Source organism: Bubalus bubalis, chromosome 3 (assembly GCF_019923935.1).
Source record: "Bubalus bubalis isolate 160015118507 breed Murrah chromosome 3, NDDB_SH_1, whole genome shotgun sequence".
NCBI classification, from domain to species: Eukaryota; Metazoa; Chordata; class Mammalia; order Artiodactyla; family Bovidae; genus Bubalus; species Bubalus bubalis.
This window is the reverse complement of record NC_059159.1, coordinates 33455908-33526551: the sequence shown is the minus strand read 5'-3', so window position 1 is coordinate 33526551 and position 70644 is coordinate 33455908. Positions and strand designations below refer to the sequence as shown.

Sequence of the window (70644 nt, the reverse complement as noted above, 5' to 3'; positions counted from 1 at the left end):
CCCTGAGCTCCTTGCAGCCGCTGATCTTTTTACTTTTTCTACAGTTTTGCCTTTGATAGAATTCTATATACATAATTGGAATCACACATCGTGTAGTCTTTTTAAAGGTTTTTTTTTTTTTTTTCACATAGTCATATGCATATGTTTCCTTCATGTCTATGTGGTTTGGTAGCTCTTTTTGTTTTTATCATTCAGTATTCACTCCACACAGTTTGTTTATCCATTTACTTATTGAGAGATAATTTGACTGCTTCCAGTTTTTGACAATTTCATACAGTTGTTAATACACATTCACATGCAGGCTTTTGTGTGGAGATAATTTTTCACATCAATTAGGTAAATCAATTTCATTTTGACATGAAACTCACAGAGAAATGTGAATATTTTTAATTTAACAATGATAGGAAAGGATAAGCCACTTTCCAGTGGTTTATCACTCTCTTTCTTTCTAAGTTCTTAAAATGGCCATGTGATCAACCTTTATCCTGTTCTTCTAACCACCATCACCTTGAGTTTTAACTAAACACAGTTGTACTAAGACATTCCACAAGTGGTTAGGACTGAGTAGTTTTGATAGTATCTATTTGAGTACGAGTACCTCAATTATAATTGACATAATGATGGACAAATTTGGTTCTTTCCTAGCTACCCCACCCCCTAAGCAAAATCTGCCTGATACAAGAAGCCTCAAATCAGAAAATTCTCCAATAGAAATGCAATAACCTATTCTGGGTTCCAGTCAAAGGGGTGAGAGGGTCTGAGTTCTGCTGACATTTCAAGCTCACCTTTGTCCATGTTCCCTTTCCCTGTAGTCTTCTGGGGAGTGTTTTCATCATACTAACTCCCAGGGTTTCTCTCATAATAGGCTCCCTGTTGTGACTGGGGAGAGAGAGTTACAGTTCTTATCCCTCACTGAACTGTGATGTTTGCCTGATGCTGCATACTGGAGAGGTGAGACCTCTCCATGCTCAAAGCCAGGAGCCACGGGAAACAGGATACCGAGAGTTCAAGAAGAGAGTCATCATAAGGAAACCCAAAGATGAGTGCTTCCAAACTGGGGAGGAGGGGGCTGCATCGTTCTCTTCTGGGACTCCTGCTCACTGTTACAGCTGGTGGTCTGCTGTGGTGATGGGAGAAGCTGCTGTGGAGAGTGGCCTGTGCAGTGGTGAGCTGGGTCGCAGCCTATGTAAGCCTCCTCCTTCAGTATGCTCGAGACGTCCCTCGCCTGTTCTCAGGATAGTTGGCAGGGTCATATTGCAAGAGAAGTTTCCCAAAATTCTGGGTGTCAGACTGATCTATATACTACCCTGGGACCCTACAGAGGTGTAAGGAAAAGCTGGAGTTTCTTTCAGTTCTACTCTGAAATCTCCCATTCCATATCTCTATCAGGTTATGATTTGTATTCCACATTTATAAGCACACAGTTTGCTAAATCGCCTTCTTATTAATATATATGTTTATACTGGTGTTTCAAAGCCTCTTTAACAATTCATTTCATGTACATATTTGGCAACGTCAACATCCTTGTTCTGTAAGAAATTGTGGCTGGCCCTATCTACAGATTAAATAAGATATTATTTAAACACCTAAAAACAGAAGATCAACTTCTAACTTACCAACAGTGACACCACTGAACTCTTTAGATAACTGTTAGTAATATGAAGCATATCGTACGTATAAAGGCATGTACAAGGTATATGCAGAGTTTAAATAAAAATAAGTTTTCTTCGCTTTGAAGTTGTGGCCTTTCATGATGTAGAAAGACCCCATGCATGTCACCGTGGGGTCTGCAGAGGTTTTCTGACTTCCAGCAGCAGGATTGGAACCTGGTTCTACTCGATTCTTGATCCAGTGGGCTGCCACTGTTCAGCTATACAATGCTACTATATCTTCTTTTTCTCTTTCAGTTTTACTGAGATACAGCTGACATGCACAGCATAGTGAATTGACTTACACAGGCCATGAAATGGTTACCGCAGTAAGTTTAGTGAACATCCATCATCTCAGGTAGATACAAAAAAGAAAAGGAAAACAAACTTTTTCCTTGTGATGAGGACTCTTAGATTTACTCTCCTGACAATTTTAATATATAACACACTGCAGGGTTGATTATTTTTATCACGTGTATTACATCCCTCCTACATACCTGTTTTATAACTGCAGCTTGTATCTTTTGACCGCCTTCATCCAACTCCCTCTCCCCCTGCCTCAGTAACCACAAGACTGATCTCTTTCTCTATGGATAGTCTGTCTTAAAAAGCATATATTTGACATTAATTCTGAACAAGAACCATCTTTCAAGTCAAAGTAGGTGCCTGATGATTATTATCTACAGCCATTCTCTATTACTTTTCACTTGATATAAAAGTTCACTTATTCTGGACCCTCAGAGGAGCAAAGACCCAAAAATTTTGATCTCATTGCATAATGAAGGAAGTGAGTGGATAGAAATAGCTTCTGAATTCTAGAAATGATGACCACATGGCTTTCAGACAGTGACAGATTCTAACAAAGTGCTACTTAGATTCCTCTGTACTCTGGTGCTACTCAAAAGTGGTCCACAGACCAGTAGCATCCACATCACCTGGAAGCTTGTTGGACATGCTCTTGCCCTGCTGAATCAGCATCTGCATTTAGCAAGACCCCCAGGTGATCCTCACGTACCATAAAGCATGCTTCCTAGTCCAGTGTCCAGGATGCATAGTCAGACATTCACCTAATTCACATTTAGGGCACAGAAGATGATTCCCCAAATTCTAGAGTCTCACGAGGAAGTAAGAATGGGGTTTTTTAGAATGACTTTATCTCCTAACATGTTGTTTCTTATATACACACATTAATGTATACCTTAGAGTGAGTAGTCAGTCTCTATGTCTTTGTCACCCTTCTACTTGGCCGCCTGAAGCCGTCCTGAGATACATACCTAAGAGTGGGAGCCAGTCTTGTCTCTGCAGGGCTCAGGACTAGAGAGAGAGCCTATGAAATTGCAGCTTACATCAAATAAACTGGAGTCAGCTTCATTCAGTGTCATTGTTAAATGACAGTTTTGAGGATGTGGAGATAAAATGAGGAAATCAGTTGAGTCAGCAGGGCAAGACTCAAAAATGAAATGCTCTACAGTGTGACTGAGAGTATGCATTTCTAAAATTAATTCTCATGTCTGAATTTTTGGTTGTCAATCATACATCAAACCCCAAGCTGTAAGTCATGAGTTTCATGGGTTGTTAGCAGATTGACTTGTTTGAAGTAACGCTTGAAATACATTTCAAGCATCTTAAACTTTGATCTCCCTATTCCAGGGTTTCTCAAGCTGTGCCCTGTTGATGTGGTCATTCTTTGCTGTGGGGGCAGACCTGTCTTTGTGCATAGTATGTTTAGTAGCATCCCTGGCCTTTCCTCTATGAAACACCAATAGCACCTCCCCTCCTGAGGTGTGACACAACCAAAAATGTCCCCAAGGGGGAGCAAAATTGCCCCCAGTTGAGAACCACCACCATATGCGAAAGTGAATATTCACGAGAAAGGTAATGTCTGTTCCTTGGGAATTCTGCCTAGGTCATGACCACAGTATATACCAGTGAAGCTTCTGCCTGGTGCCTCTGTACCCATTCGAATCTGGAGATCCTGGGAGACAGCTGTAAACCAGGTAGGGCATTGTTTGGATATGCAGAACCATCAATTCTCAAGAACAGAATGGTGACTCTTTCAGAAAGAGCTTCACAGCCATGGTGACCCTTGGTCTTGTCTTCCTTGACCATAGCCCGGGACTCCCGGTGACCCTATAATTTCTTAGTCAGTTCAGGCTGCTCTAACAAAATAACAAAATTTGTCCCCAATTCTTAGATTCTACATCTAGTGCAAATATCCTCTTTGAAAAAGCTTTAGGGATGGCTGGTAATAGCAATAGCCCCTAAAATGACCTCTGAGACTTTGCCCCTCTTAAGATAGGTCAGCCTTGGTCACTGCAATTCCCATAAGTGCTGACTCAGGGGGAGTTTCTTCTCTTGTCTTCTCCCCAGCCCTGACTGTCTTCTTAGATGTTAGCTGGGTCACAAAGATCATCACTCTAGTCCTTTTGCTCCTCTTGAGACCCCTCCGGTTCTTCCACATCCACAGTTACTCGCTACTTCATTTACCTGCCTGCTGCTTTTGCTCCCTGCCTGCTATTTGCCCAAGACTCATCTCAGTTTTCATTTGTCCAACTTCTCTCCTTTGAGATCCCACTCCCACCCCTTCCCAAGATGCTTGTGTGAAAGGACACTCTGAGACCATCACTGACCTGTCCTCCCATTCTGGGGAGAGCCTTCTGTGCCCCCTCTGTGAATATTGACATCGTCGTCCTCTTCCTGGAGTTCTGTGCCTTGAAGGTGGGGACTGCTCCCGATGGCATCTCTTCAGCCTCACTGCACTTATCCATCTGACTGAACTGTGGCTTTTATCATTTGTGTGAAAATAGGGGGAAATTATATCACTGTAATGGATAGTTTGTACAATTGACTCTCATTTTTTGATGGTTCTACATTTGCTAGTTTGCCTGGTTGCTAAAATTAATTGGTACCCCACTCCCAAAATAAGTACTCAGGAACTTTTGTGGCTGGGACAGATTGGGGGCAGGAGGAGAAGGGGATGACAGAGGATGAGATGCCTGGATGGCATCACTGACTCGATGGACGTGAGTCTGAGTGAACTCCGGGAGTTGGTGATGGACAGGGAGGCCTGGCGTGCTGCGATTCATGGGGTCCCAAAGAGTCGGACACGACTGAGCGACTGATCTGAACTGAGCTGTGGATAATGCTTAGGGTGGTGAAAACTTTGAGTCACCAAACTTGGACATTCTCAGCTGAGGGAGAGCAGGGTGACACTCTGCCTTCTCACTGAAAGTATCTTCTCAGGGTCTATTTCGTGTCACCTTTTTTTGGTAACCTTTTTTTTTTTTTTTTTTGCATTTTTATGACTGTGTTGGTGATCTTGCTGTTTAAAATGGCCCTCAAGCATAATGATAGCATCCTGTTTCATGTTCCAAAGCACAAAAATGCTATGATGTGCCTTATGGAGGAAATAATGTGTTAGATAAGCTTCTTTCAGCCATCAGTGATAGTGTTATTAACTGTGGTTTCAAGGTCAATGGATCAACAACATGTATTAGACAAGTTGTCTTTAAGCAGAAACATGCAAAACATTGCTTATTGATTGATTGATGAAAATATTGTGACCAAAAGTTAGCAGGAACAGAACCTTGTATTCCCCCTAGGAGCAATCAGCCAGTATTCACTAACTTAGTGTTCACAGCAGCAGTTTCATAGCACATGACAACCATGAATAACAAGGCTCGTGTGCACATCGGTGTGTATATGTGTGTATGGGCGCTCACTCGAAGGATATGCAGACCACTACTGGCACTGATTGCTTCAGAGACGAAACCCGGCAGCTGGGGAACAGCAGGGAGGAGACTTCTTACTATAATACCTTTGTGTTTTGTGCCATATAATTAATACCCATCAACAAACTAAATTAAAACAGTTTAAAAGCAAATAATAAAATGAAGACAATACAGTTTTATCATTTTCTCTTCCATTTTAGGGAAGCAAAGCTGCTCCCACCAAAACTCCAGTCACTGAGACTCCCTCCCTGGTCTTCTAGGCCCTGCAGAAGCCGCCCCCATGCTCTGCCTCCCAGCTGTGCTTCTCACCACCCCCTTCATGAGCATCTCAGGCCATCCATCTGGTCTGCTCATTGCTCAGCACTTTGGCGACTCTGCCATCACTCACTCCATACTCGCCATCAGAAACACCTTTGTCTCCTCTCCCTAGCAACACCTTGCTTTTCCTTCAAAGTCTTTGGCAATTTTCCTGATCACCCCACCCAAGGAGGTCTTTCTCTTCCTTGTCGGAACCCCTTAGAGAAGTCCATGGCCCAGGAGTTTTCCCTAGTTTGGTGATTTTAAAGTCTGGTCCCCAGACCAGCAGCATTAGCATCACCTGGAACATCTTAGAATTGCAACTTCTAGGGCCCCTCCCCAGACTCACTGACACAGAAACTCTGGGGCAGGGCTCAGCAATCGTGTTTTAAACCCTCCAAATGATTCTGATGGATATAGCAAGGTGTGAGAACCACTGTTCTTGAAAATTCACGGGAAAGAAACACAAACAAACAAAGGAAAGTCAGTAAACAAATGAAAAAGCACTCAACCTCACAATTAGGGAAGTAGAAATGAAAACAACAAGGAGATATACTTTTTATCTTTCAGATTGGTAAAAATTTTAAAGATTGATGAAAATCTCGTGTAGCAGTAGGAGCCAGGAAACAGATACTTGCATATCCCGCTAGAAGCATAAACCAATATAACATATTTGGGAGAGGGGGGTTGGTAGTTGAACTTAAAATTTAAAAAATGCACATCTCATGACCAAGCAATTCCTCTTCTCAGCCTCTCTGCTAGAGAAACACTTGAATCAGTGCATAGATAGACACACAGACATTCATAGTGCTGCTGCTGGCGGTGGGAGGAAGCTGGAAAGCGCCCAGATGTTTCCGTAGAGAAATGCCCAAGCACCCTAGCACAGCCACTGAGAAGTACTATGCAGCAGGTGAAAAGGATGGGGTGGCTGTTGATGTACACATGTGGGACTTACCCTGAGACGTTGCAGAACGCAAAGGCAAGTTGCAGAAATATATATAAAATATGGCACCATTCAAGTTAGAAAAGACGCACCCAAATGCTCTAAATTTTCTCTGAGTGTGTAATTATGAAAGTGCATAGAAAAGTAGAAGAGTTATTACCTCTGTAGGGGGCAGAAGTAAGGAGGACAGATCTGGAACGGAATTTTAAAAAGACTTCCAATTTAGCTATAATTTTAAAATTTCTTAGAAGATTTGTGTATGCAAGTATTTCTTGACCAATAAACAATTTTCAGTAGCAAAAAAAATACCTTTGGAAATAATATACTAATTGGATGGTTCTTAATCATTTTTTGGCCATGACTTCTGAGATTTTAATGAAGACTTTCCCCCTACATTCCACAAAGTTATAGAAGTTTTAGTTTCATTTGAGGGAATTTCTAGATACTCCAAAGCCCACCCCTAGAGCTGTCAGGCTTCCTGGACCCTGGGCTGAGAGTTTCTGGCCTGCATGAGGATCCTTCTTTGCTTTTTGCTCTGGGCTCCATGACCCTCTTTGGCATCCGTGTCCCCGAGGAGTCATAATGTCTGACAGCTATGTTTATGAGTGTCAGAAACTCTTCTTCAACAGATTATATTTCCCCAGAAGGTAGATTTTCGCTGACATCTTAATACTTGGAAAGGAGCGGGAGATCCTTGAGGAGTGAGTGAATATAGCATATGGGTTGCTGAGCCACAAACAGAAGCTGATCTGTATCAAGGAAGCTTCAAGCGCCCTGCATTTGATCTTGGAATTCATCAGGTTCTTTTTTTAAGTTGTGCCGCGTCATTCTCCCATCACATGCACACGGACCCTTTTACAGTGTTTTCCTCTTGGTTGTAAAAATAGATTTTGGTTTTTGCTTTTATATTTTTAAAGAAGAAAAGGTGAAGAAAAGGGCTGACCGTTAGCCCTTTGGCTGACCACCATTTTTAGCCCTAAAATTTTAATTAATTTTCTTTCCACTGTTTCAAAATGGTTGCCGAAGGAAGGCTTTTATTTACCCCTTTTTTGTGTCATTTACCGGAGAAGGCAATGGCACCCCACTCCAGCACTCTTGCCTGGAAAATCCCATGGATGGAGGAGCCTGGAAGGCTGCAGTCCATGGGGACACTGAGGGTCGGACATGACTGAGCGACTTCACTTTCACTTTTCACTTTCACGCATTGGAGAAGGAAATGGCAACCCACTCCAGTGTTCTTGCCTGGAGAATCCCAGGGACAGAGGAGCCTGGTGGGCTGCCATCTATGGGTCCACACAAAGTGGGACACGACTGAAGCGACTTAGCAGCAGTAGCAGCAGCAGTGTCTTTTAACTTATATGCAGAGTACATCATGAGAAACGCTGGGCTGGAAGAAGCACAAGCTGGAATCAAGATTGCCGGGAGAAATATCAATAACCTCAGATATGCAGATGACACCACCCTTATGGCAGAAAGTGAAGAGGAACTAAAAGCCTCTTGATGAAAGTGAAAGAGGAGAGTGAAAAAGTTGGCTTAAATCTCAACATTCAGAAAACTAAGGTCATGGCATCTGGTCCCATCACTTCATGGGAAATAGATGGGGAATCAGTGGAAACAGTGTCAGACTTTATTTTTTGGGGCTCCAGAATCACTGCAGGTGGTGATTGCAGCCATGAAATTAAAAGACGCTTACTCCTTGGAAGGAAAGTTATGACCAACCTAGATAGCATATTCAAAAGCAGAGACATTACTTTGCCAACAAAGGTCTGTCTAGTCAAGGCTATGGTTTTTCCAGTAGTCATGTATGTATGTGAGAGTTGGATTGTGAAGAAAGCTGAGCACCGAAGAATTGATGCTTTTGAAGTGTGGTGTTGGAGAAGACTCTTGGAGATCCAACCAGTCCATTCTAAAGGAGATCAGTCCTGGGTGTTCATTGGAAGGAATGATGCTAAAGCTGAAACTCCAGTACTTTGGCCACCTCATGCAAAGAGTTGACTCATTGGAAAAGACTCTGATGCTGGAAGGGATTGGGGGCAGGAGGAAAAGGGGATGACAGAGGATGAGATGGCTGGATGGCATCACTGACTCAATGGACGTGGGTTTGAGTGAACTCTGGGAGTTGGTGATGGACAGGGAGACCTGGCGTGCTGCAATTCGTGGGGTCGCAGAGTCGGACACGACTGAGCGACTGAACTGAACTGAAACTGTTTTAAGTGATGGAGTCAGTTCTCAGAAAAATAAGCTCCCTGGTAACCTACTTCTTGTTCTGTCCAGCAGTTGCCAGTAAATTTCTGGTCTGTATGTGCTGAGCCTGAATCTAAATGTGCCATGCATACCTTTGCCATGCGTGCCTTGCACACAGGCTCTCTGGGGAAGCACTTGGAACCTTCTCTCTGTGCCCTGCCCCAGTCCCCACACCATGACAGGTTTAGGGGAGCCCTGGAGAAGCTGGCTGTGGCTGGATTTTTTCATCCTTTCCCTAGCTTCTCTTTGATTTACTTGTATCCTAAGTAGGAAATGAGAGGTCTACACACTGTATAGTATTTTCCAGGAAATGTGGATGGGCATTCCTTTAAAACAACAAGAGCAACTGTGCACTCTGTTCATTAGGAATGCAGCTGAATATCCTTGAGTGCTTTTTCCTCTTGGGGAATATTTTCTGCAGGTGGCATGGAAGCCTCTCCATAGGCTGCTCTGACCTGTCTTCTCAGGCTGACTGCTTGCTTCCATGAACTCTTGGGTCCAGCCACACTTTAAAAAACCCTTCCTGCTTCTGAGTTTCTGCTTGTGCCCTTCTGACCTTCCCTCATATGGCCTCTGAAACGGTTTTATTCATCATGACTCAGATTCCCATCTGAGTTTCTCAGAGAGAACCCAGATGAGCATCCTCATTCTCCCTTGAGTGTTTATAGAACTTCTCTCTTCCACTCACAGAGGACTTCTCTGTGGAACATTTGTTGTAGCTGCTGCTCAACAAACATGCATTGTTTGGTAAGATGCTCAGGAGGGTTTCTGTGAGGAAAGAGCATCTGAGTTGAAATCTGTGTCTTCAAAGGTACCAGCCATGCAAGAATCAGAGAAAGAGCATTAGGTCCAAGGAACAGTAGGTGCAGAGGCCTTGAGGCAGGAAGGAGCTTAGCATGTGGGTGATCAAAGGTTTCCTTTTTAAAAAGACTTTTTATACAAGGACTGTATCCCCTTACAGCCTCTAGCATGTAGTAAGGCTGCTAGACTGTCATCTCCATGAGGGTAGATTCCAACTCTGTCTCACTTTTCGTGACCAGGACAGTGATTGGTTCATACCAGACACTCAGACAGATGGAGGGATGGATGGCTGCTCATTGAGTAACCGAACAACTTCTCTCTGGCCTGATGACAGTTTTGCATCAAAGCCAGAACGGACCAAAGGACTCCTTGCCTTCCTAAATGTGGGTCCGTGCTGAGCAAGTCCCTTCAGCTCTCTGTCTAGGTGGTTCAGCTCAACATGCATTCAGTGAAATAAGAACAGGGCACTTACTTCCTTTTTGGAGGGACATTGTCCACATGAGTGAGATCTCATCTACCAAATGTTTGGAACTTTTGGAAGCTGCTCAATAAATTCAGACAATTCCTACAGCATGGCTCAGCCAGCGGGCAGCCAGAAGTCATCGTATGTGAGGTTTCACCCCAACAGCATGGGAATCCACTGTGACGGTCCCTGCACTCACCGCTGTAGGATTCCAAAGCCTCGCACCTCTGTTAAGCTTTCGGAATGCGGACAAAGCATTCCATCATGTTAGCGGGGCACTCGCTTCCATGCAGCTCGGCTTATTGTTGTGGTCATTCCAGGGCTTCTGTCTGGCCTTTGTCTTGCATTCTCTCATGGAGAAGCCTCTGCTACAATGACTCACAGTAATTCCTAGTGGAGTGGTGCTTTTAGTGAATTGAGGAGGCCGTCCATTCACAGAAGCAGCTCTGTAGTAAAGTCAGTTTTCAGGAGCATCAGGTCTAATAAAGAATTATAATCAAGAGCTTTGTTAAATAATGAGGCTCCCTACTAATACCTTCCCTCTCAAACAATGGTAACAAGCACAATAGTTAAAACTCCCGGCCTGCGTCAGCATTCGGGATAAGCATCAGGCATATAAACTACTCTAAACATCTTTGAAATGGCTAAGTGCAATTTATCCTTTCGGTGCTCTACTTTTCAGTATTGTTTCAGGGTTATAAAATAGTAGAAATAGTGCAAGTGGTGGTCACTTGTTCAGATAGGGGAGTGGGTGAAGCACTTAGATACTCTTTCTCCAGTGATACCAAGACATGCCAGTTCACCCCACCAAGGGGTCAAATGTTCTCTAAACAGCAAAAGGAAGTGCTGGTGGACTGCTAGTTTTTAGAAAGATTTCTCAGCCCATTCCTATTTGCAAAGCTGCCCTATTGCTATTGCTGCTGCGGTGGCAGTCCAGACTTGAGTGCAAGTGCAGAGACCACACAGGCACTGTCCTGTGGTTCGCGAGCCGAGCTAAACTCGTGGTTCAGCTTTGTTTTTGTGCAGCAACAAATGACCTGGGCCGTTTTTCAGCACACAGCCTAGCTGTTTTCACTATTCGACTTGAAACGTCAGGTCCAGCACTGACCTGGCGCAGTAGTCAGGGCCACACATTACATGTGTGCTGCTGGTGGTGGTTTATTCACTAAGTCATGTCCAACTCTTGCAGCCCTGTGGACTGTAGCCTGCCAGGCTCCTCTGTCCACGGGATTTCCTGTACTAATGTATAACTGGTAAGGGTGGGAAGAAGAGACAGGATGCGACGGCAGGGTCCATGCCTCCTGGCCTAGCCTGCTTTACCATCTCCCGATTACTATCTCAGAGGGCATTGCCTGAGATGCAGTTTGGGCTTAGACACGTGGTAGCACTGGATCTAATCATATGACCCTTTTTGCAAATTGAATTGGGGGTCAGTTTGGCAGCTGAATTCCCCCAGTGTTCCCTGGTGCACATGTCACAGTTCCAAAGCATTGGCCAGCCTCTAACGTTAGAGGGCCTCTACCTCCCAGGACTCACAGTCCAGATGCTGCAAGGCGAGACCACCAGTGTGCCCAGGGTAGCCATGCTCTGGGGTCTCTCTAAGTAGAGCCCAGTTTGGAAGGAACTGGAAAGACTCTCTTAGCAGCAGGAGGGCACATCATGAAAGACTATTATTTGTCCCACAGTTATAATAAAACTTGTTTCTAGCTGGTTTCTATTTATTTCCAGAAGAAGCAATTTTCCCTCTTTCTCAAGAGGTCCCAGGAAGGAATGTTTGACTCTTAATAGTCAACAGATAAGGAAAGTCTCCTTGAATCCTTCTGGATGAAAATCTTCCCATTAGACCCTTATGCGTCATCAAACAAACTCAGTTTTAAGGGCATGTTTTCCACCTGTTAGGACTAGTTTTCATAAAAATAAAATTCATGACTAGGAGACTGAGGGTTTACTCAATGGACTATTTTAGCTTTTGCCTTTAGTTCTTTTGGGATTTGCATCATGTTAATATGACTCTAAACCAAAAACTGTGAGCCTTAGAGCCTGCAACTGCAAACCAAACCCTAGGCTAACAATTCTCTCCAAAGTCCTAATTATTATTTCCAATTAAATCCACTTTATGCCTTCACTCATACAAAATACTCTGAGCGCCCAATGTAATTAGGTAGTGTAGTACTAGTATTTATTCACCATAAAGATGAGTAAGATAAAGCAAGAGAGAACAACCATCGCCTCTGCTGAGTCTGGTGGGAAAGACAGACGTGAACACAAATGATAAAGAGCAGTATGCCAGGGGCTAGATTTACGGGTCTGACACAGCATGGTAGGGAGAGGAAGAGTCATTCTTGCGGGACTAGGGGAGGTTTTGCTGAGACAAGGACAGGATTGGAATTTGTTCTTGGCCGGGGGCTTCGCTAGACAGAGACTCAAGAAAGCGCATTCCCATTGGGGAAACCATATGGGTGGGATCTGCAATGTTGGAGCTTCAGGAGAACTTGATGTGTCTGTGAGGCAGGAAGAAAACGCAGAAGTATCTGGAGACATACTAGAGACAAGGGACAAAGGGCCTTCACTTAGAACAGTTCTGGACACTGTGACACATAAGCAACTAAAGTCCAAAGGGCTCTATGTGCAGCCTTTTATTATTGTTATTTATGTAATTTTTTTTGCGCTGGGTCTTCAGTGCTTCACATGAGCACTTCTCTAGCTGCGGTAAGCGGGGGCTGCTCTCTAGTTGTGGTGCGTGGGCTTCTCATCGCAGTGACGTCTCTTGTCGCAGAGCACGGGCTGTAGAACGTGGGGCCAGTAGTTTCAGCACATGGGCTTAGTTGCCCCATAGCATGTGGAATCTTCCTGGACCAGGGACCGAACCCATGTCCTCTGCATTGGCAAGCAGATTCTCAACCTCTGGACCACTAGGGAAGTCCCTTCCACACAGTCTTACCCATAATATTATTACGTTATCTGTAAAATAGGGGTAAGAGTAGCACCTTCTTAACTGGAAACATAAGGAGCAAGTAAGAGAATATGTGATGTGGTCAATCAATGCTGACTGCTAACTATTCACAAATGTTGAATTTGCGTTAAACCAAGACTAATGCTAACATTTTGTGGGAAACCTATGATTGATGATATAGGCCAGGTCTCCTTGGTCAGGTCAGTGCAGAAGTCCGCAGTTGGGTAGATCAGTTGAGGTCAGGTAACCCCACCACTTGATTTCTGAGAACAGCCCCGATGGGATTTACAGCTTCGGCCCCATCCCTTGGCCAAGTTTGCAGTGTGGGGAGGACACTGAGCAGCTCATTCTGTCCTCAGATTTCTTTCCATGTGGGGATCAAGGAGGGGAGCCCAAGCCTTGGATCATGAAGATGTCTTTGCCTCTCCTTGTGTAAGATGATAATGTCAAGGGTGCCTGGCACCAGCAAGGGAACGTTTCCTCCCTCCAAGGCTCCTCATCCCCACATGATGACTAGGTGCCTGCTGATATTAGACCTTGCGGACTGCCTTGAAAGCCCTTGTTTCTCTCCCCCTTTTTCTTTGTTTAATAGCTGTATTGTAGAGTGGGTTGTGTTTATGCCTCCTGGCAGTGATTATTACCTTAAGCAAATTTTTAGTAGACTTTTTTTTCTTTTGATCTATCTTATGTTCACAGCAAATTGGGCAGAAAGCACAGAGAATGCCCATTCACTTCTCCCCTGAAACACACAAGAGCCCCCCCTCCCCCACTATCAACATCCCCCACTGGAAGGCACAGTTGTGACCGTCAGTGGACCAACAATGACAAGTCATTGTCATCCAGATTCCATACTTTACTTCAGTCTTCACTCTTGGTGTTATACCTTCTGTAGGAATTGCTGACTTTACACGAGAAATTGTCCCCAGGAAAGCCTGTTCAAATAATTTAGTGTGAGGCTTGTGATGGTAACTTATTTCCAAATAACCTGATTTGAAGGAAAGCATTGAAGGTGGAGTAGAAGGAGAAAAGAGAGAAAGATAGACATGATGGGAGGAAGGAAAGAAAGAAGAGCAAGGACCATTCACTCACCCAGGCGGGTCCCACCCCCAATCTCAGAAGCTCATCACCAAGAGAGGTTAATGATTACTCTTGCCTAAAGTGCCCATACTTTACTCCTGTTTCCTAAGTCTCTTTCTGCCATCTCACAGTGTCTCCGGGCCTTCCTCTTCCTGGAGGGAGAATTCTGCCTTTGAATCTTTCCTTGAAGCTTTTCACACACATCCTCCAGGCTTCTGTGATGAGGCCCCCAAAATGTGAAAGAGGAAAGTTTTATTTTGAAATAGAAGGCTCAGAAACAGATTGAGGCAGTTCTGGAGAGATTTTTTTTCAGCACCTAAGACAGCTTATTTTAATTGCTCTTGTAAAGTTCTGAGGAAAGCTAAGTCAGCCTCCTGGGCTGACAGATGAAACCTTCTGAGAAGTTGGCTGCCCCCAGAGCCCCGGGCAATGCTGAGACGTCCTTCCAAAGAGGGACCCAAACAGCTGAAGGGCTCCAGTTACCCAAGACGTGAGTGACATGGACACTTGGGCAGTTGGAGAAAAGGAAGGAGTGGGCAAGGGAGCTGGAGGAGTAAAGGTCAGAGGAGAAAGAAGGGCAGTGACAAGAGGGAGGGGGCAGTGAGGAGGAGGAAGGCAGGGCTGGCTGAGCCATGGCTGTCCCTCAGTCTGAGGAGAGCGAACTGCCCCTGGCCACACCCCTGCTGGACTTTGGGGACAGGGTGGTGCCCTGCTGTGAGCCTCAGGGTGTGATTGGCTGTTTACCAACCCCGCTCATGCCGGAAGAGGAAACCCCTCTGGCCTTCGTCATTAAAGTCCCCTCATGGCAAACAACCACTGTAAATGAAGCTGGCCGTCCTGGAGCCAGCAAGCAGAGTTTGTGCTGAACCTTTTATTCAGGATTTAAAGATGTTATTGAGTTTCTTTCGAACAGTGCATTAAAGTGCACACCCATTTAAATGTGTTTATTTTACCCCATTTCTGCTCTTTTGCACTTTCTGTATTTTTCTACAATAATTGTGGATGGCACTAACAGTGATAAAGATAAACGATTGCCATTATAAACATTGAATTGGCTTGAAAAAATTCACAAAGTAATTTGTAAAATTTTATAGAGAAATCAAAAATTTAACCTTGGTTAATGTGTGAGATGGAATTGAAACAAGGGCTGGGACTTGCCAACTTTTTAAACTGTGTCTATATTGTTTGACCTGGTAAAACCAGTGTGTATTAGTTTTATCATTTATTTTAAGGTAGACTCAAACATTTTTTTATTTTTGTCATTTGAAAAAAAAATTTGTTGAACGGTATTTTCTTGGCTCTTTAGCAAATCCTTTCTGCCAATTTTGCATGCGTTGGACCACCTGACAAAAATTGAATTTGGCATTTGTCCCCTATATGAGTCATAGAGGCCTTTCTGTCACAAGCAGATGTTCACTGTATGAATTCATATGTGTGCATTAATTCAGAGCTTCAATAACTTTATTTCAACTATGAAGTTTCAAGCTGACAGAACAGTCTGGAAAATAATTTAACAAATATTCCTGACCCACCATTTAGATTTAACAAATGTTATTTTTCCATGCTTGCTTCACATCCTTAAAAAATAATAATAAAACACTACAGTTATTTATCCTCTGCTTTCATCTCAGCAGCATCTGTCTCCCTGAAGTTAGAGTGTATCTTCCTCTCCAGTGTTTTACACTTCTATGTTATATGTGTATCCTCAAACAAAATGCACTATGATTTCATATTTTAAAAGTGAAAGTTGCTCAGTCATGTTCGACTCTTTGTGACCCCATGGACTGTAAGTGCATAGAATTCTCCAGGCCAGAATAATGGAGTGGGTAGCAGTTCCCTTCTCCAGGGGATCTTCCCAACCCAGGGATCAAACCCAGGTCTCCCATATGGCAGGCAGATTCTTTACCAGCTGAGCCACCAGGGAACCCCAAGAATACTGGAGTGGGTAACCTATCCCTTCTCCAGTGGATCTTCCCAACCCAGGAATCGAACTGGGGTCTCTTGCATTGCAGGCAGATTCTTTACCAGCTGAGCCACCAGGGAAGCCCAAGAATACTGGAGTGGGTAACCTATCCCTTCTCCAGTGGATCTTCCCAACCCAGGAATCAAACTGGGGTCTCCTGCATTGCAGGCAGATTCTTTACCAGCTGAGCTACCAGGGAAACCCTATTTTAAAACTAAACCCAAATATTTTGGTGAAAGTGAAAGTGAAGTCGCTCAGTGGTGTCTGACTCTTTGCGATCCCATGGACTGTAGCCTACCAGGCTCCTCCGTCCATGGAATTTTCCAGGCAAGAATATTGGAGTGGGCTGCTATTTCCTTCTCCAGAGGACCTTCCCAACCCAGAATTGAACCCAGGTCTCCTGCATTGCAGGCAGACGCTTTACCATCTGAGCCACCAGGGAAGCCCTAATATTTTGGTGCTGCTTACATAATTACTTTTTGCTGTTTTTCATCACCTTTTTTTTTTTTTTGAGATTTGTCCAAGTAAATATATGTAGCTCTGGTTCATTCATTTTCATTACTGAATAGCTATTCTATTGTATGACTCTATTGTAACTTATTTATCCATTCTCTTATTGATTCAAGACATTTCTGATTTTTCCCATCGTAAAAAATGCTGCATTGGACATCTTGTCTGTGTCTTCTTGTACACTTGAGTCAGAGTACATTCCTGGGTTGTCCGAGCAGTGGAACTGATGGGTCACTGAAACACCTTTCAAAATTTAGAGGAAGAGAGAAATGTGCATGGTCTTAGGTTTTCTTCTGGAAGGTTGGTTTTAATAATAATTCTGGATCATTTCATTTCATCTAAGGATAAATTCTTTACTTCCATTCTCTACTTCTTTCCCAAAGTTGAAAACTGGGAAACCTCTTAATCAAAGCCCAGATTATGAACAATCTATCAATCAGAACTCAAAGAACTAGAAATTCCCTGGTGGTCCAGTGGCTTTAGGACTCTGTGTTTCACTGCCCAGGGCCCAAATACAATCCCTGGTCAGGGAACTAAGATCCCACAAAGCCACATGGTCAAAAAAAAAAAAAAAAAAAAGAGAGAACTAACTCAGCCTGAAGCTGAAGTGAAGACTGGCCAATAAGTTACTTTTTCTTTCTTTTCTCTCCAAATATTGCACAGCAATTTGAAACATGAAACAAGATGTCAAGATCAATGAGCTTATTCAAAAAAGAAAATAGGTTTTGGTTACTAGGATGATGGATTTAGAATCTTGAATGGTTCTGAACCAGGCTGAAGGACAGCCCCGTGCTGTTCCCTGATGGGGGTCCCATAATGGCATGTTCCCCTCCTTCTAGATCAATTTCAACATGTTGGCATCAGCAGATTCTGGGTGATGGATAGGCAGCTTCATTTTAATAGCCTGTTGGTTCCAAGTGACCTATGGCCTTTCCAGGAGAGGGAAGATAAACCCTGCTGCCACTGCCCTGTTCCTGCCTCACGCCAACCCTGGGATCCATCACGCCTCAGTCTGAGTGCCCCCAAAGCTGACAGGCCTCTGACAGACCAGCGGCTGCCTGGTACCTGTGCTCACCTGAGCTTTCAGCCCCTCCCCGTGTGAGCACCTGCCCTGAAGGTGTGCAGCACCTGTTCCCAACCTTCCTGAGACTTCTCGGCGCTGCAGGCACCTCAGCCCATGCGCCCCAAAGAGTGCCGCAGGCAGCAGCTGCGACACGACGTGGCCTCTGGTGGCCTAGGGCGAAATCTGTTGCATTTTAGTAGTTACTAATTTCCAGGCGTATTTCACAAATTTTATTGCTGAGGACAAGGCTAAAAGGCTAAAATAAGCATTTAAGTTAAAAAAAAAAAAGTTTTAAAGAAAAATATTAAGTACATAAAAGTGTGTATGTCTGTGACAAATGCTTTGAAGAGCACGTGCAGGTAACTAGATTTAGGAAACATTGCCTGAGCCGAAGCAGTCTGGGGTAAGGACTCCAAGTCACTGGATTTCCATGCACATCACTCTCATGTGTGGGTTGGTTTGGGCCTGTCGCTTTTATTCTCTGTTTGCTGCTGCTGCTGCTAAGTCGCTTCAGTCATGTCCAACTCTGTGCGACCTCATAGACAGCAGCCCACCAGGCTCCTCCGTCCCTGGGATTCTCCAGGCAAGAACACTGGAGTGGGTTGCCATTGCCTTCTCCAATGCATGAAAGTGAAAAGTGAAAGTGAAGTCGCTCAGTCATGCCCAACTCTTAGCGACCCCATGGACTGCAGCCATTTTCCGGGCAAGAGTACTGGAGCGGGTTGCCATTGCCTTCTCCGGATTCTCTGTTTACCAACCTGGAAAATATGGGGGTTGGACTAATCAGTGATGCTTAGCCCCGTCTTTACCTTTGAATCTCCTGGGCAGTGTTTGAGTACTGATCCTCCCATCCTCTCCAGACCCCCTCAGTTAACATCTCTAGCTCAGTGTGGTTTAGAAGCTTCTCCAGGTAGTTACAGGCAGGCGAGACTGAGACCCACTAGCCACAGTGATGTCTGAGGTTCCTCCCTGGTCTAAGGTTAATTGATTTTCTGATCCCGCAGACAGAAAATGATGCAAAGTAAGTGCAGTGCAGTAACAACAGAGGAGGCTCATTGTCCCCTCGGGCTCAGCCCCTCAGGTGTAATCTTTAACCGCTGCCCAGGCCTGGGGCGACGCTGAAGGCAGGGACCTTTCTCTTGGTTTCACCAGTTTCTAGGACAGCAGTTGATGTGGAGTGGTTAACAGATATTGGATGAAAGAACGATAAATTGAAGTTCAGGAACCTAGGTTTATCGGGGCATCTAGGATTAATCATGTGATCAGAGGTGAGTAGACAGATATACGGGAGAGGGTTTTTTTGTACCATGATTCCAGTTTATCAGTTTTTCAAGGGATCTCTCCTGGGTCCAAGAAGTGGAGCCAGTCTTTGTCCCCGCTGGTCTCTTCCTGGTGAATGGGATCAGAAGGATACTTGGTGACCACACAGAAAAGGTGGACCTTCTGTATGTGCTATTTCTGTACAGTTCTGGTGATCCCATAACCTGGGCTCCATTTCTTTAAGGCTGTTTTTACGTAAAGGGTCAAAGATCGATCAGCCAGAATCAGAGTCCCTGTTGGACTTCCTAGTGATACGATAGATTTTCCTCCTCCAGTTTCCCTTTGTGAATATTCACACAGACCCTCACCGCGCCATTTACACTTGTTACCACAACACCGCCTCCTGAGTGTCGGGTTGTTTTGGGTTGAGTTGGGCTGCTGGCATACTTGGGACAGGCGCTTTAATCTCCGCAGTAAGTCACTCAGATCACCCTGCAAGACGGGTTACTTCTGGAAAGCATCCTGGAGACAGCTAATCCTGTCCTTCTTGCAGGCTTGACTTACGGAGATGGCATCTGCTGATCTCGCTTTCTGAGAGCAGTCTTATTTTGAGTACTGCAGTGCTTCGTCCACCTTCTACAATTACTGCAACTAAAAATACTTCAGAGGGTGAAGAGTCTTCAAGGGGACTTTGCAACCTGGCCTGTCCTCCTTGTATCTTGATGCCATATTTCAAGGCAGTATCCTTGTTGCTGTGCTAAGCTGTGTATTACCCGCTAGACCAATATTTCAGGTGATGGTTGACTGTAGGCCAGCCTTTATGCTGACCTTTCTGATCTTTTTGCCTTTTCCCTACAAACGCACCCAAGACTCATGTTGCTGTTATTCTTCTGAATGCAGTACAACCACCGTTTTGACTCAATGTGCAGAATTAGCCGCCTTCCCTGTGCCTCACGCCAAGGCTTCATTTTCTCACACAGATGTAAGCCTCCGTCCGTGGGAGTCAGCCACGATGACCCTTCAGGCCCCCGCCCTCTCCCACCACCAACAGTATAGTTTGGGAGATTCCAGAGAAACCTAAGACCAGAAGAACAGAGATGTATTTGTGTTGTACAAGTGCTATAATTTTCTGGAGAAAATTATGAAACATGCTGCTACAGGTCCAAACTGAACTCTGGGTGCTCCACATCCCTGTTTGACATTGATTCTATTACTGAATGGAACGTGAATCTGCTCTCCCGATATGTAGCAAAGCCAATCTACTGATACCAGTTTGTGCTGAAGGAAAGTACAGGGAGCCAAGCAAGGAGAATGGGCAGCTCATGCTCAAGAGATCTGAACTCCCTGATGGCTTTCAGGGAAGAGTTTTCAAAGACAGGGTTGGGAAGAGGGTCATGGGTATGTGATCAGCGTCTCCATAATTCCCTGATTGGTTGATGATGAGGTAACAGAAAGATGTTTTGGGAATCTCAGTTTTCTGGTTCCAGCTGGTCTGGGGTCTATATGCTGGTGGTCAGCATACAGCTAACTTCTACCTGGTGGGGTTTTAGTATTTGCAGAACAACTCAAGGATATGGCTCAGGGTATTATCTACAGCCCTTGAGGAGCAACGAAAGGTCCTTGGCTTTGTTTAATGACTAAACTATTATTAATTTTGTCCTGTTTGACTGTTCTCCTTTGTTTCTGCATTTTATCACTTCTCTGATTAAATTTCTTCTTTGGAACTTGGAGAAGGTCTGGGAGGCTAAAACTTTTCTATAGACAAGAGGTAGAGGACACAGGGGAGTCTCTCCTGGGGAAGGCCCTACAGGTCTTGCTTGGTTTCAATTTGATGAGCTTTGTGTCACTAAGAGCCCCTCACATGCCAGACAGTTGCCAGTCCTGGATTTCAGGCGTATATTTGTCAGACTCCACCACTTGCTGCCTCTGGTTTTCAGCATGATAAATAAAAGCAAGTGCTTCTACCATATAAAAATGGAGGAGTGACTTTGACGACTTGCTCTTGTGTTAAGGAAAATCTTTCTTAAACTTAATTTCTATGTTTCTTCCTGTACTTGTGTCTAAATGCACCATAGGGAGTGGCTGTGTCTATAGGTCCTTGCATGTGATTAAAACATTTAAAGGACATACAAAAAAGTGGAGACAGTGATTACTTTACGGAAGACTACTGATGAACTGGGTGGGGTGGGAAGAGACATTATTTTTTTACTTTGCTTTTAACTTTTGGTACTGCTTTAGACTTCTTCATTCATTAAATAAGACATTATGTCTGAGACTATATGATCTTCCGAGTCCCTTCTCTACACATGTGCTCAGTTGCGTCCAACTCTTTGCAACCCCTTAGGCCGTAGCCCACCAGGCTCCTCTGTCCATGGGATTTCCCAGGCAAGAATACTGGAGTGGGTTGCTATTTCCTACTCCAAGGAATTTTCCCAACCCAGAGATTGAACTTGTGTCTCCTACATTAGCAGGTGGATTCTTTACCACTGAGCCACCTGAGGAGCAGTCCCTTCTCTAAGAGTTTGTAATTCTCTTGCATGAGGGTGGTTTATTTTGTACTTTCTTTCTACAGTCTCTTTACTGAATTCAGTTAGGTTGGTTATATAGAAACACCTCGTTTTTCCAGCATTACCTGAGAATGAAATTTTCTACACTGTGAATTCTCCGGGTTAAGGATTCTAATTCCTTTACATTGTTGAAGTTTGGAGTAATTACTAATGGAATACTTACAAGTTGTGTTACATCCCTTCGTACCCTCTTTTTATACAGCTTTACTCAGAAACAGTTCACCTACCATAACATTAACCTGTTGAAATTTGAGTGGTATTCAGCATATTCAGAGAGATGGGCAACCATCACCTCAGTCTAATGTTAGGGCATTTCAACACCCTGCAGAGAAACTCCATATCCAGTAAGCGGTCAGTCCTGCTAATCGTAGTTCTGTCTCTATGGACTGGCCTATTCTAGACATTTTACATAAATGGAATCATATAGTATGTGCTTCTTTGTTCCTGTCCTCTTAAACAGATCAGAGTTAAGAGTGTTTTATCTTTTTCTGGTAAATCTGGCTTGCTGTTGTTGACAGTATGCTTATGACGACTTCAAGAAATACCAAGGCAGGGAGGCCGTTTGCCTTACATTCCCTGGTCCATTAAGATGTACATAACCCTCTCTCTTGCCCAAGTCATCAAATGACTTGAATGCCGTGTCCCATGACTTTTAACCCCTGTTTTAACCATTATTTCTTTTCTGGTTCCCCCAGTTTTGCAAAGTTGGACCAATAGCACCTAAATTAGATCAGACCCAAAGTCTCATGCCTTCTCTTGACCCAGGCTCATAATATAACTCAAATGTAAACCTCTTTGGTATCTCTCCTTCTCCTGGAGTGATTAAATGAGCCGACATCTTCCTCCTCTTATTGCTATCTTGAGCATCTCGTATCATCCTGCCAGCTAAATTCCACTTTAGCAATAAATCCCCCACAAGTATTTTATGATCTCTCTGGTTTAAGCGGTGTTAAACCCTTTGATTCCTTGTATCCTTCCTCTCCCCTTTCTTAAAATAGTCTGTAGCCCTATGTCGAGGACTTTCTCCACTTCCCTTTCTCTAAAATTGCCTAATTGTAAAGGAACAGTTTCTCTTAAGAACATGCATGAGCATAACATTTCTGAATGCAAGCCCCCAGGCAGGGTGGGGCAGGGCAACCCCTAAGTCAGTGTGGCACACGTCTGCCAAGGCCAAGGGCATCTGAGTGTTTACAGGGAGAGAGGATACTTGACTGTCCTGAGCAGTAGCATCTCTGTAAGTATCTTCTTTATCTTTTGGTGGGCATGGTGTGAAGAGGGCAAGTTTACTCTGGGGCACTGTTTCCAGTTTGGGTCAGACTCCTCCAGGGTTGCTGGAGGTCTGAGTCAGAATGGCAGGGAGGGGGTTGTCACCACTCTGAATTTGGTCAGAGGAGCATGAGAGGGTCGGACCAGGAGTATGTCACAGGAATTTGGGGTTTCGTGGCTTCGTACGCTCATTGTCAGGATAAGCCCAGAAGTTTGAAAGGGCACCCTTGCCGGGAGCAGTTCTAAGACATGGTGAATCTGGAGACCCAAGAAAATTGAGTCTGTGTCAGGGAAACCAAGCCTTCATTGGGCCTGATGTGGGCAGGGAAAGGATGACAAGAGAGCCTGGCATAGAGCAGACCCAGGAAGTATCTGCCCAGTGACTGAACCACAGGTGTTGAGTCCGAGCAGTTGGTGGCAACTTTCTGACATGAGATGCTGAGGAAAATTTTCAGGCTTGGCTCTGTGGGAAACGCTGTAATTTAGGACTGACCTGGGGGGGTGCAGATGAGCAAATAGAAGTCAGTGTGCGTGTGGAAGTCCTGGTGTGGGAAGTGAGAAAAGAACCTGGACTTGAAATCACTTAAGTGGCCCTGAATTGAGGGTGGGCACCAGAGAACAGTCTGGGTGCATCCAGCTCTGGACAATCTGATAGCAGGGGAGCCTGCTGACCTCAGGCCTGGGCAAGGGACACCCTGGCTCAACCTGAGATCAGCAGAACCCAGGCAGCCCCACAGCACCGTGCTTGGTGGGTTCACACTTGGTGGACCAGGAAGCCGGCCTCCATAAGTGGCCCAGCACTGCCCCCTGGTGGTACACCCTATCAAACGCACACTGACTTAAAAGGATCCCTTCAGGAGCCTCCTTTATTTACAACTTGGTGGATGCTCTCAGCATTTGAGCTTTGGGACTAATTATGCTAACCTACATGGGCCCAATCCTGCTGTGATGTGAGAATAATAATCAGGAAAAAAATGTACTTCGTGCCTCTATCTGTTTCCACCAACTGTGTAATCCAGTTAGCCCTAAGAAATTCCCACTTAGTAGACGTTTGAGCGTGCAGGCTGTCGTATCCTGCTCTTTGCGACCCCTTGGAGTAGCCCACCAGGCTCCTCTGTCCATGGGATTCTCCAGGCAAGAATACTGGAGTGGGTTGCCATCCACTTCTCCAGGGGATCTTCCCGATCCAGGGATTGAACTCGTGTCTCCTGCATCTCCTGTACTGTAGGCAATTCTTCACCGCTGAGCCACCTGGGAAGAGTAAATGTTTAGTATGTGTTCACAAGCATTGTGCTAGACCTTTTACAGGCATCAAACTAACTTGTAATTGCTAGGAGAGGTGCTCTAATTATTCACATATGACAGATGCGTGAGCTGGTACTAAAAGGGAGGTCTCACTCTTGCTGCAAAGGGTGACCTTCAGTTCTGAGTGCCACCAACCTGTTAGCAACAGAACCCCCCTGCCCCACCCTTAACAGTGGGAGTGAGAGTGGAGAATGGAATGGGTGAGGGCACTTCTGTTTTATGTTTAATTAACATATTTTTATGATGAATATGTGTTATTTTTCTATATATTTTAAAATTTGGCTAAATTCTGGGTGTCCCATGATGAAGGGATGTGGCCCGTCTAACATATCCAGATGAGGACAGCCAGGAAGGAGGGGCAGGAAAAGGAAGCACGCTCTTTCACCCTGAGAGGCAGGGATCCAGATGAGTTTGGTAGCTTAAGAGTTGGGAGGGTAGTTTATTCTGTGTGCATCTCCGGAGTGCAGACCTGGGGCTAGGGGAGCAGCGCTCTCAAGGCAGGGTTCAGCCGCATGTCCAAGCATGTTACTAGCCAGAAAGGGCTGCCACATGGTTGAAAATGGTGGCTTGTGGAGATGAGACATCTCTGGAAGACGCTGACTGGAGGCCACCGGGGAGTTTATACAGGAGACTTGTTGGTTGGGCAGGGGGAGACTCTTTAGAAGGTGGGCCCTCAGTTCCAAAGCCTCTGCTGTCTGTCCGCCCCCCGACCTGCCCTCTCCCCACTGGGCAGGAGTGTGCGTTCTCCCCTGTAGGTGGCAGCCTTGACTCAGTAGGGGCCCAGCCTGCTCCATGCAGGGGTTCTTACCTTTGGCCCTGTATCTTCCCAAGGAGAAGGGGATGCCAGAGGATGAGATGGTTGGATGGCATCACCAACTCAATGGACATGGGTTTGGGTGGACTCTGGGAGTTGGTGATGGACAGGGAGGCCTGGCGTGCTGCAGTCCATGGGGTTGCAAAGAGTCGAACATGACTGAGCGACTGAACTGAACTGAACTGAACTCACCTGAGAGTGTTTACGAACTCCTGATGCCTGGAGAGTGAGAGGTGGGAGAGGGGGAGGACTGCACCCCAGAGTGCGATGAAGTTGGTTTGGGTGTGGCCTGGGCAGTCGTAGAGCTCCCCGGTAATTCTAGAGGGAGTGACTGAGCTGTGACTCTGTCATTTCTGTGGGGTCCGTGGCCCACTTTTTTCACCTTCTATGCTCTCAGTCTTCTGCAGGGGGTGCCTGGACACACAGGAGGAAACTGGGAGCATCAGGAGAGGTGTCACAAAAAGCTGGAAAGAATACAAGCTCATTAGAAGGGAGAAAAGACTCCCCTGAAACATGGGTAGAGAGGAGACAGGAGCCCACACAGCACCCAGGAGGGAGCAGCAGGCATTGCATTCCCTCAGGAAATAAGTTCAGTCAGGCCATGCAGAGGGCAAGCAGTCCTCTAGAATCCTCCGGAGGACAGGACTGGGGAGGTTAGACTGGTCTTCTGTAGCAGGGGCTTTGGCTTCTGGCCAAGTGGTGGCATTCCTGAGATTCAGGCCTCTTTGGGGACCTGGCAGAAGTGGATCCACAGGGAGGCTGAGGGTCTCCTGAGACAGAGATTAGCCTGAGGGGAATTGGGCTCCTGCTGTGACGGTGAGCTGACCCAAGCGCCTGCCCTCAGCTCTGCTCCAGCCCAGCGCTGGTATCCACAGAGAAGGGGGCCTCCATCCATCACCGCACACACAGCTCTTTCTATAGCGCCCAGGTCACTGGGGAAAACCACGCTGCTCTGGCCAGGGTGGGACGAGGGTGAGGCAAGTCCATGTCAAACTTAAGGAGGCAACAAAAGACTCAATCATTAGTAAGACTGGTGAGATTTGACCAATATTTTCAAAATCAGAGTTGATGCAAAGGAATGCGTGATGGACAAAATATCAAGATTTTGAATTAAGATGGGATGGGATTAGTGGGTTTTCCTTTTGCCCTAAGTCCATTGTGGCGTGGCTCTGCTCTGGACTCTCCACCAAAGCGCAGGCAAAGGGCAGAGGGGTATCTTCTCCCACTTTCCACCTGCACTTTGCCTGAGTCACCCATCAGCTCTGGCACCTAGAGAACTTCAGGTCTTTGGTCCTGCTGGGAACTGCGGTGGCGGGCAGAGCAGTGGTGCCACCTAGCGGGAGACTCAGGCAGAGCACCAGAGGGCTTGTTACGCATGTGGAAGACGTGGCTTGTGGACTTGTGGCAGTGGAAGTGGGCAGCCAGGGGCTTGGGAACAGATAGACTAGGGGTGTTGAGCAGTGTTGCTGAGATGCTGTTAGTTCTTAGGGTATGCTTCCCTGGTGGCTCAGCTGGTAAAGAATCCGCCTGCAATGCGGGAGACCTGGGTTTGATCCCTGGGTTGGGAAGATCCCTGGAGAAGGGAAAGGCTACCCACTCCAGTATTCAGGCCTGGAGAATTCCAGGGACTGTATAGTCCACGGGGTCACAAAGAGTCGGACACAATTGAGCGACTTTCACTTCACTTCGCCTCTAGGGCAGTGTATTCCCATCACATAGTACCAGGAATCTAGATCATTAGAATCAACAGCGGAGCCTGAGATGTATATCCCCAAGCTCCAGCTCAGTTAGGAAGCTTGTGATTGCTTCAATGGCTCGTTTTCCAGGTAAGGACTCAAAACCTCGAGAATGAGCAGCCCATGATGGTGAAAGAAACTGGAAGCCACCATAAGACTGGAATTTGAATTTTCTTACTCCTAGTTCTCATCCAAGTTCTTCTATTGACTAAACTCTCTGTTCGAAATAAAAAGAGATTGAGGCAGGAACTGTGATTCAAAGATAAGGAAGACAGTAAGTCCCAGCTCCTGAGGAGAGTAGAAGGAATAAAAACGGGTCCCTGGAAATGTGTGGTAAGTCTTAGGTTGTGACTGCTGGTGGGTGCAGAGGACCAAGGGGGCCTGAGATATGTTTGGATTTCAACACTTGGAGGTGGCCTTGCGGGAGGTGGCCAGGCAGGAGGAGCGTGTCTGTGGGCATTTGGGGCACAGGTGAGCTGTTGTCTCAGGGGTACATGCTCAGCTGGAGGCAGAGGGGACTGTTGATGGCGTCTGAGCAGAGCGGTGACAGATCAGAGTCGTGTTTTGAATAAGATGACTTGGGAGGATGAAGCTGTCTCCGGTAATTTGCGTGGACTTGGCTGTGATTTTGGTTGCCTTGAACCTGATCCTCTTTTAGCCAGATAGCCTGAGTGGACCTCAGAGCCCACCTCCTCACATTACCAGCTTTCAGAGCCCAGGGCGGGTTTCTGTACAACCATGAAAGGCAGGAGGAAACCTGTCAAAATTGCCTCATGCTTTCACTGTGATGATTAATATTCAAACTGTCTTTTTATCTCAGGAGCCCGGGATGATTTAAAGCATGGAATTGCTATTAATATTTCCTTACAGAGATGGCTTGAGCACACAAAAAAAGCCTGTGTTCATCGTCAAGCCCATATTTCAGACAGTAAAACAAAGGCATTAGCAGACTGCTCAGGATTCAAGGCAGCACAGGTTGAGCAGGTGTGAGCCGAGTGTCAGCGCCCAGCCACGCAGGCAGGGGCGATGCTCCTGCGACCAGAGTTGGGAATTTAAATCCCTGCCTGTGGAGCTGTCTGGGGCTCCTCGTGGCCGACAGGACTGATTCTAGGTGTGGGCGCAGCCCATTGGTGCTGCCGCTCAGACCCTCCCCAGGGGGACACAGAGGAAGGGGGAGAAGTGGCGGGAGACACTATTTTAAGGCTCCCTATGATCGCATCAGGACCAGCTGACCCTCCAGGGGGCTTGGCCCCTTTCCGGCTGGGTCCCCAGGACCATGGGCTGCTCGCTCTTGGCCATGGGAGGTTGATTGTGGCCACATCACACTGACTCAATGTGTGTCTATGGGCCACTCATGACACTACACCCAGGACCTTCTGTGGTCTGGATTCACTGTGGGACTGAAGGCAAGTCACTTAAACTGAGAAAAACTCATGTCCTTTAGTGTACTTCCAAAAGGGACCACCCCATCTTTGCTGGCTCATAGGCTGGTGCAGGAATGACCTGCGAGTGCCCTTGAGAAAGAGCCTAAATGGTGTCTGGCCACCGCAGGCACGCTCCCCTCATCACCGTGTTGGGCTCCCCAGTGTGAGCAGTGGGGTGGGTGGTGGGAAGGGGCCGACTTGTCTCTGCCTCCCGGACTTTACTCGGTGGGTGTCTCAAGCAAGCCTGGGAGTGGAAGGGAGACAGAAGGAGATGTTAGGTTTCTGGCCTAGGACCCTTATACGAAAGGCTGACTCCGGTCCCTGGGCCTGAGGCCAGGAAGCCCCCAAAATAAACGCCCCTGTAAATGCCTTGCTCCCAGTCTCTGCACCTGTTGCCCAGGGGACAGAGACCCCAGGCCCAAAATAGGCACAGCTGCCACGGCTGCTAATCCTGCCCCGAGCTGAGGCTGCGCCATATTTGGGAATGTTTGTCCCTCCACCGGCTGGCCCTCCCCACTCGGCCCCGGGAGCTCAGAGCAAGGGGTCTCTCTCTACATGGTCCTGATCTGGCTTTCTTGGAGACTTCTGTCTGCCCGTTTCCTGTTCCTGGGCATGGAGTAGGCAGTGGGTGAACATAGGTGGATGAGTCAGTGTGAGACCTCAGGTCTGAGGTGGCAGCAGCGTTGGAGGCTGGGGAGGTGCCGCCTCTGCCCCGGGCGGTCTTCACACCTCGCCCCCCCCCCACACCCCCTTCCAGGGCCTCCTCGCCGATGCTTGACTCTCTGCCCAGGTTTCTGAGCCAGTGTGAACTGCAAACAGCCGTGCCCACACCCGCTGTTTTGGGAAGCCAAGAAAGTCATGTGCATGGTTAGGATTGTTGACAGATTTGTAAAGAACAGCTTCTGGGTTATTATTATGTCTTTACTAGTGATAGGAGAGGCAGAAAGTCAGAAGAACCAGTTCTCCCCAAGGGTACACTGAGTCCCCCCGTTTCCCCCTCTTACCAGGAGTTGAGTTCAGCCGCGCGTGGAGCGCCTGCTGCGTGCAGAGCACTGTGCTGACCGCTAAAGGGACTGCCTCTCTGTTGGTTTCTGACTGTGAAACATGTCACCCTGTCACCGTCCTCGGCTCCCTGCTACCTCTGTGGTTTGCTTTGTTTCCCATCGCCTTTGAGGACTCCTATTTCCTTGACTGTTCTTGAGGCTCCGACTCATTTACTCGGTATCTATGGGTCACTGGGTAACCCTCTCCTGATGACAATGGTCCATTTTCTTTACCTGAGCTGCCCCTTCTCTCTGCAGGCTGGCGTCAGGGGTCTTGATGAAGGCAGCCTGAGGGTGTCTAGCACCTGCTCCCCTGCTCCTCCTTGGGGCTCTGAGGACCACCTCTTGTTTGATAAAACATGGAGAAGGCCCCCAGATGCCCAGGCTTCTTGCTCCTCACTGCCATGGAAAGCATGACACATCTTAGCTAAAAATAATCGGTACCATCCTGGGTCCTGGCTGCTGCACTGTGGGCTTGAGGGCCTCCAGAACGTCTAGGCCTTGCTCAGGGTAACCGGACCATGGCTGGGCCCCAGCAAGCAGCCTCGGGATGGCTCAGCCTCAGCTGTTTTTAGCAGTGGGATTATTGGGAGGGGTAGAAATAGACCTCCACCTTCTGGGAGGCTTCCTCAGCCCACATTCCCAGGCACACTTTGCTTTATTAAAGCTTTCAGCTGTCGCGGGGACCAGGCGTGGAGAAAGGGTGGCGGGGGGAGGTGGCCTTCTCCAGCAGGAGGAAGAGGAGGCTGCAGAGTGCTGCCAATTGTCCCCCTTCCCCTCCCACCCCTGCCATGAGGACATGTGGCTCTTATTAGAAGCCGAGTCCCTTACACGTTGTGAGGAAGGGGGCCCCCTGACCATCATAAATCAGGATCTCCTCACTTCCAAATAAAGCAGTCTGCCATCCTAGCCCACAGTCCCTTTAGAGCTGACAGATGTATTTTTTAAATCCTGTGTTGATCATGTATTTCTTGTGTAATTAAAAAATTATAAAAGGTAATAAAAAATAGAAATCTACTGCCAAGAGATTTGGCTCAGTAAAGACTTCAGAAAGTTTTCTGGATAGTGTAAGAATTACAGGGGGAGAATTAATAAATTCTATGTTCAAGTACCAGGAAAAAAATAATAAAAGGTGAGGCTATCTATAAAAAGGAAAAGTAACTTGAAATGGCTCTTAATCTGAAGGTGGTGGGATTCCACCCAGAGAACTTAGCCTGAAGGGGGGACCCTCACCCTTTTTTGCCACTCTGTTTTGGGGCTCACATGCAAAAGGACCAGGCGATATTGCAGATGAGCTAAAGGTCACCGAGTTCCTAGTGACTTGGCCTGTCTGAGGGGAGACTCTGTTAAGACAGAGTGGGCCGGGCTGATGGGACAAGAAGGGTCAGAGTGGAGGCCTGGAGGAACTTAACAGAAATGGTAACAGTCAAAAGGAAAAAAACATGTGTGCCGTGCGTTTATCTGTCCAGCTCTAACGGACTCTCACCCCCAAGCCTGCCGCCTCGAGGTCCTTGTCACGTCTGTTTCCCAGCTGCTCAGGGAGAGGTGTTTTGTAGTGCAGGGGAGTTTGGGCACTAGGGAGAATCCCAGTTCTAGAGGCCAGTGTGACCTTGAGCTCATTACCCTGTGGTTCCGTTTCTTCCTCTGTGAAGCAGAGCCGACAGCCTCGATTTGTCCTCACTGGGTCAACCCGGGACGGAGTTCAGGGGACAGGCTCGAGTCCACCGGCCCCCTCTCTGCTCCCAGACTTGACTCCCCCTGCTCCCACTTGGGGCACGGCTGGGGCTTATTTGGAATGAGGTTCATGCTTTCCTTTCTCTCAGCAGTAATAGGGCTTATATTTTCTATAGTCATGGGCATCCTTTGCTTTGTGGAATAAATGAACACTGGCACAGTTGATCACAATATTAACAGAAAATGAATGTTACCATTTTGTTGTTGTTCGTTGCTCAGTCGTGTCCGACTCTTTGTGACCCCATGGGCTGCAGCACACCAGGCTTCCCCATCCTTCATCATCTCCCAGAGTTTGCTCAAACTCATGTCCATTGAGTCAGTGATGCCATCCAACCATTTCTTCTTCTGTCATCCCCTTCTCCTCCTGCCTTCAATCTTTACCAACATCAGGGTCTTTTCTAATGAGTTGGCTCTTTGCATCAAGTGGCCAATGTATTGGAGCTTCAGCTTCAGCATCAGTCCTTCCAATGAATATTCAAGACTGATTTCCTTTACGATTGACTGGTTGTATCTCCTTGCAGTCCAAGGGACTCTGAAGAGTCTTCTCCAACACCATGGTTAAAAAGCATCAATTCTTCGGGGCTCAGCTTTCTTTCCAATTGATTTTTAAATTTAATTTTATTTATTTTTAAAAATAAATTTATTTATTTTAATTGGAGGTTAATTACTTTACAATATTGTATTGGTTTTGTCATAGATCAACATGAATCTGCCACAGGTATACACGGGCTCAGCTTTCTTTATGGTCCAACTCTCACATCCATACATGACTACTGGAAAAACCACAGCTTTGACTATACGGGCCTTTGTTGGCAAAGTAATGTCCCTCACCAAATCAGAGCCTAACTGGAAAGTTACGGATTCCTTCCAGAACCCACCTGCTCACCTTCTTCGTGTGAAATGTTGCACTTTGTCAGTGTGTGGGCATGGCAGGTCCTACAGCCTCAGGGGTTTTCAGCTTTATGGCCCTGGTCTACATAAAATGCATCAGGTATCTCTCTCATCAATTCTTTGCTTAAAATTCTATAAAATGAGTTCACTTCAGAGGTGGTCTTGCTTGCCTGCCTGCCTCTTTTTTCTTTCTTCCTTTCTTATCTGTATTTTATTATGTATTTTTAAAAGATAAGGACTATTTTAGAAAACATTATCATAGTATCACCTTGAAAATGAACAATAATCCCATATCATCATCAAATATCTAGTCAGTATTCACATTTTACCCGATGGGATATACATGTGTATCCTAACAAGGTCAAGCCAAGCAGTTGGTGGATAGGGCTGAGTCTCTTTTAATCTAGAATTCCTCCTTCCATTTCTTTCACGGATTTTTTCCCTTGTGATTCATTTATTGAAAAAACTAGATGTTGTGTTCAGTTGCGTTCCCCGTATCCTGGAGTTTACTGGTTCTATCTTGGGTCTGTTTCTGCTTTCCTGTAAGTTGGTGGATACAATTAGGGTCTGGATCAGACCCTGGTGTGATTGCTGGCTGGGACTTTTTCCTGGGCAGTGATGTATATACTTCTTTCTGCAGGCATGCCATGTCTTGTTGTCTTATTTTTGTGATACTAGTAGCCATAATTCGTCAGGGGTTCATAATTTGTATAAAAATGGTGACGTGCCAGACCTTTCATTCCTTCTTCATCTACCAGTATGAACACCTTCTGTAACAAGCTTTGTCTGCTTTTTCCATCCCCCGCTTTCCCCGGAAGGTGGCCTATAGCCGTCGGTGTGCCGCAGAGAGGCTCTGGGCAGACGCAACCTTTGGCCCAGCCTTGGTCTCACTGCTGGGATTCCTTTCAACAACAGACCCCCCCAGGAGGACACCACGTGTTCTAGTCACAGCGTTGCCAGAAAGGAGGAAAGCACGAGAGAGAGACGTGGTCTTTGAGGTAAGGCGATCTGAAATCACTGACAGGCTCAGTGGCCCCCTTTCTGTGGATGACAAATCCCAGAAGGCGCTGAGCTCTCCTGGTGCTTTAACTCCTCCTGAGTAAGTCTGGGTCATCTAATCCCCCAGAATCAGATAAAGGAGGGCACTTGACAATATTTCTGATAATGACGAACAAATAATTCCAAGTTTGACGATTCTGTTTCTGTAGCAGGTCGCCTACTGTATTTTCTCGTAAAGACAGGCTTACCCTGGGTAGGGGTGGGATTTTCTGCTGTGCGGCTTTGAAACCATGTAGACTGAGCCAAGAACTCAGTGGTAGATGTCCCCTGAGCTCCAGGGGAACTGGCGCTATTTCACTGATTTGTGTGTTTCCAGTAGTTAGTGCAGCGCTCATGTGGAGTGCTGCCTAACAAACTTTTCCCGTACTACAGGGCAGTTCCCTGAGAGGGTGTATCGGGACTCGAGCCCCTGCCTTATAACCCAGTTCAACTTGAGACAGGGCTTTCCTGAACCAAGCCTTCGTGCTTCCCTCATGTTGTACTGGGAGATGACTCTTTGGACAAACTCCCCCTTCTCCTGCCAGAGCAGTGGTTAACCTAATCTCAAATGTAAACCAAAAGCAATCTCTCCCTGTCCTCACATACACACCCCAGAAAATATGCAGAATCGCTTTATCAAGCCATCTGCTGAGATTTCCACATTGGGCATAAATATGACCAGTGAACCATTTCCACACTGGGAAGAGAAAACAAATACAATGAAACATCCCCAAACTGAAAACAAAGTTTATTGCATGTGAAAAGCAGTCACATGGAAAGTATCAGAGTCAGGAACCATGAAAATACACATTTTGCATATTTTCTGTCCTGTTGCAGAGGAGGGGAGCTCACTCTTCACTCTCGTGGACCACCATCTGGGGAGAAAATGGGCATTTCTAGTTCTAGTTCTGTCAGCAGAGCCTCACTTCCTGCTGCTCCCCCTCCCCGCAAGCATCCAGGGTGCATGCTTGTCTGTCTCAGAAGACACGGGGTACTCCTTGGATCACAGGCAAATGGATACACGACTATCTACGTGGTGGCAGTCACCCCAGGCCTGAGAGCCTGGTCCTCCGAACAGCCCAGGGGTGGTCTTCCCTAGTGTCTCAGGTGGTAAAGAATCCACCTGCAATGCAGGAGACCTGGGTTCGATCCCTGAGTTGGGAAGAGCCCCTGGAGAAGGGAATGGCTACCCACTCCAGTATTCTTGCCTGGAGAATCCCATGGACAGAGGAACCTGGTGGGCTACAGTCCACGGGGTCACAAAGAGTCAGACAAGACTGAGCGACTTCCACTTAGGGACCTACACGCCATGAGTGCGGTGACGGAGGCCGGCGGCAGAGGGCGCCCGAGAGCTCCCTTCCCACGGAGGGACCGCTCCCTGCTCTTCAGGACAGTGTTTTACTGGGACTCACAGACCTGGGTTTAGCCGGGCTCTTCTCAGCTGTGTGGCTCTAAGCAAATCCCAGACGGACCAGTTCTAAAGTCGATGGTGCTCCAGGGTCCCGTCCATCTCAAAAATGTCTCCATCTCGGGGGGCTTCCTCCCCGGGAGCCACACCTCCCCTCCTCGCCCTCCCCACCCAGTGCCTCAGGACCACCTACCCGGCTGGAGGTGAAGTCTCGGGTCTTTGCTCGCAGCTTATTGACTTGAGATTCGGCAATATCGGCCCGTTCTTCAGCCTCCTCCAGCTCATGCTGAGCTTTTCGGAACTTGGTGAGATGAGCGTTGGCTTGTTCATCCTAAAAGAGAGGCAAGTGGATATGAGCAGTGAGCGCCTCTCTGGAGCTCCCGGGGAAGCAGGGCGGGTGTCGCCCTGGGATCTCGCTGACTTACAGCCTCCTCCGCCTGCCTCTTGTAGGACTTGACCTTCATTTGAAGTTTGTCCACCAGATCCTGTAATCTCAGCACATTCTTCCTGTCCTCTTCACTCTTCAAGAGAGAACATGGGATGGCAGGTTGCCAGGAGGGGACCGGGACGCACAGGGTCCCAGTGCCTGGGCTAAAGAGTTTCTTCCTGTTTTCTGGAGAGGACCCAGGGTGAGGTTCTGCGTTACAGAGGAAATGTCCCTGGGGTTTCCTTCCACTTGCCTGGTAAGTTAACTCCTTGACCCGCCGCTCATACTTCCTCAGGCCCTTGACAGACTCAGTGTTCTTCTTCTGCTCCCCCTCAAGCTCGGACTCCAGCTCTCGGATCTGGGGGCGCACTTGGGAAGTTAGTCGGGCTGGCGCATGACCAGGGCAGGCTGGAAAGCTCCGCTTATTATGCTGGGGTCCCTCCCCCAAGTACCCGCGTCTCCAGCTTCTGGATCTGCTTCTTCCCACCCTTCAGGGCCAGCTGCTCAGCCTCGTCCAGGCGGTGCTGCAGGTCCTTCACCGTCTGCTCCAGGTTCTTCTTCATCCGCTCCAGGTGGGCGCTGGTGTCCTGCTCCTTCTTCAGCTCCTCGGCCATCATGGCCGCCTGAAAAGCACATCATCCCACTGAGATGTTAACAAAGATCAGGTGCTTGGAACTGTCAAAATCTGGGGACCCGGAGGACTAGAGCCATGCTGCTGACAAAGGACACAGGTGACATGATGCCTGAGCCCACCACGCCACCATGGACTCTGGGAAGAGCTGCGCCAGGCATGTAAGCCAGACAGTGAGACCTCCAAGGGCTGGATGGGAAGTAGTTTCTTCCCTTTCTTAAACTGGCCCCTTTAGGACCTGCCCACCCCAAGGAAATCCCTTCTTTCATTATCAACCCGTGAGTTATAGGACTCTGAGTCTATAACCCAGCATCACGGGTGTGGGGTCGGGAGGCTAAGGGAACTGGAGGTGCGGACGGTGCAGGGCGGGGATAATCGCGGGGTAGTGCTCCCCACCAGCAGCAGGTGGCGCTGTGGGACTCGCGCGTCCAGGGACCGGCCTCTGGAGCAGCAAGGTGGGTGCTGGGGAGGGAAGCGGGCTTTCTGTGAGGTGACGTTAGGTACGGTCCAAACAATTTTGCGGGGGGTGGTGTTGTCTCGTTTTCATATTTGGAATCAGTCATACATAGAAGGGAAGAAGAGCATACCTCTCCCAGGGCACAAGACATGAACAGAATTCCGGTCTTTTTCATCCACACTCCTGTTATTTTTCATGCTCCCCCCCCCCCCCGCCATTAATGTGTGGGAGGGCACACGCTGAGTTCTGGGGGTCGGGGGAGTGCTTCTAGAGCAGAGCTCACCCCACATGTGCCCTGGGGAGGCCCCGCCCCTTCTGATGGGAACCAGCTCAGGGCTGGAGAGGGTGGGAGGGGCCTCACGTCGGTGATGGCCTTCTTCGCTTTCTCTTCAGCGTTCCTCGCATCCCGGCTGGCATCCTCAACCTCACTCTGGAGCTGCGTGAGGTCCGTCTCCAGCTTCTTCTTGGTGTGGATGAGGCTGGTGTTCTAGGGCGGGAGGAGCAGGGTTACCACGTGGCACGTCCAAGGCCAGGACCCTGCCCCGCCTCCCCTCCGCTCACCTGGGTGTGCAGGAGCTGGACGCGCTCACTGGCATCCAGGAGCTCCTGCTCTGCGATCTTCCTGCTCCTCTCCGTCTGCTCCAGGGTGGCCCGCAGCTCCTCCACCTCGGCCTGCAGCAGGTTGGCTCTGCGCTCCACGATGGCCAGCTGCTCCTTCAGGTCCTCCTGGCCCCGGAGAGCATCATCCAGGTGGAGCTGGGTATCCTGGCCAGACAGTAATGGAAGCGTCTGCTTGAAGTTGAGTCCAGAGGATGCTGAGGCCAGCCCATAGCTGTGCGTGTCTGAGGATGGAGAGGTTCCCCACCAGGGAGCCCACACACCTTCAGCTGCCCCTGGATACTCCGGAGGTGTCTGACAGTCTCCGCGGCCTGGCGGTTGGCATGGCTCAGCTGGATCTCGATTTCATTCAGGTCCCCCTCCATCTTCTTCTTGATCCTGATGGCTTCATTCCGGCTCCGCACCTCGGCGTCCAGGGCACTCTGCATCGTCTCTACTGTTCTCTGGTAGTTCCTCTTCAGCTGTTCGATCTCTTCATCTTTTTCAGCCATCTTTCTATCGATTTCTGATTTCACTTGTGTCAGTTCCAGCTGGATTCGGAGGATCTTGGCCTCTTCGTGTTCAAGGGCGGCCTTTGAAGAACAAAAACAAAACAGAAATGGTACCAGTCATGGGACAGAGTCTGCTACATTCCTCTCTGGGGTAAGAAAACTCCAATGGAATATTTGTAACTAACTCAACAATATTCAAAACTCTTTTTTAAAAAAATCCCTAACTTACCTTCAGTGCAGAAATAAAATATTTCACTGCAGTTTGTTTTTATTATACTATGAAACAATATTTCTTAGGCACTTAAGAGACTGTATAGATATTTTAAATTCATCTCAGCCTTTTGTAAAATCTCATTTTAGATCTATTTTAACATAGTGATTTTCTCCAGTAATTTCAAGATTATTCGCAGGTATTCACAGGTATTCGTCCACGTAGTTTGCTAGGAAAAGAACCAACATGAGGACTGTGACTCTGAGACCCCGAGTGGCGCCAGGCTGGAGCCCCACCGTCACAGCGTCTGCTCCCTTACTGCCTCTCTGGCATTCTGCTCACCTCTGCTTCCTCCAGAGCCAGCTGGATATCAGCCTTTTCCAGCTCAATCTGTTTCCTTGATTTCTCCAGTTCGTGGATGGTTTTACCACTTTCAGCAATTTGTTCCGTGAGATCTGCTATCTCCTCTGCAAAGAGAGAAGTTTGATTGCTCTTGAACTTCCACACAGGTTTTCACGCAGAGTAAGCACTAGCCGGATGCTCTTAACTAGTTTATCAAGCTCTAAGGAGGCTGCTTGCTGGAGATAAGATACTGGAAACAGAGAGGCTCAGACAAGCCCTCGGGTGTGGTAACAGACACGCAGATGAGGTTGGGTCCTGAAGTCACACTCTTGCAGCCTCACACTCTGGCGATAGTGTGAAGGGGGATTTTAGACAAACTGCTTACGCTCCAAATTCTTATTTTCTCGTTTCACAGTTTCAAGTTGATCTAAGGCTTCTTCGTAGGCATTTTTCAGTTTGAAGAGCTCGGTGCTCAAGGAGCGGGACTCCTTCAGAGATGCCTCCAGCTCCGCCTGGCTCTCCTCACACTTGGTTTTCCACTCGGCGAGCACCTGCAGTGCCAGGGAGAAAGGCACCTCTGTCCATGACCCCTCACCTCCAGCTTCTATCTCAGGACCCCCATGAGTGTGAACACTCTGAGAATCGGGGTCCCCTTGGCTGTGTTGCTTGTTCCTGACTGTTAACTAACCAAGATTTCATTCCATAAATCAATTCAAGATCAGTCACTGGTCAGTAACAACTGCCATCTCCAAAAAGCAAGTGGACCCTTTGGGAAGGAATTAGCTGGGCCTACTTCCCTTTTCCTACTACGAAAATGGCCCTGCACTTCTAAATATTTCATTAAAACCTCAGTTCAAATCAACCATACTTGTCATATTTGCCAGAAACCCTCCCACTAGGACCCGAATTAGATTTCCACATCAGCCACCCAGACAGACCAGCCATGTTGGGGACCAAGAATGCTTGGGGCTGGACGACACTGGATGACACTGGAGGAGGTAGCCTGTCTCCACTGAAGTGTTTGAAGGGGACCCCCACCTGCATCCCACTCCCCTTTGGTTTAGGGGGCTCGCCCCAGGTCTCACTGCTCCTGGGGCAGTCAGGACTGGGTCCCCACCTCCTGTGCCCACCCCGCACCTTGTCAAAATTCCTCTGCTTCTTGTCCAGGGCGGCAGCCAGGGAGTTGGCTCTGTCCACATCGACCATCAGGTCCTCCACCTCCGCTTGCAGCCTCTGCTTGGTCTTCTCCAGGGACGCGCACTTCGCGTTCACCGCCTCCACCTGCTCCTCGGAATCCTGGAGGCGCTGAGCCAGCTTCTTCCTTAAAACAAATGAGAAGCAGATGCTGTTTAAGCTTCAGTCCTTCTTGAACATCACTATTCATCTAACTGGAATCACTAACCTATGTGATTCAAACAGCTTTCCTTTCATAAGCCCAGGAGAACCTCCTGTCTGCTAAAAATCAGTGATTAGTAGCCTGCCTGCCTCTAACCAAGATCACAGTCATTTGTCTCAATGAAATGTGCTCACACAAGTCCTCTGCTGGCACAGAACTGCCTTAAAAGACGGTAATATTCACTCTCGAGCAGTGCTAATGTCAGTGCCCTCTGTCATTTGATCATTTAGAAGTGCTAGTTCTTCTGAAGACAGAGTTGCGTACTTGGCCTCCTCCAGTTCCTCTGTGCGCTGGATGGCGTCCGTCTCGTACTTGGTCCTCCACTGGGCCACCTCGCTGTTGGCCTTGGACAGCGCCCTCTGCAGCTCAGCCTTGGCTTCCTGCTCCTCCTCGTACTGTTCCCGCAGCAGGTCACAGTCGTGGCGGGCGGACTGCAGGGCGTGGGCCAGCGCGCTCTTGGCCTGCGGAAGTCAGGAGAGAGGAGAGGCCCAATGCATGAATGTTTCAGGCTGTGTGCATGATGCAGTCCAGATGTGTTCCCGCTGTCATCACCTATGAATAAAGTTGTCTTGTTTCTGTAGGTGGTGCGTAGAGGTTAGATCAGGGAGCATTCCCTCAGTTATGTACCTTGCTCTCTTCCTCTAACTGCCTCTTGAGCTCTTCTATTTGCTGGGTAAATGCTTGCTTGCTTCTGGAAAGCTGCGATACTGTGCTCTCCTTTTCCTCCAACTGACGACTCAGCTCACCTGTGTCCAGAAGGCAAACATTTTTATTTCATCCGTCTATTCATTCACTCACACATTCCTGCTGTGTGTAAGGCACTGTGCTGAGATCTGGGGGTGAAGGCACGTGTCCATGACAAGGAAGCTGAGTGCACACCTTGGTGAGATGTTGCTGTAAAGGGTCTCGAGGGTGCTCGGGGAGCAGGGGGTGTTCCAAGCCCCTCCTCACTCCTCTCTCCTTACTGGACTCTCAGTGCTCACCTCCTCCAGGGCACTCTGAATGGCCTTTTGTGGGTTATTCTGATTGCCTCTCCCCCAAAAATCTGCTTCCCTAGAAGTCCTCCCCAAACAAATCCTGCCTTTGGTTTTGACCTGCTGTCCGGGGTGGGTGTCCGGGAGGCGCCGCCCCTCCCGTTCCCCGGCGCTCACCAGCCTCTGTCTGCAGCCGGGACTTCTGGGTACTCAGCTCGCTAAGGCTCCTCTGAATCTCCTCGTTCTTGCCCCGGGCCTCGCTTAACTGGTCCTCCAGGGTGCGGCAGATCTTCTCCAGATTTGCCTGCAGGGTAAGGAAGGGGAGAGAGCTCAGTCAGTGCTCAGGTGTGGAGAGCCAATGGTGGGAGCCCCCCGCCTCCCACCCCCAAACCTTAGATTTGGACACGCTCTCCACGTTGCTGCCCAGGTCGTCGAGTTCCAGCTTGAACTCGCTCTTCTCCTTCTCCAGCTTCTGCTTGACCCTCTGCAGGTTGTCGATCTGCTCCCCCAGCTCGGCCACGCTATCCGCATGCTTCTTGCGAAGAGCAGCCACCATGGCCTCGTGCTGCAGGGTGGCCTCCTCCAGGTCCCGGCGCAGCTTCAGGAACTCGGCCTCCCGCTTCTTGTTCAGCTCGATCTGGGTGGACGTGACGCCCCCCGCCTCCTCCAGTCGCTCGCTCAGCTCCTCCAGCTCCCGGGCGTAGTCGCTGCGCTGCTTCTCCGTCTTGGCGCGGGTCGCCCTCTCGGCCTCGATCTCTTCTTCCAGCTCCTCGATGCGGGCCTGTGCGGGCAGGCCATCCCCGGGAGAATCCTGACTCCCAGTGTCAAGAACAGGCTAGTTTCCCCTCCCATTAGACCAACCAAGTCTTGGGCTGCTCCTGGAGCAATACCAACACTGCGAGTTTCCCCTGATATGAGCCTTTCCTGCAGTGGCTGATAATGAGTATCCTCCACTCTGACTACGGGTTGATATGAAATACTTCAATTACGTGTTTTGTTTAAATTGTGGAAAAACTGTTCATTGCTACTGTCGGCCTGGACAGACGAGGCACGGTCCTGCCCCTTGCTCTGATAATGCACAGCAGACAACGCCAGCTCACCATGTGTGACCGAGTGTGAAAGCAAAGTCCCAAGCGCCCCCTACCTGTAGCTCTTTGATTTTCTTCTGAAACTGCAGGCCCAGAGTCTGCTCATCTTCCACTTTGCTTTGCAGTTGACAGTACTCGAAATCTTTCCTGTGAAGGGAAATGCAGAACGTGTGAGGACCAGACCCCCGGGCACTGGAAACCCGAGCACAGCGGTGTCAGGGCGCACTTCTTGAGCCGCTCATCCAGCTGCTGCTTGTCGTTCTCCAGATCCAGGATGGACTCCTGTGCGAGCTTCAGGTCTCCCTCCAGCTTCCTTTTGTTCCTTTCCAGGTCTACACGGAGCTTCTTTTCTTGTTCCAGGGAGCTTTCCAGCTGCAAAAGGCACCATCTCCTTTTAAGAACAAATGCTTTGCACCATGGGTGTCCCAGGGGCTCTTCCTGCCCCAACCCAGGCCTCCCAATTGGCATCCTTCACTCACATCATCCACCTGCTGTTCCAGTTTGCTCTTGATTTTGCTCAAAGAATTGACTTTGTCCTCTTCTGCCTGCAGGTCATCCAGGGTCTGCTGGTGGGCCTCCTGGAGGGCCTTCTTTTCTCTGGTTAACTTTGCAATGGTTTCATCCAACCCGGCAAGTTCTTCAGTGAGGTTCTTAACCTAAGAAGATGCCACAAGCAATTATAAGAAAATATCAAGTTGGGTTTGTACTGAGCATAGCAGTGGAAAGACCCAGGGTGCACCTTATTCTCTGTGGCGTGTTTCTCCTTCTCAACCTTGGCCAGTGTCAGCTCAAGGTCATCTATGTCTTTCTTCAGTTCTGAACATTCATCCTCCAGTTTCCTCTTCTTGGCCGTCAGCTCAGCATTCATCTCTTCCTCATCCTCAGCTCTCTCTGTCACTTCCTTGATCTTAGCCTCCAGCTGGAACTTGGCTTTGATCAGCTGATCACATCTTTCCTCTGCATCCAACAGGTTTTCACTTTCCTTAAAAAAAAAAAAAAAAGACTCATGATTTCCTTTAATGGTTTAAAGGTAAAGTTTGTGACATTCCAGTATTTTGTTGAATGAGTGAATTTGAACAAACTCCAGCAGATAGTAAAGGACAGAGGAGCCTGGCATGTTGCAATCCATGGGGTCGCAGAGAGTCAGACACAACTCAGCAACTGAACAATAACAAAGTATTTTGTTATAAATGGAATCCTTTATGAAACATACCCAATAAAAAGCAAAAATCCCACCCAAAATCCAGTTTTCCCAGATAATCAAATCTAGGAGAAAAAGATTTAAATTCCTAGACACATACAGCTTGTACTTGCAGCTGCAGGTCATTCTTCTCTTGTACTAGAGTCACTAGTTTTTCTTCCAGTTCCTTCCTTTTTGCCTCTGACTTGGCCAGTTCATCCTTGGTTTTCTGGAACTCTTCCTTCATGGTGGCCATCTCCTTCTCCGTCTCTGCACTCTTGAGAAGGGGCTTGATTTTGAAAAAGAGTTTCATCCAGGGCCAGTGCTTGACGTTCATGAAGGCTCGGATGTTGTATTGGATGCAGAAGATGGACTCCCTGAAAACAAAACATCAGTTATTTCTAAGAGAGACTCCTCACTTCTCCCAAAGAGCTCAGATCTGAGCACACACCCCGTTCGACCTTCTCTGCACCATCTTCTGGAATTCCACACGCATGAGGAAGCCTCTGCACACGGCCTGCGTCCGGGTGATCAGCTTGGCCAGGCGGTCATCCCTCATTTCCTCCAGGGTTCCCAGCAAGCCAGCCTTGAAGAACACCTTGAGGGGAGACGGATGCCCTGGGTCAGTTTTCTGGAGGGGTCTGTCAGGGACCACAAGCCAGTGTCTGTTGGAGCTGACACACTACCTTGGTGTGTCCAAACTTGTACTGAGTGTGGTCGATGTCAATGGATGCCAGCAGCTTTTCACACGCCTTCTTACTATCGATGAACTGCCCCTCGGGGATGGCACTGGCATTAAGCACTCGGTATCTGCCGTGTGGACACAGAAACGTCGTAGGCTATTAGCAAAGACGTGAACTTTGGAAACCAGCTCAGGCCTCTCTTCTAAGAGGCAAGAAGGCCGAGGTCCTGAGAGGGAAGGAAACCCACCCTTGGTCACAGGCCAAACAGTGGCCTGCAATCTAGGCCTCCCGACTCTTCTTTGCCACATCCTTTTCTGCCATGTGGTGTATTGGAGAAGGCCCTGAGAAAGTGTGGCAGAAAGAAGCATGTGTACCTTGACCAGATGGTGGTTAAATCATTTTACATGGAGTCCACAGCTGTTCAGTGTTTTTCCCTCTCAAATTCTAGCATTGACACACCTCCTCAAGAAACAAATGGAACATTTCTATTACACATGCATGTTCAGTTGCTAAGTCATGTCCAACTTTTTGCAACACCACAGATTGCCGCCTGCCAGGCTCCTCTGTGCATGGAATTCTCCAGGCAAGAATACTGGAGTGGGTTGCCATGCCCTTCTCCAAGGGATCTTCCTGACACAGGGATCAAACCCGGGTCTCCAGCACAGGCAGGCAGGTTCTTGACCGCTGAGCCGCTGGGGAAGCCCTCTTACTACGCACCTCTGTTTGAAGTCCCCGTAGAGGATCCTGTTGGGGAAGCCCTTTCTGCAGATGCGGATGCCCTCCAGCACCCCATTACAGCGCAGCTGGTGCAGGACCAGGCTGTGCTCCATGGCGCCTGAGAAGAGAAGCAACGTCAGCTTCGCACAGACTCTCCTAAAACCCGACCTGAGCGCCGCCTCCAGACCAGCGGGCGTCTTACCTGGGGTTTTGGTCTCGTTGGGAATTATACAGCGCACAAAGTGAGGGTGTGTTGTTCTTAAATTTGACATCAACTTGTTCAGGTTTTCCTAAAAGAGAAAGATTCAATTTGACAGTGAGCAGACTGTAGGCTTTTACAAACACAGAGATACAGTGTAACAAAAAACGATATTTTACACTTCTTGTGAATTCTAATAAAGGTCTTATTTAATTCTTTTCAAAAGGTCTTTCAATAGTCCATTTGGCAAGAAGTGTAGGCAGTGATGTGACAGTCTTTTGCTTCACAGTGAGCCAGAGACTAGCCAAGTACAGGATGCCTGCTGAGTTAACTCGGGGGAGCTGTCCGGCTCCACTGGGCGCCTGAGACGCTACTGCCTGTGTCCTTCAGGCAGGTCAGAAAGTTCACGCTGAGGACTCGCCTCCCAGGCAACCCGGCCGGTTGCATGCAAGATGGGGGTTAAATTCTGGTTCTCCAATTGTTAGCACTCATCTGCATATACCACCACTCTCCTAAGTGACGGGAAGCAGATTAAGACCACATCACTATTCTTGAATAAACCAAGTTCAGCATCTCTACGTTGCTCATTTTGAGATGACTTAAGCCAATTACAAGCAAATAAACTTCTATCTTTCTTACCCTGAAAAGGGCAGAGACGGTTTGGAAGGAAGAACCCTTTTTCTTGGCAACTTTCTTCTTTCCGCTGTCAGCTGAAAGAAAAGATGGTGTGTGGTGTTAGCGGGCCTCCAGAGCTGTTTCCTTTGTGGGTTGAGTTGGGGGAGAAGAGTGGATTCGAGGCCGCCTGGGAGTCTGTTACCGTCCGCGGTGGTGAAGGTGGCATAGAGGTGTGCCAGGAGCCTGTTGGAGGACTTCTGGTACAGCCCAACCACCGTCTCGTTCAGGGGGTCCTTGTTCTTCTCCAGCCAGCCCGAGACACTGTAGTCCACGGTGCCCGCGTAGTGGATCAGGGAGAAGTGGGCCTCGGCTCTGCCCTTGACCACCTTGGGCTTCTGGAAGTTGGCAGACTTGCCCAGGTGCTGGTCATACAGCTTGTTCTTGAAGGAGGTGTCCGTGGCCTTGGGGAACATGCACTCCTCTTCCAGGATGGAGAAGATGCCCATAGGCTGGACCAAGGCAGAGTGCACATGGGGTGAGTGGGTGGAGCGGCAGTGACAAGCACTAGGCCTGTGAGGGCGGTTACCAAGCACACACGGCAGGTACCTTCTCGATGAGCTCGATGCAGGCGGCCAGGTCCATCCCGAAGTCAATGAACGTCCACTCGATGCCTTCCTTCTTGTACTCCTCCTGCTCCAGCACGAACATGTGGTGGTTGAAAAACTGTTGCAGTTTCTCGTTGGTGAAGTTGATGCATAGCTGCTCCAGGCTGTTATACTAACATTAAACACATAATGTACACATGGAAGGTTAGACTGATTTCAAAGTCAAAGACCCACCAACCTTCTTCTTTCTTCTTCTTCTTTCTCCTTGTCTCGGGCTCCCAGTAGCTCAGCTAGGCTTTCAGGTGTGGTCACATTCTTGGGCTCAGCTCACATCACGTTTTATCCAGAACTCAAGCTAGAAGATACCTCTCCGTCTCCTAAGTCCACGGCCTGGACCTCTCCTGGACCCTGACCACAGTTTGTCTTATCTATAGTTGGTCTTCTGCGTACTTACATACTTCTCGTCATCATCTACAAACTACAAGCTCATCTTTTATTCACCTGCAAGTCTTACAGCTGGTAGACATTGACAATATGCTCTAATGGGTGTACATGCTTCTACCTGACCCACTCTCCATCTAGTGCTCCTCCCAGATGTGATATGGGGTGACAAGTGGCTTCCTAGACATCTTGCCTGTGATCCTGAGAACCAGCCCCCCACACAAAGCCACCTGAATATCGGGAACACAAACCTCGAAGATCTCAAAGCCTGCAATGTCCAGGACACCAATGAAGTGCTGTCTCGGCAGCTTGGTGTCCAGCTGCTGGTTGATGCGGGTAACCATCCACAGGAACAACTTCTCGTAGACGGATTTGGAGAGGGCATTCACGGCGTGGTGCACCTGTGTCGGGGGGTCAGCACCTGTGTTGCATCTGTGGGCAGTAGCCATCGGGTGCCTGCATCCCTTCCCAGCCTCCTGGCAGTCACTTACCTGATCGACGGTCTGGCCCTTGGTAACATACTCATTCCCAACTTTCACTCTGGGGAAGCATAAAGCTTTCAGGAGGTCTGAAGAATTCAGGCCCATCAGATAGGCTGTCTTGTCAGCCACTGGCAGAAAAGAAGGCCAGTTACAAGGGAAACCCCAGATAACTGGCAAAGCCAGAGAACCCCTCTGAAAATCCTCCAGATGTTTCAAGGTTCAGCTCAGCTCGTCTCCGTGTGTTTACATTACGTGTCTCTAAACCACTCACCTGTGGGCGCTAAGTCACTCAGAGAATATAATGGGCTTTGTGAAAAGGCAGCACTGGGTTCCACAAAACCCTGGTCACTCCTCACCGTGTCTGAAGCAGGACCACTCGAGTGACTCAGCAGACAGGGCAGTAACCTGTCAGCATCTGAGCCCCGCAGAGGTTCATCTCTCCAGGGGGAGGAGGATTGATCACTTTCAAGGGAGGCCCCAGCTCTAGCGCACGCCCCAGTGGGTGATGGGGTACCTTCTGTGCCGTCCGGCTCTGCCTGCTCCTCCCGCTGCTTCTGCTTGAACTTCATGTTTCCGTAGTGCATCACAGCGCCCGTCAGCTTGTAGAGCCCAGACTTCTCCTCGGGGGTGAAGCCCAGGATGTCAATGGCGCTCTGGCGTTGCAGGAGAGCACATCAGCCGGCTGACGTCAGTGATGGAGCAGGAGCCCCCGCCACACACACATCCTTCTCCCTGATCTACTTACATCCGTGGCCAACAGCTCCTCAGCGTCGTCAATGCTGGCCACCAGGATCTCACCCTGGCTGATGAAGGGGTAGTCATAAGGGTTGGTTGTGATGAGCAGCAGCTCTGCAATGATGACCAGTTAGAGGGGGTTACATGGATGCAAAGGAAACACCCCCGCCTGGGGCTAAACAGCCTCTCATACTCACGCTGTGGCTGAATATAAAGTCCAGGGAAGACTCTGCACCCACCCAGGCCACACAGGGTACAAACCCCAGAGAGAACATTTAAACCCTTTTGCTTTGTGTGCAGACAGCACAGATTCATGTCGGTTGGGAAAGATTAATCAGGAAAACAGGCTGAGTGTGGGCCAGGACACAGAGAGCCACTGGAGGAAAGCCCAGATGGTTTGGTAGAATCGTTGTCTTTTCCAAAATCTGTTGAAAGCTGCAGCCTGTTTCCAGGATTGGGCCCAGAATGCTGAGCAGAGATAGCCAGAGAGCAGAGAAGGGCACAGAGCCCCTGTTAGGTGCCAAATGAAAAGCGGGGTGGACATCCACCAGCTGGCGGTTCCTCTGACTTGGCGCGGGCCTCACAGCGTTTGGTGGAAGATTGGTTTTGTGGCTGACCACAAGGGGGCATCAGAGGACCACTAAACGCTAAGTCGTTGAGCCAGTTTCCATGAACCAGAGCTGAAGGCAATTGTGCCTCATTCTTTTTCTGTCCATTGGATTGCATTTCTCAAATTGGCACATTACTGTCAAAACAGCCACACACTATTTCTAAAACAAATTTCCTCTGCGAGTAGGCACAGCTCTCTTCAGTCCACTCACCTAAGAGCTGACAGGCCCCAGACCAGCCCCTCTGGGGGCATCCTCACCTATGAGCTCGGGCTTCTTATTGGAAAGAATCTGGTAGAAGATGTGGTAGCTTCTCTCAGCCTTCAGCTGGAAGGTCACTCTTGACTTTTCCAGCAGATCTAGGAACACAAACACAGGAGTGTCTTCCAAACTGTTGCCCCAATGTCCCAAAACATCTGATTCTAGGACTCTACTTACATGTTTCAATATCTGCAGAGGCCAGCTTCCCCGTGGTACCAAAATGGATGCGGATGAACTTGCCCTGTCGGGGAAGGGAGACCAGGTAACCTGACTCCAGGTGTTCATACCAACCTGGGGAGTGGAACAGAGCCTTTTTCCCCAGGAACTTGCAGTTAAGTGTCCTTGTCGCCTCTCTGCCTGCTTTGCTGTGCCTTCCTCCATCCCCTTGTTCCACACTGCATCCACATGCCACCCCAGTCAGCAGAGTCATATTCTGTTCAAGATGCAAGTCAAACCATATCACTTCCCTCTAACAGGATCCTGACTTCTGGAATGAAACCAGACCCTTCTCCTGGCCTGCATGCTCCCAGGCTCCAGGTCCCTTCCCACTGCCCCTCCTCACTTCCCCACCTCATCTCGCAGAGCCTGCCTTACTCCAGCCACTCAGACCCCCTGGAGATCCCTTGACTCCACCAGTCCCCTCCCTGCCTCTGAACTGTGTCCCGCCTCACCCTGTGGATCTCGGGTTCACAGGCCAGAGCCCCCCAGGAGGGCTCCCCTGCTGGCCCTGTCTAAAGGAGACCCGGCCCCCTTTACTGCCCCATCTACTAGGGAACTGTCAGACTGTTTTGTAGACTTGTTTCCTCCTCCTTTCATTATCTACCCCCAGGACTGCAGGTTCCTGGAAGCAGGGATCGTGCCTCCTTGCTGGCCTTGGAGGACACCCCAGTTTGACCCAGCACAGACTCACAAAGCGGGACGAGTTGTCGTTCCTCACGGTCTTGGCGTTCCCGAAGGCCTCCAGCAGCGGGTTGGCGCTGATGATCTGGTCTTCCAGTGTCCCCTGGAGCAGGAAGTCAGGGCAGGAAGAGCCCCATGTGAGGGTGAGCTCCGATGCCCCTCCTCCCCAGCTGGTCCCTCCCCTGCTCCCTGCTTTCCAACCTAGGGCCCAACCACATCATCAGCACCTCACTCAGAGCCCTGTCTCCATGTCGCGTTTGGCTCTGGTTGGGTATCTTGACATAAACCTCATTTAACCCTTCAGTCCCTCCATTCTCCAGGTGGTGAGGCCACCTGTGTTCACACCATACTGCTGGGATATATTCGTTTTGAAAGGCAAGTGGATGCGACAGTTCTCCCCGGGTGGTGTGTGTGACTCTGGTGTATGTCGGATTGACTTTTCTCAGCGGAGCTTTAGAGCTTGTCTTCTTGGCAATCGCCGGATCTGGTCCTATGAGATCACCATTGCGCTGGATCGTCTAGGAGAGCCAGCTGTCCTGTGCGATTTCCAACCCTGCTAGCACTCCTTCCCTGAGGAGACGGGCACCTCCCACCCCACACATGCCCTATGCCTCCTAACTCTGAAGTTAAGACAAGGGTTGGCAGTAGAAGCAGAGCCAGCCTGCCTCCTCTCCTTACCCTCATCTTGGAGTCCTTCTTCTTGGCGAGGTCTCCAGTCGCTGCAATTGTTGCAAAGTACTGGATGACCCTTTTGGTGTTCACAGTCTTTCCTGCCCCGGATTCTCCACTAGATCGAAAGAGATAAGAGGAGAAAAAGAGTCCTGTGAGTGTAAACAGCCTCCTGAGCCACATCAGATGTGAGATTCCCAACAAAGAGGAGCCCATTCGGAGAGACAAGGGCCCTGGGAGACCGGCACCACTGAACACCCTGGACGGGGAACCCCAGCTTCCTGAGGCCTCACACACCTTCTGGCCTGTCCCCCATCCATCTTTGCATCACAGACTTTGTTCTCTGTACTTTCTCACTAACAAGAACAAAGCAAGTGGCGTCTTCCCCTTCTGCACTGGGGACAAAGAGCCACGGCTGTGAAAACGCTCTACACCTTGGATACTTACGTGATCAGAATAGACTGGTTTTCACGATCTGCCAAAGGGAAAAATAAAATAGGGTTGATGGTATTATAAAAGGAACTTTCTCAACCTAAATATCCATCTACAGAGGAGTGGATTAAGAAGATGTGGTACATACACACAATGGAATATTACTTGGCCATAAAAAGGAATGAAATAATGCCATTTGCAGCAACATGAGTGAACCTAAAAATTACCATACTAACTGAAGTAACTCAGACAGAAAGGCAAATACTGTATATCACTTACATGTGGTTATATGATATGATTGAACTTAGTTAGAAACTAGAAACAGACTCACATAGAAAACAAACCTATGGTTACTGAAGGGGAAAGGGGTGAGGGAGGAATAAACTGGGATTTGGGGATTACCAGATACAAACTACTATATATAAAATAAATAAGGTCCTACTGTACAGCACAGGGAACTGTATTCAATATCCAGTAATAAGCCATAGTGGGAAAAAATCTGAAAATATATATATATATATATATATATATCTGAATCACTCTGCTGTAAACAAGAAGTTAACACAACATTGCAAATCAATTATATTTCGATCAAAAATTTTTAATAAAAATAAAAAGAGCTTCCCAGTTCTCCATGTCTCCAGCAGTCAGAGTTCACTGCACAATGACTCTGTTTTGTCGTACATGGGAGCTCAAAGAGACTCCTCCTGGAGAATACAGATCAAAGAGGTTAAGCCCCTGCTTACAGCCAGCCACTGGCTGCCCATCATATTAGGTTGAACCATATGAAAGGATCAGTCTTTGTTTTGGGCCCACAAAAATGTCAGTTTCACATGAGGTAACCCGTGCTTGCGTTAAATCCAAGCTTCTCACCCAGGCCTGCAAGGCCCTAAAATCTCTGGCCTCTTTTTTTTTTAAGCACCTCCAGCCAGTTGTGTGGAGGCTGCACACTGGAGGGGCGGCGGATTCCAGACCTGCAGCCTCCCTGAGCCCTGCCCGCCTCTCCAGGCTTCCTCCCTGGAGACCTACCTGTGAGCATGAACTGATAGGCGTTGTCAGAGATGGAGAAGATGTGGGGCGGGGCCTCCTGGCGCTTCTTGCCCCGGTAGCCCTCCACCACCTCGGGGTTGTACACCGGCAGCCACTTGTAGGGGTTGACGGTGACACAGAAGAGGCCCGAGTAGGTCTGTGGGGGCGTAAAATATACATATTTATGTACACAAGGGTGTGTGCCTGTAAAACCCTCCCCCTTTGTTATTTCACTTTTCTTTACGAGAAACTTGTAAAGGAGGCAAGATATGATTTCTCTCTGTGGATGAGGCAGCTGAGACCTGAGGGGTGCAGTGACCATCCACAGCTGCTGAGCCGCAGCACCAGGACCCGGCCTCAGCCCCACCCCTCCTCCGGTCCCCTCCTGGCCCCACTCATCTCTCACTTTCTCATCCTCCATCACTCTCGTCCCCCTTTCTTCATTTTCCCTCTTTTGTTCAATGGCCTCAGTTCAGTTCAGTCACTCAGTTGTGTCCGACTCTTAGTGACCCCATGGACTGCAGCTCGCCAGGCCTCCCTGTCCATCACCAACTCCCAGAGTTTACTCAAACTCACATCCATTGAGTCGGTGATGCCATCCAACAGCCTCGTCAAACACTAACCCTTCTAAAGCCCATCTCCCCGTGAGCAGCTCCACCCCCCCCACCCCACCCAAGGCCCCGGGAGCCCGCAGATGTGGGCACTGACGTAGATCATCCAGGAGGTGTAGCGGTCCTTGAGGTTGTACAGCACGGCCGGCTCGTTCAGGTGCGTCAGCATGGCCATGTCCTCGATCCGGTCAAACTTGGGGGGGTTCATCGCGTACACGTCCTCTGGCTTCACCACCAGTGTCTGCAAGGGAAGGGGTAGGGTGCACACCTGGGCTTCTCTGTGCACAGGTGTGTCTCCCATGCCCAGATCAGAAGGAGGGGGTGCTGGAGGAAAGGCCCGTCTGACAGGGAGGGAGTTGGGGCTGGGGCGGCTCATGGTGGAGGAGATGGAATGGGGTTCGGTTCTGATACTCGGGCTTTTGTTTTTTCCATCTCCAGTGGTCTGAGTGAGGGAAGGATGACAGAAAGGAGAGGAGGGTCTTGGGGGCATTCGGGGAGGAGGACGCAGGCCCAGGAGCCAGCAGGAACTCCTCAGCTGGGTCATGCTGGCTGGGCCAAAACCTGGCTCCCTCGGCTCATGGGTCTTGGCTGTCTACTTAGAGGGCACGGCAGGTGGATGGTGTCCCCGAGGCAGGGAGAGAGAGGAGGAAGCCGGTGGCATGGACTTCCAGGCTGGCAGCCCGAGTCATCCTGAGCTCCCTGAAAGCAGTTCCCAGCCCCCACCCTGCATCTCGCCCATTCACCCCCACCTGTCTGAGCTGTGAAAGGGAACCCCCTACCCCACTCCCTTTCTGGGACAAGAGAACTCCAGGCTGGAAGGAACCACCATCAGAGTGGTGGTGACAGGCATCTTCATGCTCCCCTCTAGAGGAGCAGACCCCCGGCCCAGTGCCGGGGGCATTGGAGGACCTGGCATCATGGCGTGGAGCTCACCTTCCACTCTCCTACCCTCTGCTCACCCCCTTCCTGTCTGAGACCTCCATTGCAGATGATGGTTTTCCCGCCCCTGCGTCTGGGCCAAGTGGTAGGAAACCTGCCTTCTAGCCGGGGTTCACTAAAACCATCCAGGCCACAGCTCTCCAGTGAGGGGGTCTGGACCTCTTGGACTGTCCTCCACCAGGACAGTCTGTGCTCCCTGCAGCTTCGGAAGCCATTCCCCACTCCGTCATCTGAAATGTACCGAGAGCTGCCCTCGAGCTTCAGGGCTTGGAAGATGGTTTCAATGGGTGGTTTCCATGCTGTTTTCTTTCACATCCAACCCAATGATACTATTTCCTTTACTCCTCTCATTTGGATCCCCACCCCCATTTTATTTGAACCTTTCTTAGAACATTTCTGGATTCTTCTGGTCTAAATTCCAGAGAGTTGGGATGTCCAGAATTCCTCCCAGCACCCCCATGCTAGCCTGGGCAGAAAGGAATGGGCTACACTGCCCATTGCCTTCATGATATGGGGACACTGCTACTTCAGTCAAGCTTGTGGTCCACTAGGGTCCCTGACCCGCTTTCCTTACTTCCTTACATACTATATCACCAGAAGAATCAGGGGGAAACCTAGGCTCCCAAAGGACAGTGCTCTGAAGCAGGTCATCCTCTTGTTGGACTCCCAACTCCACACCCCTGGGACACACACGGCTGGTTCCCGCTGACCTAGAGTGACATGAACCTCAACAAAAGCGCTGGAACATGACTTGCTTTGGCCAGCCTCAGGCAGGCGGTTCTCCCACCGTGCAACCTGAGGCCAGTGTTCACTCTGCTTTCTCTGAGGACACCTGGGATGTATCACACGTGGAGAGGGCCAGGTGTGGGGCAGACACATAGACTGCACAGCCAGGGGGGCAGACAGAGGGCCAGTGGCTCGCAGAGGGAGTGGATGGGGCTTACCCTGTTGTCTTCGGTTTCCACTGTGACCTTCCCGTCCTGGGTGCTCTTGATTCTCCCCTTGGCATACTCTTCCTTAGAGTCAACCACGAAGCAGTAGGTTTTGGCATCAAAGGGCTGGTTCTGGGCCTCGATCCTCTCCTTTTCTGACTTCCGGAGGAAGGGAGCGGCAATGCCGAACACTTCCATTTCGGTGTCACTACTCATGGTGTTGGCTGGAGGATGAACCCACCAGGTCAGCCCCCTACCCCCGACTCCAGCCCTGCCCCCGTGGGAGCCCACCAAGGTGGGCCAGGAGCATCTGATTTTTCCCATCCATCCCCTGGGAAAAATCAAATGCACACGTATTGTGCCGACTCTGTGCAAAGGGCACAGAGTGGATGCCACCCAAGCTCCCCCATCCGGCGGGGCTCAGAGGGGTGAAGGAACCCGAAGGAGGGGGCAGCTCTTGGGACTGAGTTTCCTTTTCTGAAAAGCCCAGGTGTTGCCAAGGGGAAATTTAAAAATAAACACCATTAGAAATAAACACCATTCTTCAAAGAGAGTGTGCTAAATGGCAAATAGCTAAGGAATTTGGGGACTGTTTCAATTCAAGGTGGCCACCTCTTCACACGAGGAAACTGGCTTTTGCTTCCTTCGGTTCTGTTCTGAGAACAGAGGTGGCATCTGACTTCAGCATCTGCCGAGACCCTCTCCCCAGCCTGCCCTGTCCTGGTCTAAGGTCCTCTCCAATCCACCCTGTCCTGGTCTAAGCTCCACAGGCTCTTGCCCCCCAGGCCACTGGAAGTGGGAGGAACTGGACCCTGGAGACTTCTGAGCCAAGGAACCCAACCTGCTTCCTCACCTGAGAGTCACACCCACAGGACGGCAGCGGACAACAGCAGCCGGGGAAATCAGACCTGTGGTAAATATGCAGAAAGAAAGCTCAGGACACCTGACAGTGTAGTTCAGTTCTGAATCGGGTCTTGAATTAACCAAATAAGGGGAAAGGACTAATAACTTAAAAAGAGTCTTACCCGGGAGACAGGCTGGAAGAGCAGATGGGATGTGACCTACAAGTGATTCATAAAGGTAGTCAAAGCCCCCAGCTGCCCCCAAACCTGGCTCCCACCAGCCCACTAATGCACCCTCCTCAGTCTGCATGCAGTGCCTCTCTTTCAGAACGAGGCAGGAAGGACAGCATCTCTGTTGAAAAGGCCTGTGGTTCCAGGCTAGGATCGGGCCCCCTCTGACTTCTGTGAACAGGGAGAAGTCTCAAATTGGCAAACTGACACAAGCCATTGAGGCCTTGAGATCATGGACACCTGCTCACCAGGCACACAGCGCAGGCAGGGGAAGGTGAGGGTGGGGGCGGGGGGCAGTGACCCCACAGCCTCTGCACAGATCAGAGAGGGAACCACACTGACAGGCCGAGGTCCGTGGAGCATCCAGAGGGATCCTGCCCAAGGGACAAAGTCAAGGGGAGCTCAGGGAGGAGGAAGTGGGATGCAGGAGGTGGAGACCCGGCTCCGCCTCTAACTAACCTCACCACAGCCAGGTGTGGTCCTCCGAGCCACACACAGAAGAGAGCTGCACAGGGCGCTCAGACTCCTCCACCCACAGCAGCGCCAGGGGGCTGCCGCTGTGGCTTTTATAGCCTGTCCCCCCACCACTCATTCCTGCTCTATATTTGGAAAGGGAATGACCGATGCCATGAGCTGAGGGCCAGCTCCCTTCCTCACGTTTTTTTTGCTGTTGCCAAGGGTGAGGTATATATAGAAATGAGCAGGATCCATAACCATTCTCCAGCTGGAGAAAGCTGGAAGTTTGAGATGCCTTTCTCTGAACCTGGGGCCAGGGTGTCTTCACTCAGTGTGAGGGGTGGCCTCGCGGGGGTCCTGCCTAAACTCCATCCTGCAGGCGCCACGTGCTTGAAAATCAGGGTGCATTCTGGGGACAGAAATCTCATCCTGTGGGGAAAAGGAGTGCAACTTGAGGACAGAAAGACGAAAATCCTCTTGGCACTTTGGGCAAGACTTTTGTCACAACACAGGGTTGTGACAGAATTGTGTGATTGTAAAACTTGTGCCAGGAACGACAACAATTATAATCCTCCTCCTCCTCCTTTCACTGTGTAACTTTCTGTCTCATTAGTGTCATTGTTAATTTAATCCTTTCTTAAGCGCCAGTAGGACCAACAAGTAAATTAATGACAGGGAGCCACCCTGCCAGACAGTATCCACAGCAACAGCTGCTTGAAGACCTGTTGTTATTAAGATACATGACCAATTAGGAAAGACCAGCTGCTGGCCAGGGTGGGGGTTGGGGGTGGCATGCCTGCAGAGAAACGGGGGGATGGGAGGAGAGGGTCCAGCGAGCGTGGCTCTAAATTAGGGTTGAAGGAACAAAGCCAGGAGACCAGAGGTATGGCTGAAGCTCAGCCTGCTCCTGTCCGACTTTACGTCTGCTTCTTTTCTCCCTACCTTTCCTGACAAGCCTTTGAGGGTGGCTGGTGGGCACCCCGTGGTCATTAACTGTCACCAGTTCCCCCTTGAGAGGAAGAGCTGCCCCCTCCCAACACACAGCGCTCGCGTAAGCGGAAGAGGTGTGGGCGGGGATGGGGCAGCAGGGCTGTGGACCCCAAGACACAGGGACATACATTAATCGCCCACCGTATGCTGGCCCCAGTGCAGAGCACCTCAAGAGGGCACAAAAGGAAGGGAGACGCGGCCTTTACCCACAACGGTTCCCAGGATAATGGTGAGCCGACCGTTTTTGAGATTCAGGTGATTTTAGGTCAAAGCACACTTGGTGAACCGCCTGCTCTGTGAAGGCCGGGCAGGCACGTGGCTGAAGGGAAAAAAATACAGGAAGCCTGCACCCCTCAGCCTGCCATGGGCTCGCAGCGTGTCCACCCCCACCTCCCTGCTCCAGCTGGGCTGAGACCCCCATCCCTAGAGACCCTCCTCATCCAAGAAGACAGCCCAGTGCTCCTAAAGGGTCCGTCTGTGTCTGAAAGGGGGTGGTCTCCTTGAGGTCCCGTCCTGCCTGCCCAGTGACACATCAGAGTCCACATCTTTGTCCACTGGCTGGCCATCTCCTTGGGAGGCCTGGTCAGGACAGGTACAGGTCACCTGCGGAGCAGAGGTGTGAGCCAGCCCTGTGGGCTGAGGGACAGTGTGAGGAGCCCTGGCCACACCTCAGGCATTGGCAGAGCAGGGCGGCCTCAGGTAGGGGTGGTGCTGGTGGTCCCTCCCTGCCGCTGGAGCTGTGGTTGGGAGGGGTTCTGGGGCAGCAGAATCAGGCTCAGTTTGCTCTTTACAGCTTCTTGTCACCAGTTTACCTGTCTCTCTGTATAACCACTTCCACACCCAACTCTGGGGAAACTGCAAGGATGTTTTCCATACAGGGTTTGAGTTCCTTGTAAAACAGTCCCAGGTCACATTAATTGAACCCAACTCTAGCTCTGAGATGCTCCTGGCCTCCTCCAGGTTTTGCAGGTCACATAGCCTGTCTTCCTCTCTGATCACGCTCCTTCCTCATGCAGGCAGAGAGTGTTCAGCTCGGAGGTCTCACAGGTGGCTGGCTGGTCAAGCTGCTTTTGCTCAGGAGGAGCTGGGAGGCAGGAGGGGCGGAAGGACTGCCTGAGGGCACAGGAGGAGTCTCAGGGTCAGGCAGAGAGCCCTGCTCTTTGGAAACCCAAGGATGGAGGTGCCAACAAAACCGCGGCAGAGAGCACAGTTCTAAAACCGGGAGTCAGGGATTGAAAGGTATGGCCATTTGGGGACTTCCCTGGTGGTCCATGGGTTGGGACTCTGTGCTTTCACTGCTGAGGGTGCAGGGCAATCCCTGGTCAGGGAACTAAGATCCTGCAAGCTGCACAGTGTGGCAAAAAGAAAAAAAGCACAGCCGTTTGGAAACTTACCTGTTGGAGGAAAGAACTGCACAGATAGCAGCAGCTGCAGGCTGTGGAATTTTGGAGTCAGATGGGCCAGGGTGTGTACCCCACAGCTCCCCCTGATTCACTGTGTGATGGCGGGCATTGTACCTAACTTCTCTGAGCCTCTGTTTTCTCATCTGTGATATGCGGGTGAGGGCTTTCCGGAGGGCTCAAGGTAAAGAATCTGCCTGCTGATACAGGAGCCATTGGTTTGATCCCTAGGCTGGGAAGATCCCCTGGAGGAGGAAATGGCAACCTCTGACTCTAATATTCTTGCCTGGAAAATTCCATGGACAGAGGAGCCTGATGTCCAGGGGGTCATAAAGAGTTGGACACGACTGAGCACAAAGATGGAGACAATATAGTTGCCTTGCAGACTGGTTATATGCATCAATAGGTTAATAAAATGTCAGGCACACCTGATGCTGTGTTTAGCACATTGTAGATTTTATGTTTTCTTTTCTATCTGAAGGTTTCCACGCGTTACACACGGCACTACTGGTTATCTTGGTGTTGTTGAGTAGATTCACATTAGATATGTTTTACTGAGGTGATCAGGGAGAAGGGACATGTGTGTGTGTTTTAAAAGATTTCCATCCCAAGAGGGAGCCTCGGGATGCTGAAACAGGCTGCTTTCAGGGCTAACTGGCTCTGCGGCTGGTGTGAAACCCTTCTCTGATCAGCAGGGGACAGATGGCATAGCAGTGTATTATTAGCCAACTTTATGGGAACAGGAGGAGGCCTTGTTCCTCCTGCCATCACCCAGCAAGAACCAACCTGCACAGCCTGGACTGAGCACTGCGTCTACTCCTGGGTGCGCTGGAGGAGCGTGCTGTGTGTCTCCAGAATGCAGGCAGCTCAGGAGGCACTAACTGGAGAGCAAGCAGCTGAGTCCCCTCCTCAGATGTTGGCTTCCTTCTGAGTGGTTTTCCTCCACTCCTGTGTGATGTCTGCTTCACATGTGGACGCGGGTCTCCTTGGGGTGGCACCTGATCAGACTAGGAAGTCAGCCTCAGGAGCAGATGCCTCTGGAGTCAAGTGCCTTCTCCACATCCCGCTCGAGATGGGTCAGGTGTCACTGGAAGCAGCGAAGTCAGTTATTCTGAGCTAAGACCCTTCCCCGCCCCTGAGGTGAAGGGCAGGGGTCCTGAACTGTTGTCCAGAATCCCAGGTGGAAATTAAAGCTGAGAGAGTCCATAATACTCCTTTAATTCAATTCAGCAAACACCCACTTTCCCCACCTTTCCATTATGCACAATGTCAAACATACGGAGAAGATGAAGCACGGTGTTGAATATCCAGGGTAACAGTGCGGCTGGACTGGATACCAAAGCCGTGCTACAAACCACCTCACTAACTACATGAGAGGAGTTCGGGGGATGGGTGGTTCTAGAATTATGACATGAGCCAGAAGTTTGTGAAGTCCATCAGAGCAAACTTCTTGAAAATGTCAAACATCTATCTGTAGGTGAAAGGATGCTCACGCGTGCTCCGACTCTTTGTGACCCCGTGGACTGGAGCCTATCTGGCTCCTCTGTGCGTGGCATTCTCCAGGCAAGAACACTGGAGTGGGGTGCCACTTCCTCCTTCAGGGGGTCTTCCCGACTCAGGGGTCAAACCTGCGTCTCTTGCATTGGCAGATTCTTTACCACTTAGCCACCAACAGCTGCTGCTAAAAGGGGACCAGGTAAAGAGAGGATTCCGTACACGCTGAAAGCCAGAGGAGAAGACTAAAGATGAGAGTGAGAGAAGGTTTGAGAGACAGTCCCTGGCAAAGAAGAGATGAGCCCTGTACCCGAGGTGGGGCAGCTGCAGCCGCTGTCAAGAGTCTGCGTGTGATTCAGAAGATTGATGGGCCCTTGTGGTTGGCAGACTGGAGCAACATGATGGAAGCAGGGAAGAATGCTTTGAGAGGGACAGGAGAAGACAGGCATTCCAAGGGGAAGGAGGTTATAAAGAGAAGGCATGACCCAGGGCTTTGCCAGGGGATTTGGGGACAGAAACGAAGAGTAGCACACGTGGGCTGAACAATGCTATAGAGAAGGAGGCATGAAAACTAGTCCACCTGGTGCACAGGAGTGTGGAAGGTAAAGGTCAAAGGTCACCTGTAGGTCACCTCTGGAAGGAAATGGAGAACAAACAGCTCCATGATAATAGAGAACTTGGAAGAAAGGTGGTCAATCTGAGGAATGATAGCTGATTAATTTAAGCCATAACCCTTAAATTGAAGGATAACACTGACTTTTCATTTAAAGTTGTGTTGTGTTTTTCAAGAGAAAGGACCCAAATCAGATCAGATCAGTCGCTCAGTCATGTCTGACTCTTTGCAACCCCATGAATCGCAGCACGCCAGGCCTCCCTGTCCATCACCATCTCCCGGAGTTCACTCAGACTCAGGTCCATCGAGTCAGTGATGCCATCCAGCCATCTCATCCTCTGTAGTCCCCTTCTCCTCTTGCCCCCAATCCCTCCCAGCATCAGAGTCTTTTCCAATGAGTCAACTCTTCGCATGAGGTGGCCAAAGTACTACAGTTTCAGCTTTAGCATCATTCCTTCCAAAGAAATCCCAGGGCTGATCTCCTTCAGAATGGACTAAGAAATGAAAGGGGAGAAATAACCAATCCTGCAGAAATACAAAGATGCCATAAGAGAATAGAGTAAGTGAAGATATCCCCACAAACTTGACAACCTAGAAATGGATACAGTTCTAGAAATTTATAGCCTGCAAAGCTGAATCAATAAGAAATTGAACAGACCCATCACTGGAGGGGAAATAGGATCTGTAATTTTAAAAACTCCCTGTGAAAACAACAAAACTCACTGCAAACAAAAGTCTAGGGCTGGGCAGCTTCACTGGGGAGTTCCACCAAACATACAAAGAAGAATGTACATCCATCCTTCTCAAACTCTTCCAGAAGACTGAAGAGGAGGGAACATTCCCAAAGACATCCTATGAAGCTATTGTCTCCCTGATACAAAACCAGACAAAGACACCACCAGAAAAGAAAATTACAGGCCACTGTTTAATGAATAGAGATGGAAAAAATCCTCAACAAAATACTGACAAACCCTAATTCCACAGCACATAAGAAAAGTGATCATACACCAGGATTATCCTAGGGTCACAAGGATTCATCCTAGGGTCACAAGGATGGCTCAACATACACAAAAAAATGTGAACAAAAGAAAAGACAAAACCCACACGATCATCTCAATAGTTGCAAAAAAAGCATCTGATGAAAGTCAATGTCCATTCGTGATAAAAACCCTCACCAAAGTGGGTATAGAGGGAACATATCTCAATACAATAAAAACTTTTTATGACAAGCCCACAGTCAACATAATACTCAATGATGAAAAGCTGAAAGTGTTCCTGCTAAAATCTGAAACAGGACAAGGATTCTGACCACTTCTATTTAATATCATACTATAAGTCCTAGCTACAGCAATTAGATAGAAAATAAAATGGATCCAAGTTGGAAGAGAAGAGGTATTATATGCATATAATGCATGTCATCTGCATATAATGCAGATGACATGATAACTCTATATAGAAAACTCTGAAGATTCCATACAAAATTATTAGAACTGATAAACGAATTCAGCAAGGTAGCAAGATACAAGATTAACAGTCACAAATCTGCTGCATTTATTTATACCAGTAATGAAATGCCAGAAAGAGAAAATGAGAAGACAGTCCCTTTTAAAATCACATAAAAAGACGCCTAGGAACAAACCTGACCAAGGAGGTGAAAGACATTTACACTGAGAATAAAACACTGATAAAGGAAACGGAAGATGACTCAAAGAAATGGAAAGATATTTCATGCTCTTGGATTGGAAGAACTAATACTGTTAAAATGGCCATACTACCCAAAGCTAATCTATGGATTTAATACCATCCCTATCAAATTACCCATGACATTTTTCACAGAACTAGAACAAATAGTCCTAAAGTTTATATGGAACCACAAAAGACCCAGAATTGCCAAGGCAATCCTGAGAAAAAAAGAAGAAATCAGGAGGCGTAGCTCTCCCAGACTTCAGACGATACTTCAAAGCTACAGTAATCAACACAGCATGATACTGGCACAAAACCAGACACTTACATCAGTGGAACAGAATAGAGAGCTCAGGAGTTAAGCCACACACTTATGGTCAATCTTCAACAAAGGAGGCAAGAATACATAATGGAGAAAAGACAGTCTCTTTAGCAAGTGATGCTGGGAAAGCTGGACAGCCATATATAAATTGATGAAGGTAGAACACTCCCTCACACCATTCATAAAAACAAACTCAAAATGGCTTAAAGACTTAAATATAAGACATGACACCATAAAACTCCTGGAAGAGAACATAGGCAAAACATTCTGACATAAATTGTAGCAGTGTTTTCTTAGGTCAATTTCCCAAGGCAAAATAAATAAAAGCAAAAATAAACACATGGGACCTAATCAGATTTATAAGCTTTTGCACAGCAAAGGAAATCATAAACAAAAAGACAACCTACCAAATGAGAGAAAACACTTGCAAACAAGACAATTGACAAGAGCTTAATTTATAAAATATACAAACAGCTCATACAGCTCAATATCAAAAAGTCCCAAATTACCTAGTCAAAAAACAGGCAGAACACCTAAACAGACATTTCTCCAAAGAAGACACGCAGATGGCCAACAGGCACATAAAAAGATGTTCAACACCACTCATTACTAAAGAAATGCAAATCAGAACTCCGGTGAGGCGTCACCTCACACTGGTCAGAATGGCCATCATCAAAGCGTCTACAAATAACAAATGTTGGAGAGGGGGTGGCGAAAAGAGAACCCTACTACACTGTTAGCAGGAAAGTAAACTGGCGCAGCCAATGTGGAGAGCAATATGGAGGGCCCTCAAAAACCTGAAAACAGAGCTGCCGTATGATCCACCAATCCTGCTCCTAGACATGTACCTGGACAAAACTGGAATTCAGAAAGATATGCTCCCCAGTGTTCACAGCAGTGCTATTTACAGTAGCCAAGACATGGAAGCAACCTAAGTGTCCACTGACAGACGGATGGATAAGGAAGATGCAGTACATTATGCACAGTGGGTTAGTAGCCAAACAAAAGGACGAAACAGTGCGACTTACAGCAAAACGGATGGACCTCGAGATTAGTAAGTGAAGTAAGTTAGACAAAGACAAATATCATGTAGTATCACTTACATGTGGCATCTAAAAAATGATACCAACGAACTTATTTACAAAACAGAAAAAGACTCATATACATAGAAAACAAACCTATGGTTATCAATGGAGAGAGGTGGGAGAGGAATAACTTAGGAGTTTATGATTAATAGATACACACCACTCTAAACAAACAATAAGGACCTACTGTATAGCATGGGGAACAATATTCAGTATCTTGTACTAACCTATAATGGAAAAGAATCTGAAAAATATGTGTGTATGTGTATATATCTCTGAATCACTTTGCTGTACATCTGAAACTAACAACATTCTAAATCAGCTATACCTCAATAAATAAAAAATCGAGTTGTGCTTCTCAAATTTGGCTGTACCTTAGAATCATACAAGGAACTGTTCAAAAAAAATAAATTTTGCATAACCAACTGGAAGATATGAGCTCCTATGGAAGAAAGGTCTCCTTTAGCAGCAAATAAGATAAAATACTAAAGAACAAATTTAACAAGATACGGGCAAAACCTTAAAATAATACAAAAAGACAAATGTGTAGGTTTTCCTTGCTATTGGATAGGATGATTCAACATCATAAAGATTTCAGTTATATCCAAATTAATATATGAATTTAATGCAATCTCAATAAAAAATACCAACTTTTTTTCTGGAGCTATATAGTAATTCTAAATTTCATGCATACAAAGTAAAGAAAACGAAAACCCTGAAAACGGAAAAGTAAAAGGCAGGACATCTTATCAGATATTAAAACATACATGATAAAGTCTACATAATGCAGAAGGTTGTACTGATGCTTGAAGAGACAGACTGACCAAAGGAACGTACTAGAAAGGCCTCTTACTGAAGAGGCCTAAATACATTTGGAAATTTGATTCAGGATGAAGGGGGCATCTCAAGTCATCAGAGCAAAGATAGATTCCTTAATAAGTGGCAGAGTGACAACTGGATGGCCATTTGGAAAAAGATAAATTTGGATCCATACCTCATACCACACACATACCACATATTAAACGACGAGTGTATCACACCCAAGTGTAAAGAAATGAAACGAGTACTGAAAGAAAGCATGGGTGAATTCCTTTCCAATTTTGGGGTGGGAGAGGCCAACTCTGACTCAAAATTCAGAGCGTAAAAAAAAATAAATAAATAAAGACAATATCATAGCAAGGAACAAGAACTCCATGGCAAAAAAAGGGGAAAAAAAGTAACAAAGGACAAATTGGGAGAAAATATTTGCTATTTGCATCACAAAGAGCCAATGTCTTTAATATATAAATAATTTTTAAAAGCTAAGAAAAGGACTTTTTAAAAAACCCTCATATGGAAATAAATGGCAAGTAAACAAGTAGAAAATTCACACAAAGAGATATACAGGTGGTCTTTAAACGTGTGAAAAAATGCTCATCATTATTTCAAGAGAAAAGCATATTAAAACCACAATTTCTCACTAATTAGAATGGAATAAATCCAAATGCTGCGCAAAACATTCTGTTGGAAGGTTTGATAAAACACACACTCTCATAATTTTCTAGTGGGTGAAAAATAGCATAGCAACTGCTGTGGAGGGGAATTTATGGAGGGGGGGGACATCTAAATATGCAGTTTCCCTTTGACTTATCAAACCACTTCTAGGAATCAGCTCCTAAGATGTACGTCCACAAATACCAAAACACTGCAAGTGCTGGGCTATCTACTGTGGCACGATTATTACAGCAAAAGCTGAAAAGTAGCCCCAATATCGATCAGCAGAAAGCTTATTGAACACATTACGCTCTATCCCCATGGTAGAATATGTAGCTTTATGGAGAGGCAGCCATAAAAAAGAAGAACTTCCCTGGTGGTCCAGGGGTTAAGAATCCACCTGCCAATGCAGGGGACATGGGTTCAATGTCTGGCTTGGGAAGACTCCACATTCTGCAGAGCAACTAAGCCCGAGAGCAGAAACTTCTGAGCCCATGAGCTGCAACAAGAGAAGTCACTGGAATAAGGAGACAGTGCACTGCAGCTAGAGAAAGCCCACACACAGCAGTGAAGACCCAGTGCAGCCAAAAGTAATTTTTTGAGTTAAAAAAAATTAGAATGAACTCTATAAGCTGAGATGGAGTAATTTCTAGGATATATTGTCCGTGAAAAAAGAAAGGTCCAGAACATTGTATACAGAATTCTAACTTTCATGTAAGAAAGCAGATAGAAGAATATCTATATGTATTTGCTCAGTTTTGCAAAAAGAAACCTAATAAAGATAAACCAGAAACTAAGAAAATAGTTCCCCGCACTCCACAGACAGCAAATGGAAACCATATACTTTCTTACAATGGTTTTGACTTTTAAACCATGCCAATGACTTATTCAAAAATAACTTTTAAGAAAAAGGAAAAAGGCAATTCCTAAAATCAATTTATAAAAGCACAAATAAACCCAATGCATATCAAATTAATAACCACACTTAGAAAAGAATAATTCCTCTCAATTTTGAAAAGTACTCTGTACATTCTTCATGAGATGTATTCAAAGCATAGAGAGAAGTATAAATTGGGCACCTTTCCCAGTAGGTTAATTATTAGTTGCAATCTGGGTTAAAATTGGAAACAGCTGTATGTTTTTAGATAATGCAAATGACTAAATAAATACATTCATCTTACAAGAACCAAGATTTTCACCCTAAGAGGAAAAAAAAAAGTGAGTATAAAATACAAGAAGGTAAGAAAACTCCCATGTTAATTTGAACTGGACCTGTTCATCTGAATCATTTAGAGCATCTGAAAAAATGACCTTATTGAAATACCAACACATTGAGTAAGAAATAATCTGTGAGTCCTAAGGTGAGACAGGTTGGGCAGGGTGTGGCAGCAAGGAAGAAAAGCTCTTCCTCTTTAAAGAAGGATGCTGGTCATATATGTAGACAGAATGAGAGAAAAAGAGGGACATTATCACCTTGCCACTGCTAATAAAATAAATGATCCAGGCAAGGATCATCAGTGGTGCTAAAACCACTGGGGGAAAGAGTTTTAGGGAAGAAGACAGTCACTGCTTTCACCAGGCGAGGAAGCAGCACCAGTGATACCGGACAGTCGGCCAGCCTGCAACGAGCAGACTCAGGATGCACCACGCAGCACCCCCGGGAATGGCCCTGCCGGCTGCCTCACCTGTCTATTCAAGCCTCTGTCCACAGCTGCAGAAAGCAGAGACAGAAGCAAGGGAGTGACACCATGAAGGGGCAATCAGTCAAACCCAGGAAGTAGGATTCTGCAAGGACTGGCCTAGATAGCTCAAAGTGAATCAAAAAAATTTTTAAATGTGTTTTAGGGGAAAAGAGACAGCAGAGATGGAACCAAATGTAACACATGGGCCTTGGTTAGATCCTAGAATGGAAAAGAGAACAGAAGGGAGGGGAGGGAGAAAGAACAAACCTGAAGAGGGGACAAACAGAACATCCGAACATAAACTGGAAGCTAGATGGTACTTAAGCAATTACTGCTACTTTGCTTAGGTGTGAAAATGTGATTTTGGCTATGCAGAAAAAGTGATCTTATTTCTAGATATTTTGTGCTGAAGTATCTTAGGGAGATAGAATCTTACACAGGAACTTCAAATGGTTCAGCCAAAGGAAAAAAAAAAAAAGTATACTCACAGGTAAAGCAAATACAGCAAAGATGTAACAATACTGGTCCAGTGGTCTGATATTGGATAAGAATCCAATGGTGGTTCAGTGGGTAAGAATCTGCCTGCCAATGCAGGGGACACGAGTTCAATCCCTGGTCCAGGAAAATTCCACACGCCTCAGAGCAACTAAAGCCCATGCTTAGCCACTAAAGTCCACACGCCCTAGAACCCGTGTTCCACAACAACAGAAGCCGCCACAAGAAGCCCATGCACTGCAGTGAAGAGCAGACGCCCCCTTTGCCACAACTAGACAAAGCCTGTGCATAGCAAGAAAGATAAATGCAACCAGATAAATACACTAAATTTTAAAAGTAACAATAGGTTCGCTCTAAGGAAAGGGTAAGTCTGCATTCTGTGAGTTTGAAAATGTTCAAATAAAAAGTGAGGACAGCTGTTTCTGCCATCTTTCCATGCGGCCAGAATGGTGCGCATGAATGTCCTAGCTGATGCTCTCGAATATCAACAATGCCGAAAAGAGAGACAAACGCCAGGTCCTTTTAGGCCATGTTCCAAAGTCATCGTCAGGTTTCTAACTGTGATGATGAAGCATGGTTACATTGGCGAATTTGAAATCACTGATGATCACAGGGCTGGGAAAATTGTTGTGAACCTCACAGGCAGGCTAAATAAGCATGGAGTGATCAGCCCCAGATTTGACGTGCAACTCATAGATCTAGAAAAATGGCAGAATAACCTGCTCCCATCCCGTCAGTTTGGTTTCATTTTATTGACAACCTCAGCTGGCATCGTGGACCATGAAGAAGCAAGACAAAAATGCACAGGAGGGAAAAATCCTTGGATTCTTTTTCTAGGGATGTAAGTCAAAGTGAAGTCACTCAGTTGTGTCTGACTCTTTGCGACCCCATGGACTATAGCCTACCACGTTCTTCCGTCCATGGGATTTTGCAGGCAAGAGTACTAGAGTGGGTTGCCATTTCCTTCTCCAGAGGATCTTCCCGACCCAGGGAATGGAACTCCGGTCTCCTGCATTGTAGGGAGACGCTTTACCGTCTGAGCCACCAGGGAAGCCTAGGGATGTAATACATACAAATAAAATGCCTCAGAGGTGGAGGAAAAAAAAAAAAAAGGCAAGCGGAGAATGTAAAAGCCAGCAAGAAAAGGTCCCAGCCTTGCCCCTGCCCCAGACCAATCAAATCTCTAGGCTTGAGTACCATCTGTGAGGTTCCCCCATCTAGTGCACTCCAGATTCTAAAGGAAACCTGCATGCGTACTAACCATTCAGAGTTCCAGGGGGTAGGGGAAAGAACCTAGGGTGATAGAATTTTGAAGTGAAGAGATGGATCCGAGAGCACACAGATATTCCCTGAACAGCGACTGCAAAGAGCAAGAAGAGGATGCAGAGCCAGCAGGTGTGGGTGTGTGACAGGGGAGGAGTGGTTCTGGAGGGAATGAGGAGCCTCTCAAAAGAGCAGTGACTGAAGCTGCAGCCAGGGGCCCAGGGATGCTCAAACACTTCTCCTGAAGTAGCTGATCTAGCCGAGGTTTCTTAACCCAGACCCCATTAAGTCAGAATCTCTGGGGGCTGGACTTGGGCATGTGAGCTTCCTAAGGCTCTCCAGGTCATGCTGAGGAAGGCCCCTGGGTAGGAGCTACTATCAGACCAAGTTCTTCAGCTGCTTCCTACCCTGACGGACCTGATTCCCAAATCTGGGAGGGCTAGGCAGCCCTACCCCTAAATGACCAGCTCTTTCCTTAGGAGGTGAGACCCTTTCCCCAGGGAATCCAGAAGCCTTAGGGAAAAGCAGGGGGCAGGGTTGTCCTCCTCTGCAGGTCCCAACGTTGTGTCTGGACTCTAATACCTGCGGGGGATGGGGAGGAGAGGTGTGGGCGCAGGACAAAGAACACAAGGAATTTCCGTTAAACATTTTAGCTTCCTGGGCAGGGGGGCAGGTAAGAGGGGCGAGTCAGACAGCCTCGACCTGAGACTTTGGCTCATCCTTTCTCCTCACCGGGCGTCAGTCCCCTCATTTGAGAAACGGGTCCCTCTGATCTCCTAGGTCCCCAAGCTTCCCTCTTTTCTCTGATTTTACCATTCTCATTAAAGGGAAGCGTGAACGTGCCCTAAAAAGCTTGAGGTGGGCTCTGATGTGCCACAATATTCATTCTACCTTCATAGTAAAGCAGGCGGGAGGCATGTGGATGCCAGGCACGCCCCACTGGGTAGCCACTCCACATGGTAGCCCCTGGCCAGCCCTGTCTCCCTGTGAGACTGCCCTTGTGAAGCAGGTACAGACTTCCCAACTACAGGGGAAGGCAGAGAAGTAATTGCCACTATTTCTTCTTAACAGTTTCTGACTTCGTTTACAAATGTCCACTTCCACCAGAGGAGAAAACTAAATTCTGTCACTTCACAGTAACTGAGTGGATTCCAGAAATGTTCTATTGTTTGGGAAACAGTCCATTCAGGATGCTGCCCCCTTCTCCTTCCTGTATCCCCAAACCTGCCCTCAACATGGTGGGAGGCACCTTAAGTTTCATCCTGGGGGTGGGAGAGGAGCTCTGATCTACAATCGCTGTTGTCTGGCAGGGGTCACCGCAGGGAAGGGGCCCTGTCCCCGCTCCTCCAGTCCCTGAGGCCTCTAGACTTCAGGTCGGCTGACACACTCTCCGGCCCCCACCCAAAATAGAGGCCCCCACGGATGTGCCCGGGCCTGTGCCAGGCAGCCAGAGTCAAGTGGTGAACCAGACGGACCCAAAACAGTGCAACTAACAGATGAATTCCATACCTTTGACCTTTGTGGGTCAGCTTGTGCTCAAAGAGGAGATGCAGGGAGCTCAGGAAGGAGCCGGGTAAGGCAGGAGGCCTCCCCACTCTGGCACTTCAGGGACCCCTTAGTTTACCCACTTGTCAGCTTCAGTGCAAAACTTCAGCACTTGCCTGTTTTGCACAAGAAACGCAACTGCAGGAGCATCCCATGGTTTGTGTCAGTCTCAGGGACATGGGAGGGGAAGGGGGACATCACCTTCCTCCATGTTACTGCCTCTCCTTCCAGATGCCCCTCACCACCCTCCAGCCTGGGAGCCTGAGCTCCTCCTCTCTTGGTCGTGCTGAGGAGCTTGCTCAGTGTCTCAGACCTGGACACAAGCCCGCCTGGAGCCTTGCCCCCAATCCGGGAGGGTTAGTAAACGTCCTTCCAGGCAGTTTCAAGACACCTCACACATATCCCTCCCCCCTCACCAAATAACACTCCCTCCATCCCAGGACCTTCTCACCCACATCCATCTGTCCCTTATACCCGCTCCAGGGGGGCTGTAAGGGCCACCACCCAGCCCTCTGGCAGTAAAAGTCGGCTCCCCCTGCCTTGACCCTCCTGTCACCACGTCCCCCGTCGGTCACCTCATCCATTCCCTCACGGGGCCTAAGGCCTCCTTCTTCCCTCTCTAGTTTTTCCTCCCAAAGTGTGAAAGTGCCATGGCTTTCTCAACCCTGGGAGGGGCCTGGACTGTGGGCTCAGTGGAAACATGAGTCAGGCTAGGGATCATCCCCCAAGTAGAACAGTCAACTCTAGAAAAGCAAGCTGTGGTCTCTGCAGGAAACTGGGAATGACAATGAGTAAAGAGTTAACTTAGAAATGATTTGGGGGACTTCCCTGGTGGTCCAATGGTTAAGGATCCACCTACCAATGCAGGGGACACAGGTTTGAACCCTGGTCCAGGAAGATCCCACATGCTGCGGGGCCCATGTGCCACAACCACTGAGCCCACTTGCCCGACTACTGAAGCCCGAGCACCCCAGAGCCCGTGCTCTGCAACAAGAGAAGCCACCGCGAGAAGCCCACAGACCGCAACTGGAGAGTAGCTCCTGCCCTCTGCAACCAGAGAAAGCCCACACGCAGTAATGAAGACCCAGCACAGCCAAAAAGGTTATTTAAAAAAAAAATGATTTGCCCCAACCAGATCTTGTGGGAAAATGCTCCCTTCCCCAAGGTTTTCTTCTGATTGTAAAATTAATATTTATACAAAAATTTAAATTAAGGAAATAGAAGATGAAGGCAAATCATAACCTCCCACTCAGAGCTTAGTCACTTATGTTATATACTGCTTCCAAACATTGTATTCATATTTGTCTTTTCAAAATAAAAAGGGGAGACTTTTATGTATTTTTATTAAAGCAACACATGCTCACTGTAAAACCAAAATCCTGTCATACAGAAATGTAATTGTAACCACCTTTGCTTTTATTTGACAGACTGTGGACATCCTTCCTTGTCAAGGACTTCAGATTCACATCATCATTTTTTAAAATTATTTATTTGGCTGCGCTGGCTCTTGGGGGCTGTATGTGGGATCTAGTTCCCTGACCAGGGATGGAACCCAGGTCCCCTGCATTGGGAGCACGAGGTCTTAAGCCACCGGACCACCAGGGATGTCCTCGCATCATTTTCAATGGGGCCACACAATTCCATTATGCAGAGGTACCATAATTTAACAAAGCTCACCTTTGAAAATATCACAGTGAGGAACACCCTTACCTCTTCGAATGTTTATCCGGTTATTTCTTTAGGATAAACTTCCAAAAATAGGATTACTGAATCTAATGCTTTTGGCACATATAGACATAGTGATCTGAAAGACTATATCCATTTACAGTCCCCCACTCCCACTGTGGAGGGCTCACTTCCCGTCTTTGCCAACTCTGGGTATCACCACTCATTTGGGCCAGTTTTATAAGTGAACAAAGTGACTCACGGATGCTTTGCTTTCATCATGAGTGAGGCTGAATCCCACCTGCTGCTGCCGGTCATTTGCTATTCTATGAATAGTCTTCATGTCCTTTGTCCTTTTTCTCTCGAAATGTTGATCGTTTTCTATTTCAAGAACTTTCATATATCAGAGATTTTAGTAATCTCTCATGTATATTGCAAATGTTTTCCTCATTTGTTCCTCATCTCATGTGAGCCTCACAACAATCCTGGGGGGAGGGGACTGGCAGAGCAGGTGGAATTATCCCCACTTAATTGATGTGGAGACTGGGACTC

The 70644-nt window shown here is 48.1% G+C and overlaps 1 protein-coding gene and 1 pseudogene across 2 annotated transcripts; one reads left to right on the top strand and one right to left on the bottom strand.

Annotated features, from left to right (window-relative positions):
• Nucleotides 1-33503: 33503 nt before the first annotated feature.
• On the bottom strand, nt 33504-54508 carry LOC102404507 (myosin-3). Of its 2 annotated transcripts, none has more exons than XM_044939271.2 (42): nt 54386-54508; nt 53879-53914; nt 53707-53761; nt 52866-53077; nt 51080-51223; nt 50372-50528; nt 49358-49385; nt 48920-49028; nt 48252-48344; nt 47519-47582; nt 47341-47439; nt 46483-46586; nt 46252-46390; nt 45747-45865; nt 45507-45656; nt 44816-44986; nt 44412-44718; nt 44234-44304; nt 43598-43685; nt 43396-43513; nt 42682-42805; nt 42457-42593; nt 42117-42372; nt 41555-41797; nt 41295-41471; nt 41042-41187; nt 40872-40962; nt 40119-40508; nt 39905-40031; nt 39381-39499; nt 39018-39214; nt 38495-38678; nt 37743-37908; nt 37358-37482; nt 36577-36885; nt 36257-36460; nt 36057-36182; nt 35060-35230; nt 34861-34965; nt 34606-34701; nt 34374-34511; nt 33504-33647 (listed from the first exon to the last, which is right to left on the bottom strand). In XM_044939271.2, exons 4-42 carry the CDS (start codon nt 53067-53069, stop codon nt 33621-33623), a joined length of 5823 nt encoding a protein of 1940 aa, XP_044795206.2. In that variant the 5' UTR covers nt 53070-53077; nt 53707-53761; nt 53879-53914; nt 54386-54508; the 3' UTR covers nt 33504-33620. The 2 variants fall into 2 exon arrangements, with proteins under 2 accessions (XP_044795206.2, XP_044795207.2); XM_044939272.2 differs by having other exon boundaries at nt 53879-53890; nt 54386-54473.
• An 11554-nt stretch (nt 54509-66062) lies between these two features.
• Nucleotides 66063-66573, top strand: LOC102404181 (annotated as a pseudogene).
• The last annotated feature ends 4071 nt before the right edge of the window (nt 66574-70644 follow it).

Bases quoted from the DNA above. Each gene is read 5' to 3' on its own strand.
- LOC102404507 (XM_044939271.2), bottom strand. From the start codon at position 53,069: ATGAGTAGTGACACCGAAATGGAAGTGTTCGGCATTGCCGCTCCCTTC. The intron at 48,345-48,919 runs GTAAGGAGAGGA...TTCCTGCTCCAG, and splicing joins AGAAGGACTCCAAGATGAGG to GGGACACTGGAAGACCAGAT. The intron at 36,183-36,256 runs GTGAGCGGAGGG...CTCCCGCCCTAG, and splicing joins TCCAGCTCCTGCACACCCAG to AACACCAGCCTCATCCACAC.